Raw genomic sequence first — 68451 nt, 5'->3', positions numbered from 1 at the left:
AAACCCTAACCCTAACCCTAACCCTAAACCCTAACCTAACCCTAACCTAACCCTAACCCTAACCCTAACCCTAACCCTAACCCTAACCCTAACCCTAACCCTAACCCTAACCCTAACCCTAACCCTAACCCTAACCCTAACCCTAACCCTAACCCTAACCCTAACCCTAACCCTAACCCTAACCCTAACCCTAACCCTAACCCTAACCCTAAACCCTAACCCTAACCCTAACCCTAACCCTAACCCTAACCCTAACCCTAACCCTAACCCTAACCCTAACCCTAACCCTAACCCTAACCCTAACCCTAACCCTAACCCTAACCCTAACCCTAACCCTAACCCTACCCTAACCCTAACCTAACCCTAACCCTAACCCTAACCCTAACCCTAACCCTAACCCTAACCCTAACCCTAACCCTAACCCTAACCCTAACCCGTACCCTAACCCGTACCCTAACCCTAACCCTAACCCTAACCCTAACCCTAACCCTAACCCTAACCCGTACCCTAACCCAGTACCCTAACCCAGTACCCTAACCCAGTACCCTAACCCTAACCCTAACCCTAACCCAGTACCCCAACCCTAACCCTAACCCTAACCCTAACCCTAACCCTAACCCTGTACCCTAACCCAGTACCCTAACCCAGTACCCTAACCCAGTACCCTAACCCTAACCCAGTACCCTAACCCTAACCCTAACCCAGTACCCTAACCCAGTACCCTAACCCTAACCCAGTACCCCAACCCTAACCCAGTACCCTAACCCTAACCCTAACCCTAACCCAGTACCCTAACCCAGTACCCTAGTACTCCTGAAAGAATTAATACTCACAGGAAATTGAGTACTCTGGAAAATATTGGTACTCCTGAAAAATAAGTACTCATGGAAAAATGTATACTCCTGAAAAACAAGTACTCTGGAAGAAATTAATACTCTGGCAAAATGGGTACTCTCAAAGAAATGAGTACTCTGGAAAAAGGAGTACTCCTGAAATAGTGGTACTCTGGGAAAAAGAGTACTTCTGGGAAAAAGGTACTCCTGAAATAAAGGTACTTGGGGTTAGGGATTAGGGTTAGGGTTAGGGTTGGGCATTGCGGTTAGGGTTAGGGAACGGGGATGTAATGTTGGGGTTAGGGTTAGGGTAGGGATTTGGGGATGGGGATACCAGCAGCTGGAGGAGCACTGCTTAGGGTTAGGTCAGGGAAATGGGGGTGGGGGTGGCAACAGCTGGGGGAGGGCTAATTAGGGTTAGGGCAGGGAAATGGGGGTGGGGGTGGCAACAGCTGGGGGAGGGCTAATTAGGGTTAGGGCAGGGAAATGGGGATGGGGGTGGCAACAGCTGGGGGAGGGCTAATTAGGGTTAGGGCAGGGAAATGGGGATGGGGGTGGCAACAGCTGGGGGAGGGCTAATTAGGGTTAGGTCAGGGAAATGGGGATGGGGTTGGTGTCTAAAGTCTGGTAAAAGCAGCCCTAATTGTTGAAATTAATCGTTAAAACTAACCCTAATCCAAGATGGCGGCCCCCACGCGGTCACGTGATTTCTTTCCGACATGGCGGCGGTCACGTGATGTGGAGCAAAATGGCCGCGCCCGGAGGTGACTTCCGGCAACAACATGGCCGCGCCCGGCGGTGGCTTCCGGCCACAACATGGCGGCGCCCGGGGACGGCTTCCGGGAAAAACAATATGGCGGCACCCAGGAGGGCACGTGGTGCGGGGACAAAATGGCGGCGCCCGGGGGAATGACGTCACTTCCGGTAAAATGGCGGCCGGCCGGGGCCGGCCTGCTCTTTCGGGTTTCGGGGGTTTTCGAGGGTCCCGGCGGCCGCGGAAGGCTATTCCGGTTCGCGTGCGGCCGGCGGCGTGGCGGGGAGCGGCTTCCGGGGCGCGGGGCGGGTGCCGGGTTTTCGATCGGGCACTGGGAGGGACGGCTATACCCGGAGGTCCTTGTGCGGGTGTGTCGCTCTCGTGACGTCACGCGGTGGTGGCGCAGTGTATATGCGGCGCTGTGGACGGCAGGGGGCGCTGTAACGGGGCGCTGTAATTGCGCTATGCTGAGGCGGACAGCAGGGGGCGCTGTTTCAGTGCTGTGGTGTGCAACCGGGGGTGGTGCGGTTGGTGACGGGGGCTGGTGGATCGGCAGTTGGGATGGCAGCTACGGATGGGGGCTGCGTCTGGGAGGGGTGGCAGCTAGTGGTGGGCGGGGACAACAGGGGGTGGGGGCTAGGTTATGGGGGGCGGTGCATTGCTGTTGGTGGGGGTGGCCTCTGGGGAGTGGCACCTGGGGCGGGGGACTAATTACCGGGTGGGTGCTTGGGCAGCGGGGGGCACTGCCTCGGGGTGGGTGGGGAGTGGCAGCTGGGGAGGGGGACTAATTACCGGGTGGGTGCTTGGCATCGGGGGGCACTGCCTCGGGGTGGGTGCTTGGGTATGGTGCCTAGTGACAGGTGTGACTCATCAGGTGTGATTGGCAGCAGCTGGGGGTACTGATTAGGAGTGGGTGGGGTTCCTATATACACACTATATATAAAAAGAAGAAAAAACTATATGTCTGGTGCAGCAGTAGAAACTTTCAGGCTCCCGGGGAGTAAATGCTTTGTTTTATAATTATTTTTTTTTTTTTTGCTTTACTCCCAGGGAGCCTGAAAGTTTCTACTGCTGCTTTTTTAAAACTAAAGCTAGAAAGGAAAAGAAAGTTAGAAATAGAGAGAAAAAAGAGAGAAAGAAAAGAGAGAGAGAGAGAGAGAGAGAAAAGAAAGAGAAGAGACAGAAAAAAAAGATTAAGAGAGACAAGAAAAAAGTCAGAGAGAAGACAGAAACGAAAGAGAGAAAAATAGAGAGAAAAGAGAAAAGCAGACAAAAGAGAGAAAAGAGAAAGAGAGAAAAGAAAGGAGATGGAGAAAAAGGAGAGAATAAAGAAAATAGAGAAGAGAGAGGCACAAAAGAAGACAGAGAAAGAAAAACAGACAGAAGAAAAGACAAAGAAAAAAGAACACAGAGAAAAAAAAGAAGACAGAGAGACAGAGGAGAAGAAAACACAGAGAGAAACCAAGACAGAGACAGTAAAGAAAAGGAGAATGGAAAAACTGAAGAACAGGAGTTAAAAGGGAAAAAAAGTGGTTAGGATTAGAGTTACAGGAAAAACTCAGGGTAGAGTGAAAAAAGGAAAAGACTAAGAGCAAAAAAAGACAAACCAAGGAAAAGGAGAATGCAGACAGAAAAACAAGGAAGAAGAGCACAGGTGAAAGTTTAAAAGGAAAAGAAATAAGGTGCAAAGTAAAGAGAGAAAGAGAACAGAGTTACAGAAGCAAGACAGCATCAGAAAGAGTGAGACGCAGAAAGAGAGGGTGGGAGACAGATGGAAGTTAAGTGAAAAATAGAAAAGGAAAGTAAGGAGCAAAAGGAAGAAACAGAGGAAAAAAATTACAAAACCACACCAAAAAAAGACAGGAGCCGTGGGGGGAAGGGGGGATTTAGGGAAGGGCAGGGGGTATCTTTATTAGGGGTGATTCAACTTTATTACATGAAATCAGCAAAAGACATAGAAACAGTGTATACAAATGCAAGCGCAGATGCAGATACAATCCATAGACACGACGATAAAATCTAATTCACAAGCAATACAAAGCCATACAAAGCCATACAAAGCCATACAAAGCCATACAAAGCCATACAAAGCCATACAAAGCCATACAAAGCCATACAAAGCCATACAAAGCCATACAAAGCCATACAAAGCCATACAAAGCCATACAAAGCCATACAAAGCCATACAAAGCCATACAAAGCCATACAAAGCCATACAAAGCCATACAAAGCCATACAAAGCCATACAAAGCCATACAAAGCCATACAAAGCCATACAAAGCCATACAAAGCCATACAAAGCCATACAAAGCCATACAAAGCCATACAAAGCCATACAAAGCCATACAAAGCCATACAAAGCCATACAAAGCCATACAAAGCCATACAAAGCCATACAAAGCCATACAAAGCCATACAAAGCCATACAAAGCCATACAAAGCCATACAAAGCCATACAAAGCCATACAAAGCCATACAAAGCCATACAAAGCCATACAAAGCCATACAAAGCCATACAAAGCCATACAAAGCCATACAAAGCCATACAAAGCAATACAAAGCAATACAAAGCAATACAAAGCAATACAAAGCAATACAAAGCAATACAAAGCAATACAAAGCAATACAAAGCAATACAAAGCAATACAAAGCAATACAAAGCAATACAAAGCAATACAAAGCAATACAAAGCAATACAAAGCAATACAAAGCAATACAAAGCAATACAAAGCAATACAAAGCAATACAAAGCAATACAAAGCAATACAAAGCAATACAAAGCAATACAAAGCAATACAAAGCAATACAAAGCAATACAAAGCAATACAAAGCAATACAAAGCAATACAAAGCAATACAAAGCAATACAAAGCAATACAAAGCAATACAAAGCAATATTAAACACAAACTGATAACCTTGTGCTATTTCCATGACATGTTTATAGTTACAGGAAACCCAAAACAACAAAACCACAGAGAAAACAACACTCACCTCCCACACACCCTCCCTTCAAATAGCACACAAACCCACCAGCCCTCTCACCAAAACTACTAAATTAAACACCAGCAATCATTGCTCCTCGGGAACATGGTTCCCGGGAGCCTCCAAAAAAATCCTCCTGCCTGACGAAAACCCCGGTCCCTGGCCGTTCCGTGCCCAAACTTTGGCGATGAACGTCGCCTCGCGGACCGACCGGGACCGAGGAAAAAAAAACCCAGCCGGGGGAAAAAAAAAACCCCCCGGCTGGGGATTTTTTATTCTAAATTTAAAAATGAGTTGAAAAACCTGAAAAGCAAACAGCATACAAGGTTACAACCCTAGAGCCCTTCAACACACACACAAACCCACACTGACTCGCACCTCAACCGCTCTGCTAACCCTCGGCACACATTCACGCCGCTCCTCGGGAACGTGGTTCCCGGGAGCCCCCAAAAAAATCCTCCTGCCTGACAAAAACCCCGGTCCCTGGCCGTTCCGTGCCCAAACTTTGGCGATGAACGTCGCCTCGCGGACCGACCGGGACCGAGGAAAAAAAAACCCAGCCGGGGGGAAAAAAAAAAAAACCCCCCGGCTGGGGATTTTTTATTCTAAATTTAAAAATGAGTTGAAAAACCTGAAAAGCAAACAGCATACAAGGTTACAACCCTAGAGCCCTTCAACACACACACAAACCCACACTGACTCGCACCTCAACCGCTCTGCTAACCCTCGGCACACGTTCACGCCGCTCCTCGGGAACGTGGTTCCCGGGAGCCCCCAAAAAAATCCTCCTGCCTGACGAAAACCCCGGTCCCTGGCCGTTCCGTGCCCAAACTTTGGCGATGAACGTCGCCTCGCGGACCGACCGGGACCGAGGAAAAAAAAACCCAGCCGGGGGGAAAAAAAAAAAAACCCCCCGGCTGGGGATTTTTTATTCTAAATTTAAAAATGAGTTGAAAAACCTGAAAAGCAAACAGCATACAAGGTTACAACCCTAGAGCCCTTCAACACACACACAAACCCACACTGACTCGCACCTCAACCGCTCTGCTAACCCTCGGCACACATTCACGCCGCTCCTCGGGAACGTGGTTCCCGGGAGCCCCCAAAAAAATCCTCCTGCCTGACGAAAACCCCGGTCCCTGGCCGTTCCGTGCCCAAACTTTGGCGATGAACGTCGCCTCGCGGACCGACCGGGACCGAGGAAAAAAAAACCCAGCCGGGGGGAAAAAAAAAAAAACCCCCCGGCTGGGGATTTTTTATTCTAAATTTAAAAATGAGTTGAAAAACCTGAAAAGCAAACAGCATACAAGGTTACAACCCTAGAGCCCTTCAACACACACACAAACCCACACTGACTCGCACCTCAACCGCTCTGCTAACCCTCGGCACACATTCACGCCGCTCCTCGGGAACGTGGTTCCCGGGAGCCCCCAAAAAAATCCTCCTGCCTGACAAAAACCCCGGTCCCTGGCCGTTCCGTGCCCAAACTTTGGCGATGAACGTCGCCTCGCGGACCGACCGGGACCGAGGAAAAAAAAACCCAGCCGGGGGGAAAAAAAAAAAAACCCCCCGGCTGGGGATTTTTTATTCTAAATTTAAAAATGAGTTGAAAAACCTGAAAAGCAAACAGCATACAAGGTTACAACCCTAGAGCCCTTCAACACACACACAAACCCACACTGACTCGCACCTCAACCGCTCTGCTAACCCTCGGCACACGTTCACGCCGCTCCTCGGGAACGTGGTTCCCGGGAGCCCCCAAAAAAATCCTCCTGCCTGACGAAAACCCCGGTCCCTGGCCGTTCCGTGCCCAAACTTTGGCGATGAACGTCGCCTCGCGGACCGACCGGGACCGAGGAAAAAAAAAACCCAGCCGGGGGGAACAAAAAAAAAACCCCCCCGGCTGGGGATTTTTTATTCTAAATTTAAAAATGAGTTGAAAAACCTGAAAAGCAAACGTCACACACACAAGGTTAAATCCACTCACCCTGTGCTCACACACAGAGAGACAAGCAGACACAGACAAACACAGCCACAGGGTCTCACACATGCTCACACACTCTTCCCGCTTACACGCTCGCTGCGGCCCTTACCTGAGACGCTGAAGAACGTGCTTCGACACATATTCTGGCTGCCCCTCCCTGACATCAAATGGTAGATTAGGGAAATCAGTAGCCTCGGGGACCTGAGAGACAACAGAAAGTGGTCAACAAGTGCCCATCTGACAGCCAGGACTTGTCCCCGCTCTGAACCGATAAGTTTTCTACCCAAAATCCCACCAAACGCAGATCGACAGGAAAATTTCTATACCTATTCCACCTAACTGTGACTTCTATACCTGTTCCACCGAACTGTGACTAGCTGCCAGGGCAGGGCAGCTCCGACCATAAGTGGTACAACATAGGTACACACAATATAAGCCAATGCATACAGTGCAAGTACAAACAATATAAGGCAATGCACTTACATACATTAAAAGTACATACAGTATAAGCCAACACAGGTACATACAGTATAAGCCAACACAGGTACATACAGTATAAGCCAACACAGGTACACGCAACCTAATTACATACAGTAAAAGCTGACACAAGTACATACAATATAAGCCGACACATGTACATGCAACGTAAGTACATACAATATAAGCCGACACAGGTATATGCAACGTAGGTACATACAATATAAGCCAACACAGGTACATGCAATGTAAGTACATACAATATCAGCCAACACAGGTACATGCAATGTAAGTACATACAATATCAGCCAACACAGGTACATGCAATGTAAGTACATACAATATAAGCCAACACAGGTACATGCAATGTAAGTACATACAATATCAGCCAACACAGGTACACACAATATAGGTAGATAGATACAACATAAAACAGGACTTAAGATAACTCTGCAAGATGAATTCCTGAGACCTATACCCTTTCAGAAGATGGAACCTATAGAACTACTGCAGTCACGTGAGGAGGGTATAAGACACCGCTCCAGAAGTCCAAGAAAATGTCATGGGAAAAAAAGGCACTACCAAAGCTGGTAGTGAGAAGGAAGACGGATGAGAACATCTTCTGTAATCCTACCTGACTCAAAGAGTAACAATATAAAGAGGGCAGAATAAGGAAGATCCAGAAAGGCACATGAGTAGAATACAGGCAATATGGCACAGAATAGTGCCGACAAAGCGTCCAGATGTAAGAAAGGCCTTATGACGTGAAAGACGATGGACACAGACTACGTAACTCGGACACGGACAACGTAATGCGGACACGGATGACCTAACGCAAAGACGAGCGGGAACTTTGCCCTTAGGGATCTGAGATTGCAAACGCAAGATGAGCCACGGGCTGATGATGCCAAAGGAAAGGAAGCCCTATGATGATGGCACGTGATGATGAAATGTAGCTCGCAAAAAGAAGTTAGTGGCAAAGCAGTTAGGAAGACGCTCGAGACGCTCGGCGAGCCTAGAGAAGGAAGCGGATGGCCGGATGACCGTGGCGATAGCTCCGGACCCGAGGGCGAGCCCCTCGGGGGAAAGAGCCGCGACAATGCCGAGTAGAGGAAGGCTGACGACGCAAAGTCCACGAGAACGTGGAGACAGGTCGGAACTGCCCTGCCCGGCAAAGGCTCTGGTGAGGCTGAGGACAAACCCTCTCTCTCTTTAATTCCAGAGAGCCCAGCCCGCTACAGACCTCTCCGCTAAGCTGACGTGAAACTGCCCCCGTGATAGTAAAGGCTTTTCCCCTTCTCCCAGCCTCTGGCCCCGACACTTAGCTTTTGGAAGACGAGCGGAGAAAATCCGTCCTCGGTCGGACGTGCGCGTTGAGATGTTCTCGATGTGTGTGCTTCGGTGCTGCCGCTTCCGAGCTGCGGCTACGAGCCTCCTCAGGGTACCTAAGACGCAACAGAAAACGTGACTATTGCCCTCAAAAACAGTAATCCCCGGGACTCCTCTGCACCGCTGCCCCGGCTCACCTCAGAACTTGATTTGACTCTGGAGGCTGCCCAGAAGACACCTGCAAAAAGAAAATGTACACGCTTAGCGTGCTGCTGCGTAACGCTCCCCTATGAGTCACCCTGCCCAAACACAGACTCACCTGCCCTCCTCTGTTCCTTGGTCATGCTTAGGCCAGCGACAGCACCTGCAAAGGAACAAAGCAAAAAAGCATGCTGAGATACTGTGAAAACACAACCTCCCTGCTGTGACAAGTATGCCACACCGATACCTTAAGCTTGCACCCACCTGGCATGAGCATGCTCGGCCAGGAGAGATCACAAGTGGACCACCTAAAATAATTTAAAAAAAAAAAAAAAAAAAAACAAGAGGAAATAGTTAGAGTTGCACCAGAAACTGAGACCTCAACAATAAAACTGCTTGTGTACGGTACGCAATGCTCACCTTGCCCACTGGCCTGGACTGCAGCTCTCTGCCTTGACTTCCTAAAAGGAAAGGCAACAGAGCTGTAACAGCCATCATTTATGCTTCCTGTACCGAGGAAAACAGTGACTGACCTGCTTGGGCGAATCCCCTCACCCGGGATGGGGGCCTCTGCCCTGGATTCTATCCTTCTGCATCTGAAAGAGAATAAGGATAAAATTGAAAGGGCTGCAGGATAACTCATGGGCTCCAGGCATCTCGTGTCCATCTAAAAATCCCACCTAGAGTCCAACTACACCCCGCATTACAAATTACAAGCCCCCGACACGCCTCCAATTGCACCAGGCCATGCGGCAGGGCAGAACAGCTCCGGCACAAATGTGTGCATGCACCCGTGACACAGAACGTGACAAACAGGGGGACATTAAACATGACACATCATGCTTGTGGTGAGGGAAGAAGGCAAAAGGGACCCCAAAGACACACTAGGGAACACAGAACAGTGGACAACAGGACACAGACCGGAGCTGTTCTGCACTGCCCACCTGACATCTGCCATCAAAAGTAGAGCCTCTCCCTTTAGCTGTCCTAAGAGGCCCTTGGAGAAGAATGCTTTTCCCACTGCCAATTTTTAAATCTGGCGCAAGAACTCCCAACCTGATACACTCCCATCTCCAGGCCGTGCCCCCCGACTTATCTTTTGGATGATCGGTCATGAGAATCCACGCTGCACCTGAAATGAGTCTTCCTCGGAAGGCTCTGTGATGGCCTGTGAGCCTCTCGGTCACCTGCAATAAAGAAAACCAAAACCGAAGTGTGAGTCCAGAGTTATGTGGGCCAAATGCCAGCAAGGCAGCTACTTGCCCTTTCCTGAGTGTGCCTGGCTCCTTCAGGCTCCAGCTTCATCCTGATTCCAAGGCTGTGGCCTTCCTTAGGAGTGGCACCTGGGTTAGAGAAAGGCAAAGTTAAATGGCATTGCTGTGAGTGCAGTGGAGGACCTTGTGTGCTCTAAGACGTGGCAATACCTCTGCTAGGCTTCTGAACAGCCTTTTGGGGGGGGGGCCCTCAAATAAACACCCTTTCTCACCCTGCTGCCGGCAAACCCCCTCCCAAGAACTCCTAACTGGATACCTGAACACCCTCCCTCTCCCAGTCACCATCCTCAACTCACCTGAAGCCTCAATCTCAAACATCATCCTTGACACTGGGCAGATCCCTCTTGCGACACGATGAATCTGCTGAAAAATTGTTGTGCTTGAGAGCTGAGCAATAACAACCACTTCGCCCCGCTGCCCACCTTGACTGCTGGCATCCAGACTGACTTCCTAAAAGAAAGACCAAGAACAGAGCTGTAACACAGTCACCATACACACTTCTGCTGCAGAGACAAATGGGGCCTCACCTGCTCGGGGCAATCCCCTCACCCGGGATGGGGCCCTCTGGCACAGATTTAATCCATCTCAACCTGAAAAAAAAAGTTAGGACAAGAGTCAAACTGTTGCAGGATAACTGAAGAGCTCCAGATATGATGTGTCCATCTACAAATCCCATCCAGAGTCCACCTACACCCCACATTACAAATTCCAAGTCCCCGGGACTTCTCCTATTGCACCAGGCTGTGCGGCAGGGCAGAGCAGCCCCGGCACAAATGTGTGCAGACACCCGTGACACACGACAGACAGGACAGGACAGACAACGGGGACACAACAGGAACAGAAATCTCTTGGCAAGGAAAATGGCTGCAAGGACTGAGAGAATGCAAAAGATGATGACCAAGCTGAGACCGATGGTGAGCTGATTAGGCTCAGAGAACCCTGGAGGAAGAAGATGCTAACTGAATGATTAATTCCAATAACTGCAAAAAAGGATGCCTAGGAATCCTACAGTCAAAACCCTCTACCTAACCTTGTAATATTACAAGTCCTAATCCACCATAATGGATCCAGGTGGGGCATAGCTGTCTGTACAGCTCAGAAGAAGACCTGACAAGACACCTGACTGGATGCTTCCAAAGATAAAAGAGAGTCTGATGCCTGTCTGAGCTCCCGAGTAAAAAGCTCTGTGGCCCGGGTGCCAAGCCAAGGAATGCAGATATCACAGATGCTAACAAGGATGCCAAGGTTTCTGACAGGCCCCCCTAAGATAAAGATATGGGATGCACAAACAACACATAATGCACAATAGACAAGTGACACGAGACACACCAGGACTGCTCTGCCCTGCACACCTCAGCACTGTGATCAAAAGTGAGACGTGGCTTTCATGGGGCCTAAGGGGCCACTTCATGAACACACTACCCGCCCCCTCCAAAATTGGACTCAAAAACCCCTCCCAGTAATTCCCAAACAAGCACCATGCCTTCATCCCCACTGTGGGTCGTCGCCCTCTACTTATCTCTCACACATCTGGGAATGCTGGTCCCTGTCAGGTGCAAAGAAAGGCCACCTCGTCAGCTGGGAAGGTCCTCCTGGCACTGGGCTGGTGTCTCTCTGACAGCTACATTAAAAAGAACCAAACATCAGTGCCTGATGTTGGCACCGCATCGGCCACAACCCCACCGCTCTGCTACTCACCGCGCTCCTAAGAAGGCCCGGCACCTCCTAACCCTGACCCTCTGCCACACATGGAATGCATCTGCACCTGAAAGAAAGTTAGAACATACGTCAACCACCACCAGGGTAACTCACAAGCTGCAAACACCTTATGTCAATCTAGGAATAGCATCTAGAGCCCAAGTACACCCCACATTACAAATTTCAACTCCCCAAGGCTTGTCCTACTGCAGCAGGCCATGCGGCAGGGCAGAACAGCTCCGGCACAAATGTGTGCACACATCCGTGACACAGAACGTGACAAACAGGGGGACATTAAACATGACACATCATGCTTGTGGTGAGGGGAGAAGGCAAAAGGGACCCCAAAGACACACTAGGGAACACAGAACACTGGACAACAGGACACAGACCGGAGCTGTTCTGCACTGCCCGCCTGACATCTGCCATCAAAAGTAGAGCCTCTCCCTTTAGCTGTCCTAAGAGGCCCTTGGAGAAGAATGCTTTTCCCACTGCCAATTTTTAAATCTGGCGCAAGAACTCCCAACCTGATACACTCCCATCTCCAGGCCGTGCCCCCCGACTTATCTTTTGGATGATCGGTCATGGGAATCCACGTTGCACCTGAAATGAGTCTGCCTCGGAAGGCTCTGTGTTTGCCTGTGAGCCTCTCGGTCACCTGCAATAAAGAAAACCAAAACCAAAGTGTGAGTCCAGAGTTATGTGGGCCAAATGCCAGCAAGGCAGCTACTTGCCCTTTCCTGAGCGTGCCTGGCTCCTTCAGGCTCCAGCTTCATCCTGATTCCAAGGCTGTGGCCTTCCTTAGGAGTGGCACCTGGGTTAGAGAAAGGCAAAGTTAAATGGCATTGCTGTGAGTGCAGTGGAGGACCTTGTGTGCTCTAAGACGTGGCAATGCCTCTGCTAGGCTTCTGAACAGCCTTGGGGGGGGGGGGGGGGGGGGGCCTCAAATAAACACCCTTTCTCACCCTGCTGTCTGCAAACCCCCTCCCAAGAACTCCTAAACTGGATACCTGAACACCCTCCCTCTCCCAGTCACCATCCTCAACTCACCTGAAGCCTCAAACATCATCCTTGACACTGGGCAGATCCCTCTTGCGACACGATGAATCTGCTGAAAAATTGTGCTTGAGAGCTGAGCAATAACAACCACTTCTCCCCGCTGCCCACCTTGACTGCTGGCATCCAGATTGACTTCCTCAAAGAAAGACAAAGAACAGAGCTGTAACACAGTCACCATACACACTTCTGCTGCAGAGGCAAATGGGGCCTCACCTGCTCGGGGCAATCCCCTCACCCGGGATGGGGGCCTCTGGCACAGATTTAATCCATCTCAGTCTGAAAAAAAAAGTTAGGACAAGAGTCAAACTGTTGCAGGATAACTGAAGAGCTCCAGATATGATGTGTCCATCTACAAATCCCATCCAGAGTCCACCTACACCCCACATTACAAATTCCAAGTCCCCGGGACTTCTCCTATTGCACCAGGCTGTGCGGCAGGGCAGAGCAGCCCCGGCACAAATGTGTGCAGACACCCGTGACACGCGACAGACAGGACGTGACAAACAAAGGGCACAACAAACAGACAAAAATCTCTTGACAAGGAAAATAGCTGCAAGGACAGAGACAATGCAAAAGGAGATGACAGACTTGAAACTGAAGGTCAGCTGCTGAGACTCAGAGAACCCTGGAGGAAGAAGAAGCTAACTCAATGATTTCTTGCAAGAACAGGAAAGAGGGATGGCTAGAAATCTTATGGTCAGAATCCTCTACCTAACCAACCTCATATTATTACAAGTCCTAATCCACCACAATGGATCCAGGTGGGGCATAGCTGTCCATACAGCTCAGAACAAGACCTAAAAAGACAACTGACGGGATGCTTCTAAACAGAGAACTTTTGACTGGGGAGCTCAGACAGGTATCAGAATTGCATCTATGGCCTGGGTGCCAGGCCAAGGAATGCAGAGATTCCAGATGCTACCAATGATGCCAGGGTTTCTGACAGGACTCTCAGAGGCCTAAGGAAAAAGACATGAGATACACAAACAACACATAATGCACAATAGACAAGCGACACGAGACACACCGGCACTGCTCTGCCCTGCTGCACACCTCAGCACTGTGACCAAAAGTGAGACTTGGCTTTTACAGGGCCTAAGTGGCCATGTCATGGACACCCCCATCTCCAAGGGGACTCCAAAACCCCTCCCAGTAATTCCTAAACCAGCACTCTGCTTTCATCCCCTCTGTGGGTCATGGCCCTCTACTTATCTCTCAGACATCAGGGGATGCTGGTCTCAGGTGCAAAGAAAGTCCACCTCATCAGCTGGTAAGGTCCTGCTGTCACCGTGCTGGTGTCTCTCAGACAGCTAGATTAAAGAAAAAACTACACATCAGTGCCTGGTCTTGGCACCACATCACCCAAAACCCCACCAGTGTGCTACTCACAGTGCTCCTAAGAAGACCCAGCACCTCCTAACCCTGACCCTCTGCCAGGGATGCAAGGCATCTGCACCTGAAAGAAAGTTAGAACATATGTCAAACACCTGCAGGACAACTCACAAGCTGCAAACACCTTACGCCAACCTAGGAATCGAATCTAGAGCCCAAGTACACCCCACATTACAAATTCCAACTCTGCAGGCTTGTCCTATTGCAGCAGGCCATGCGGCAGGGAAGACCAGCTCCGGCACAAATGTGTGCACACACCCGTGACACAGAATGTGACAAACAGGGGGACATCAAACACGACACATCATGCTGGTGGTGAGGGGTTTGAGGGGGGAAGGCAAAAGGGACCCCAAAGACACACTAGGGAACACAGCGCACCAGAAAACACGACACACACCGGAGCTGTTCTGCACTGCCCGCCTGAAAGCTGCCATCAAAAGTAAAGCCTCTCCCTTTAGCTGTCCTAGGAGGCCCTTGGAGAAGATTGCTTTTCCCTCTGCTCATTTTTAAATCTGGCCCAAGAACTCCCAACCTGCTACTGTCCCATCATCCCATCTCCAAGCTATAGCCCCCAACTTATCTTTTGGTTGATTGGTGATGTGGATCCATATTGCACCTGAAATGAGTCTGCCTTGGACGGCCTCGTGGTGGCCTGTCAGCTTCTGGGTCAACTACAACAAAGAAAACCAAAACCAAAGTGTGAGTCCAGAGTTATGTGGGCCAAATGCCAGCAAGGCAGCTACTTGCCCTTTCCTGAGTGTGTCTGGCTCCTTCAGGCTCCGGCTTCATCCTGGTTCCGAGGCTGTGGCCTTCATTAGGGGTGGCACCTGGGTTAGAGAAAGGCAAAGTTAAATGGCATTGCTGTGAGTGCAGTGGAGGACCTTGTGTGCTGTAAGACATGGGAATGCCTCTACTAGGCTTCTGACCAGCCTTGTGGGGGGGGGGGGGGGGGGGGGGCCTCAAATAAACACCCTTTTTCACTCTGCTTCTTGCAAACCCCCTCCCAAGAACTCCCAGCTGAATACTTGCTCACCCTCCCTTCTCCTACTCACAATCCTCAAATCACCTGAAGACCAAATCTCAAACATCTTCTTGGACACCTGCACAACCACTCCTATGACATGATTCATCTGCTGAAAAAAGTGGAGTTGACACAACCTGGAATCTCTGAACGCTACACTCCTACTAAAAACAAGGCAAAAAAAAAAAAAAAAAAACCAAACAAGAACAAAACCAGGAATTACGAATATGTTTTACCACCCCTAGACACAAAACCCAAAGTCACAAACCTAAATACTCCCTGTATTCCAAGGGGTTTTCTTCACAGTGTTTTCCAAGCCTCTCTTGCTTTAGATGCCCAAAAACAGCTGCTAAAAACAAGCTGAGATAAGCTCAAAGAGACTCTGCACTGAAATGAGAGGAGAGCTCTTACCCTAGCACATCCCAGAGAGGGAATGAAGGCCTTCAGCTAAGGCTGGGGTTAATATACCCCTGATAGTGCCCGCCTCTCATTCCCATGATGCCCGGGAAAAGGGAGGGGGCTAATCCCTCCGGGTATAAAAGCCCTCAGAAGAGCTGCAGTAGTTTGGCTCCTCTGACTCAGATTCAAGAGGAGTAAAGGGGTTGTTAAAGAAGAAAGCTCTTCACAGAAAGGACAGTGCTTTCTATTTTCAGAGCAACTACTTGCAGCAGAAGAAGAAAAAACTGGTAAGACATTAAACTTTCTCTTAAGGTTACATAGATAGATAAATTGGGTAATATGCTGCTACCTTACGTAATTAGTCTTTGGTAATTGCTAAGTAGAACATCATGTAGGACTGAGTAGGGTGGAGAAGAATGATAATGACATAAATAGTCTAAGTCACATTGGGACTCCTAATTAGGCCTAACTACATTAGAGAGAAAAATGAGAAAATAACCTCCTGGGTGGCTTATGTGTTAAGTGCACGCCAGGCTCGCTCTTCTCTAAGATAGCTGGTCCAAAGGCACAGAAAAAGTGGCCAGAAATGAATATTTAAATCCTAAAAATGCTGAAAGAGACACAGCTTCCTTCAAGTGAACTCATAAAAATTAGAAAACAGGGCAGTTAGCTCCACTGAAACTGATAATATGGCAAATAAACCGATTCTACCCTATAATTTATTCTCCAAAAATATGGTGGAAAGAAGAGTTCTCCTCAATTTAAATTCCTCCAGCAATGAAAAAACAGAATTTTTTCTGTCAATCAAAACCCTTAACAACAAGAGACAGCTGGGGAAGGTTTGCAGGAGGCACTTAAGACTCACAAAGCGACCTGACTTTGCGGTGGTGGCGGCTTGTGTCTGGGACACGTCTGGCACGAGGCACAATTTTCAGCAAGCGGCCGGCCGCTCTGGGCCGTAGACCTCTGAACACCGGTGCTGGCCCTTTTCCCTAGCAATGACAGCTAACTAGCCCAGGATCAAGATGGTAATTTGCGAGATGCACTTGGCACTACCAAAGTACCTTGAGTTGTCCCTGGTGACAGCTTGGATCTGGGAGGCATATTTCACAAAATAGACTTTCAGCAGTCAGTACACCACTCTGGGCTACAGGCCCGTGAACACAAACACCGGCCCTTTTCCCTGGCAAACAAAACTCACCAGCTCAGGTTCACAGGAGGTGCTTGAGACTGACTACGCAGCCTGATTATGCAGTGGTGCTGGTGTGGGCTTGAGAGGCATCCTGTGCAATGCAAAATATGAGGGGCCGGCTGGGCACTCATGGCGCCGGAGCCCTTACCATAAATGCCAGCCCTTTTCCTAGGTAAACAAAACTAACTGTTCCAGGTTCCTGGTGTCCCTTTGCAGGAGGCACTCGGTATTGTTAATGCAGCCTGAATGTTCACTGATGCCAGCTTGGGTCTGCAAGGTATCTGGCGCAATACAGAATTTTAGTAGGCAGACAGCCACTCCAGGCCACAGGCCCCCAAACACCAAAGCTAGCTGTTTTCCCTGGAAAGAAAATGCAAGAGACTAGGTTCCTGATGGCAGATTGCGGAGCACCTTAAGACACTCAAACCAGCCTCACCTGCAAGTTATGCCAGCTTAGGACCTGGAGGAATCCTGTGCAATAGGGAATTTCAGCAGGCAGCAGGACACTCTGGGCCTGAGGCACCTGAAAAAAAAATGCTGACCCGTTGCCCTGGTAAAAAACACTCCACACTGCAGGGTCCAGATGGCAGATTCCAGGAGACACTGGGCACTGTCAAAGCACCCTGACTTTGCAGTGGTGGCAGCTAGAGTCCGGGAGGCGTCCCGCACAATACGGAACTTCAGGAGCGGGCCGGCGCCTCTGGGCCGCAGACTCCCAAACAAAAAGGCCGGCCCTTTCCCAGAAGAAGAAAAGTCCCCAGCCCAGATTCCTGGTGGCAGTTTGAAGGAGGCAATTGGCACTATCATAGCAGCCGACGGTGTGATGGTGGGACCGTGCCTCTGGGAGGTCTGCTGCGCGATGGGGAATGACAGGAAGCAGTCGGCCACTCCAGGCCTTAGCAACGCTGAAACAAACGCTGACCGTTTTCCCAGGTAAGCAAAACTCAGCAGCCCGGTTTCCTCATGGCAGATTGCTCAAGGCGCTTTGAGCTCTCAAACAAGCACGACTTGGCAAAGGTAGGAGCTCGGGTCTGGGAAGCATATTTGGTAATGCAGAATTTCAGCAGGCAGAAAGCCACTCCAGGCGAGGCCTCCTGAAAACCAATGCCAGCCCTTTCCCAGAAGAAGAAAACTCAGCAGCCCAGGTTCCTGATGGGAGATGGCCGGAGACACTTGCTGAAGACAAAGAAGCTGGACTTGGAACTGCTGCCACCTTGGGTCTGGGAGGCATATTTGGCAATGCAGAATTTCAGCAGGCAGCCAGCCAGTCCAGGCAAGACCTCCGGAACAGCAATGCCACCCCTTTCCCAGAAGACGAAAACTCAGCAGCCCAGGTTCCTGATGGGGGATTCTGGAGCCATTTGGGACCCTCAAACCAGCCTGACTTTGCGCTGGTGGCAGCTAGGGTCTGGGAGGCATCCTACGCAACGCAGACTTTCAGCAGTCAGCCGGCCACTCCGGGCCACAGGCTCCTGAAAAATTATGCTGACCCTTTGCCCAGGTAAGCAAAACTCAGCCTCCTGGGTTCCTTGTTGCACATTGCTGGTGGCACTTGGGACTCTCAAAAAAGCTCGACTCAGCTGAGATGGCAGCTTGGGTCTGGGAGGTATACTGCGCAATGCAGAATTTCAGCACACAGACAGCTGGCCACTCTGGGCCACAGGCACCTGAACACTAGTGCTGTCCCTTTTCTCAGGTAAGCAAAACTCAGCGGCTCAGGTTCCTTGTTGCAGATTGCTGGTGGTGCTTGGGAATCTCAAACCAGCTCAACTCGGCTGAGGTGGCAGCTTACATCTGGGAGGCATCCGGTGCAAGGTTAAATTTCAGCAAACAGCCGACCAGTCCTGGCACCAGGCTCCTGAACAGTAGGGCTGACCCTTTGCCCAGGTAAGAAAAACTCAGCGGCCCAGGTTCCTTGTTGCAGATTGATGGAGCCGCTTGGGACTCTCAAACGAGCTCGACACGGCTGAGGCAGCAGCTTGGGTCTGGGAGGCATCCTGCACAATGCGGAATTTCAGAAGGCACAGAGACAGCTACTCTGGGCCGCAGGCTCCTGAAAACTAATGCTGACCTTTGCCGAGGTAAGCAAAACTCAGCCCCCCGGGTTCCTTGTTGCACATTGCTGGTGGCGCTTGGGACCCTCAAAAAAGCTCGACTCAGCTGAGATGGCAGCTTGGATCCGGGAGGCATCCTGCGCAATGGAGAACTTCAGCAGGCAGACGGCTGGCCACTCCGGGCCACAGGCACCTGAACATTAGTGCTGTCCCTTTTCTCAGGTAAGCAAAACTCAGCGGCCCAGGTTCCTTGTTGCAGATTGCTGGTGGTGCTTGGGAATCTCAAACCAGCTCAACTCGGCTGAGGTGGCAGCTTACATCTGGGAGGCATCCTGTGCAATGCAGAATATCAGAAGGCACACAGACAGCCACTCCGGGCCACCGGCTCTCTAAAGCTAATGCTGACCCTTTCCCCAGGAAAGCAAAACTCAACAGGCCAAGTTCCTGGTGGCATATTGCTCGAGGCAGTTGGGACTTTCAAACAAGCTCAACTCGGCTGAGGCGGCAGCTGGGGTCTGGGAGTCATCCTGCACAATGCGAAATTTCAGCAGACAGCCGGCCACTAAGGGCCCCTGGGCCCTGAAAACCAATGGCACCCTTTACACAGGGAAGTGTAACTCACCAGCTCAGGTTCCTGATGGCAGATTGCTGGGCCCATTTGGGACCTTCAAACCAGCCTGACTTTGCTGTGGTGGCAGCTGGGGTCGGGGAGGCATCCTGCGCACTGCAGAATATGAAGAGCCAGCCGGCCACTAAGGGCCCCTGGGAACTGGAACCAAATGCCGCCCATTACACAGGGAAGTGTAACTCACCAGCACAGGTTCCTGATGGCAGATTGCTGGAGTTACTTGGGACTCTCAAACCAGCCTGACTTTATGATAGGGGCAGCTTGGGTCTGGGAGGCATCCTGCACAATGTGGAATTTCAGAAGACAGCCGGCCACTCCGGTCCCCAGGCTCCTCAACAGTCATGCTGACCCTTTCCCCACGTAAGCAAAAGTCAGCAGTCCAAGTTCCTGGTGTCAGATTGCTCAAGGCGCTTGGGACTCTCAAATGAGCTTGACTCAGGGGAGGTGGCAGCTTGGGTCTGGGAGGCATCCTGCACAATGTGGAATTTAAGAAGTCAGCCGGCCGCTAAGGGCCCCTGGCCCTGAAAACCAAAGCCGCCCTTTACACAGGGAAGTGTAACTCACCAGCTCAGGTTCTTGATGGCAGATTGCTGGAGGCACTTGGGACCCTCAAACCAGCCTGACTTTGTGGTGGTGGCAGCTTTGTTCGGGGAGGCATCCTGCGCAATCTGAAATTTCAGAAGACAGCCGGCCACTCCGGTCCCCAGGCTTCTCAACAGTCATGGTGACCCTTTCCCCACGTAAGCAAAAGTCAGCAGCCCAAGTTCCTGGTGGCATATTCCTCGAGGCGCTTGGGACTCTCAATCAAGCTCAACTCGGCTGTGGCAGCAGCTTGGGTCAGGGAGGCATCCTGCACAATGGAGAACTTCAGCAGGCAAACGGCCAGCCACTCCAGACCACAGGCCCCTGATCATTAGGGCTGACCCTTTCCCCACGTAAGCAAAAGTCAGCAGTCCAAGTTCCTGGTGGCAGATTGCTCAAGGCGCTTGGGACTCTCAAATGAGCTTGACTCAAGGGAGGTGGCAGCTTGGGTCTGGGAGGCATCCTGCACAATGTGGAATTTAAGAAGTCAGCCAGCCACTAAGAGCCCCTGGCCCTGAAAACCAAAGCCGCCCTTTACACAGGGAAGTGTAACTCACCAGCTCAGGTTCTTGATGGCAGATTGCTGGGCCCATTTGGGACCTTCAAACCAGCCTGACTTTGCGGTGGTGGCAGCTGGGGTCGGGGAGGCGTCCTGCGCACTGCAGAATATGAAGAGCCAGCCGGCCACTAAGGGCCCCTGGGAACTGGAACCAAATGCCGCCCATTACACAGGGAAGTGTAACTCACCAGCACAGGTTCCTGATGGCAGATTGCTGGAGTTACTTGGGACTCTCAAACCAGCCTGACTTTATGATAGGGGCAGCTTGGGTCTGGGAGGCATCCTGCACAATGTGGAATTTCAGAAGTCAGCCGGCCACTAAGGGCCCCTGGGCCCTGAAAACCAAAGCCGCCCTTTACACAGGGAAGTGTAACTCACCAGCTCAGGTTCTTGATGGCAGATTGCTGGAGGCACTTGGGACCCTCAAACCAGCCTGACTTTGCGGTGGTGGCAGCTTTGGTCGGGGAGGCATCCTGCGCAATCTGAAATTTCAGAAGACAGCCGGCCACTCCGGTCCCCAGGCTCCTCAACAGTCATGCTGACCCTTTCCCCAAGTAAGCAAAAGTCAGCAGCCCAAGTTCCTGGTGGCATATTCCTCGAGGCGCTTGGGACTCTCAAATGAGCTTGGTCGGGGAGGCATCCTGCGCAATCTGAAATTTCAGAAGGATTGCTGGAGATTACTTGGGACTCTCAAACCAGCCTGACTTTATGATAGGGGCAGCTTGGGTTTGGGAGGCATCCTGACTGGCAGATTGCTGGAGTTACTTGGACTCTCAAACCAGCCTGACTTTACGGTGGGGGCAGCTTGGGTCTGGGAGGCATCCTGCACAATGTGGAATTTCAGAAGTCAGCCAGCCACTCCGGTCCCCAGGCTCCTGAACACGAATGCTGACCCTTCCCCCAGATAAGCAAAACTCCGATGCCCAGGTTCCTTGTTGCAGATTGCTGGTGGCGCTTGGACTCTCAAACGAGCTCGACTCAGCTTAGGTGGCAGCTTACGTCTAGGAGGCATCCTGCGCAATACAGAATTTCAGAAGGCACACAGACAGCCACTCCGGGCCACAGCCTCCTGAACACTAGTGCTGTCCCTTTGCTCAGGTAAGCAAAACTCAGCCACCCAGGTTCCTTGTTGCAGATTGCTGGTGGTACTTGGGACTCTCAAATGAGCTCGATTTGGCTGAGGTGGCAGCTTACATCTCAGAGGCATCCTGTGCAAGGCAGAATATCAGAAGTCACACAGATAGCCACTCTGGGCCACCAGCTCGCTAAAACTAATGCTGACCCTTTGCCCAGGTAAGCAAAACTCAGCCCCCCAGGTTCCTTGTTCCAGATTGATGGAGCCGCTTGGGACTCTCAAACAATCTCGTCTCAGGTGAGGTGGCAGCTTGGGTCTGGGAGGCATCCTGCGCAATGCGGAATTTCAGAAGGCACACAGACAGCCGCTCCGGTCCCCAGGCTCCTGAACACTAATGCTGACCCTTTCCCCAGGAAAGCAAAACTTAACAGGCCAAGTTCCTGGTGGCATATTGCTCGAGGCGCTTGGGACTCTCAAACAAGCTCAACTCGCCTGAGGCATCAGCTGGGGTCCGGGAGGCATCCTGCACAATCCGAAATTTCAGCAGACAGCCGGCCACTACGGGCCCCTGGGCACTGGACACAAGTGCCCCCCCATTACACAGAAAAGTGTAACTCAGCTTTCCAGGTTCCTGATGGCAGATGGCAGGACACGTGCCGAGGCAAAAGCACCTTGAGTTGCCACTGGTGCCAGCTTGGGTCTGGGAGGCACATTTGGCAATGCAGAATTTCAGCAGGCAGCCAGCCAGTCCAGGCGAGGCCTCCTGAACACAAATGCCAGCCCTTTCCCAGAAGAAGAAAACTCAGCAGCCCAGGTTCCTAATGGCAGATTGCTGGAGCCATTTGGGACCTTCAAACCGGCCAGACTTTGCAGTGGGGGCAGCTTGCGTCCAGGAGGCATCCTGCACAATGCAGAATTTCAGCAGACAGCCGTCCACTAAGGGCCCCTGCGCCCTGGACACAAATGCTGCCTATTACCCCAGGTAAGTGTAATTCACCAGCTCAGCTTCCTGATGGCAGATTGATGGGGCCATTTGGGACCTTCACACCAGCCTGACTTTGCGGTGCTGGCAGCTGGGGTCTGGGAGGCATCCCGTGCAATGCAGAATTTCAGATGGCAGACAGCCGGCCCCTCTGGACCAGAGGCTCCTAAACACTGGTGCTGTCCCTTTTCCCAGGTAAGCAAAACTCAGCCGACCAAGTTCCTGGTGGCATATTGTTCGAGGCGCTTGGGACTCTCCAACAAGTTCAACTAGGCACAGGTGGCAGCTTGGGGCTGGGAGGCATCCAGACCAATGCAGAATTTCAGGACACAGCAGGCCACTACGGGCCACTAAGGGCCCTGGACACCAATGCCACCCTTTCCACAGGTAAATATAACTCAGCAGCACAGTTTCCTGATGGCAGATTGCTGGAGCCACTTGGGACTCTCAAATAAGCCTGACTTTATGCTGGTGGCAGCTGGGGTCTGGGAGGAATCCTGCGCAATGTTAAATTTCAGCAGACAGCTGGCCACTCCGGGCCACGTGGTCCTGAAAATTAATGCTGACCCTTTCCCCAGGTAAGCAAAACTCAGCCCCCCAGGTTGCTTGTTGCAGATTCGTGGAGGCACTTGGGACTCTCAAACGAGCTCGACTCGGCTGAGGTGGCAGCTTGAGTCTGGGAGGCATCCTGACCAATGTGGAACTTCAGCAGGCAGACGGCCGGCCGCTCCGGGCCACAGGCTCCTGAACACTAGTGCTGTCCCTTTTCTCAGGTAAGCAAAACTCAGCCGCCCAAGTTCCTGGTGGCATATTGTTCAAGGCGCTTGGGACTCTCCGACAAGTTCAACTAGGCACAGGTGGCAGCTTGGGGCTGGGAGGCATCCAGACCAATGCAGAATTGCAGGACACAGCAGGCCACTACGGGCCACTAAGGGCCCTGGACACCAATGCCACCCTTTCCACAGGTAAATATAACTCAGCAGCACAGTTTCCTGATGGCAGATTGCTGGAGCCACTTGGGACTCTCAAATAAGCCTGACTTTATGCTGGTGGCAGCTGGGGTCTGGGAGGCATCCTGCACAATGCAGAATTTCAGAAGGCAAACAGACAGCCACTCCGGGCCACGTGCTCCTGAAAATTAATGCTGACCCTTTCCCCAGGTAAGCAAAACTCAGCCCCCCAGGTTCCTTGTTGCAGATAGCTGGAGGTGCCTGGGACTCACAAACGAGCCAGACACGGCAGAGGCGGCAGCTTGGGTCCGGGAGGCATCCTGTGCAATGCAGAATTTCAGATGACTGACAGCCGGCCCCTCTGGACCAGAGGCTCCTAAACACTAGTGCTGTCCCTTTTCCCAGGTAAGCAAAACTCAGCAGCCCAAATTCCTACTTTCAGATTGCTGGAGGTGCTTCGGAGTCTCAAACGAGATCAACTAGGCACAGGTGGCAGCTTGGGGCTGGGAGGGATCATGAGCAATGCAGAATTTCAGCTGACAGCAGGTCACTAAGGGCCCTGGACACCAATGCTGCCCTTTACACAGGTAAGTGTAACTCACCAGCTCCAGTTCCTGATGGCAGATTAATGTGCCCATTTGGGACCCTCAAAGCAGCCTGACTCTGCGGTGGTGAGAGCTTGGGTCTGGGAGGCATCCTGCGCAATGCAGAATTTCAGCAGGCAGCCTGCCACTAAGGGCCCCTGGACTCTGGACCGAAATGCTGCCCTTGACACATGTAAGCGTAACTCACCAGCTCAGATTGCTCATGGCAGGTGGCTGGAGCCACTTGGGACTCTCAAACCTGCCTGACTTTACAGAGGTGGCAGCTTGGGTCTTGGAGGCATCCTGCGCAATGGGGAATTTCTGCAGGCAGCCGTCCCCTAAGGGCCCTTGGGCCTGAAGACCAAGGCTAGTCCTTTAAAAAGGTAAGTGTAACTCAGTGGCCCAGGTTCCTGATGGCAGGTAGCAGGGGACACGTGCCGAGGACAAAGCAGCGGGAGTTTGAACTGGTGCCGGCTTGGGCCTGGCCTTGCACCGGCTCGCACCGGCGCGGCTCTGCCACTGCCACCCTTGGCTGGCCCGGCCGCGCCAAAACCCCGTGTGCTCCAGCAGCTGCCCGGGCCGTGCCAGCAGCGCTCCTGAGCGGGAACATTCCGGGCCGGGAACGTTCCGAGCCGGGCCGCGGGCACGAGGAGCGCCCTCCAATGCAGCGGCACAGCCCCATTGCAGCCCTGCAAATGCTGCCGGAGCTGCGGCTTCCCGCAAGCCAGCCCCGAAACCTACGCCGCAGGCGGGGCTCACCTCACTTCAACAAGGGCAAAGAAATGTGTTCTCCCCTCCAATTTCACCCCCTAGGAGAGCAGAAAAGAAGGGGCGCTCCCCAAATGAAAGCCTTCGACTGATGGGAAAGGGCGATTTCGACCTCCATTCAAACCCTTGAAAAGGAGGGACACCAGAGCTGCCCCCTCCATTTAAACCCGAGGGTGATGAAAATGGGGTGGCTGCCTTCAAATCAAACCCATAATACCACAAGAATACTTTTCCTATTCCCCTTAGAATAGAACGCAGGGATTCCCTGTCACCCCCGGGATACCCCTAACAGCCGGGAAAAGGCAGCTTTTCCTGCAATCAACACCCTTAAAACCACAAGTCAAGAGGGATCCCCTCCCTTCAAACGCAGACAATAAAAGAAGAACAGCTGCTTCCTTCTCCTTAATTCCTTTTGTCTTCATAAGCTCCATTTTTGTTCCTGGGGAACCGGGGAGGGACTGGCAAGATGAAATTGCAAAGGGGAAGGAGAAAAGTCCCCGCTCCAAACCCACACGGGCTCACCTGTTCGGCTGCTGCTCCCCGGCACAAAGATTCGTCCCTCGGCGCCTCCTTTAAGCGATGCTCCATGTATCCAAGCGCGGATCCAGGTGTCCCCCTGACCCTGTGAGAAGCTCTCGCAGTCCTTCCATGAGACAGCGCCGGGAGCACCCCATAAACCCCTCCACTCAGCAGCTCCACGCAAAAGGGAGCTGAGGCAAAGCCTCCCCCTAAAACAGCCTCGCCCTGGCAGGAGCCGGCCCCTCATCATCCTCACACTCACACCTGGGCTGCTCTGAGCCCCCATCATCATTACAACTCACACCTGGGCTGCTCCGAGCCCCCATCATATATTTTTCACAATTATATTCGCATTTATATTTAGAATTTATATTACTGTATAATAAAAATTATATTATATATTGCATCTCTTCATGTTACTTACATAGATTTCTATTCATAGTTTGGTATTATATCTTTATATCTCTATATATTTATTATATATTTCTGTATGTCGATTTACATTTCTATAGTACTTATATTATTTAAAATAAAACCCCTGCCTCTAACGAAATAAAAAGCAAAGGCACCCCTTTATTTAAAACACATTTAAAATTTTAAAAATAATTTTGTTTGTCATAATTCTATTCACATCTATATTTGTAATTTTCATTTGTTATATTTATAGATATTATATATATTGGAGAGAATACCTTTTTCTATAATAATAAATATATTCTTTTGACACAACAGATTTCTTTTACTTCTATTTATATTTATTAAATATTTATTGATATCGACATATATATGATATATTTGCATTTCTAGTTTTATATTTTTTATGAAATCTCCAGCCCATACCCCAACAAAAGCCAAACAATCCCCTATTTATTTAAACTATATTTAAACATAAATCCTGTCACGGCTGCATTGCACAGCAGTGCCCCAAGCTAATCTGACACTTGTTCATCTCCTGGACCTGAAACTGAACCCGCTCACCTTGATCGCACCTGGCAGAACCATTTTCGTACCTTTTTCTGGCATGTCTTGTTTTTGTTTTTTTTTTTTGTCTTGAGTTTTTGTGGCCTTTATTGCCTCTCTTTCTTGCCTTGTTTCTTGGGGCTTTTACTCCCTTTTTCCTTGAATTTTTTCTGGCATTTTTTGGGGTTTTTTCTTTGTTTCTTCTTGCCCATTTTGGTGTTTTTTCTGGTTTTTCCTTGCCCCCCTTGGGGTTTTTTTTCTGTTTTTTTTTTCCTGGGTTTTTCTTTGCCATTTTGGTTTTTTTTTTGTTTTTCTGGATTTTTCTTCCCCATCTTGGTTTTTTGTTCTGATTTTATTTCTTGCCCATCTTGCGTTTTTTCTCTGGTCTGTTTTCAGGGATTTTTCTTGCCCATCTTCGGTTCTTTTCTGGTTTTTTTTTTTTTTTCTGGGTTTTCTTAGGGTTTTTTTCTGTTTTTTTTTTCTGGGATTTTTCTCGCCCATCTTGGGGTTCTATTCTGGGCTTTTTCTTGCCCATCTTGGGGTTTTTTTCTGCGTTTTTTTCTTGCTCATCTTGTTGTTGTTTGGGTTTTTTTGTTTGCTTGTTTTTGGTTTCGGTTTTTTTTTCCCCGTGGTTTTTTTTTTTCTGTGGTATTTCTGGGATTTTTCTTGCCCATCTTGGGGTTTTTTGGCGGGGGGGGGGCGGTTTTCTCGCCCATCTGGAGGTTTTTTTCTGTGGGTTTGTTTGTTGTTGGGTTTTTTTCTTTTCTTTTTCTTTTTTTCCCCCCTAGGTTTCTCCTTGCCCCTCCTGGTTTTTGGGTTTTTTTTTTGTCTGTCTTCCTTCCTTCCTTCTTTCTTCCTTTCAGTTCCTTTCCTTATTTTCTTTTTTTCTTTCTCTTCCTTTCTTTCTTTCTTTCCCTGTATTTCTAATCTTGGTTTTCCTTTCTAGCTTTAGAATAAAAAAGCAGCTGTAGTAACTTTCAGGCTACCTGGGAGTAAAAAAAACTCCAAAACGAAAATGATTTAAAGAAAACGATTTATTCCCTGAGAGCCTGAAATTTTCTACTGCTGCACATGACATAGAGCTTTTACTCCTTCTTATAGATAGTTGATATTTTATACTTTATACAGCGCCCCCTGCCGTCTGCACCGGCGCACTGCAGGCAGAGCTCTGCGGTGTCGTTTGGTTCTGTTTAATGAAACTCGGCTGAATTCGGCTTGGTTCGGCTCTTGCTCTAAAACTCATTTCAGTTCGGCTCTTCGGCTGAACTCCCCACGGTTGGGCTAAACTCGGTCATATTCGGCGCATTGTCTAAATGTGGCTCAAGTTGGCTACACTCGGCTATCAGTTCCAGTCGGCTATCATCGGCTCTTGGTGTAAACTCGGCTATTTCCGGCCACACTCGACTCTTCGGTGAAACTCGGCTGTTTCCAGCCACACTCGGCTGTTCAGTGAAGCTCGGCTGTTTTCAGCCACACTCGGCGCTTAGGAACAATTCGCACAGTCGCGCTTTACGGCAGCTTTTACGACAGTCGCGCTTTACGGCACCTTTTACGACAGTCGCGCTTTACGGCACCTTTTACGACAGTCGCGCTTTACGGCAGTCTTTACGACAGTCGCGCTTTACGGCACCTTTTACGACAGTCGCGCTTTACGGCACCTTTTACGACAGTCGCGCTTTACGGCACCTTTTACGACAGTCGCGCTTTACGGCAGCTTTTACGACAGTCGCGCTTTACGGCACCTTTTACGACAGTCGCGCTTTACGGCACCTTTTACGACAGTCGCGCTTTACGGCAGTCTTTACGACAGTCGCGCTTTACGGCACCTTTTACGACAGTCGCGCTTTACGGCACCTTTTACGACAGTCGCGCTTTACGGCACCTTTTACGACAGTCGCGCTTTACGGCAGCTTTTACGACAGTCGCGCTTTACGGCACCTTTTACGACAGTCGCGCTTTACGGCACCTTTTACGACAGTCGCGCTTTACGGCACCTTTTACGACAGTCGCGCTTTACGGCACCTTTTACGACAGTCGCGCTTTACGGCACCTTTTACGACAGTCGCGCTTTACGGCACCTTTTACGACAGTCGCGCTTTACGGCACCTTTTACGACAGTCGCGCTTTACGGCACCTTTTACGACAGTCGCGCTTTACGGCAGCTTTTACGACAGTCGCGCTTTACGGCAGCTTTTACGACAGTCGCGCTTTACGGCAGCTTTTACGACAGTCGCGCTTTACGGCAGTCTTTACGACAGTCGCGCTTTACGGCACCTTTTACGACAGTCGCGCTTTACGGCAGCTTTTACGACAGTCGCGCTTTACGGCACCTTTTACGACAGTCGCGCTTTACGGCACCTTTTACGACAGTCGCGCTTTACGGCAGTCTTTACGACAGTCGCGCTTTACGGCAGTCTTTACGACAGTCGCGCTTTACGGCAGTCTTTACGACAGTCGCGCTTTACGGCACCTTTTACGACAGTCGCGCTTTACGGCAGCTTTTACGACAGTCGCGCTTTACGGCACCTTTTACGACAGTCGCGCTTTACGGCAGCTTTTACGACAGTCGCGCTTTACGGCACCTTTTACGACAGTCGCGCTTTACGGCACCTTTTACGACAGTCGCGCTTTACGGCACCTTTTACGACAGTTTTTTTCTTGCCCATCTTGGCGTTTTTTCTGTTTTTTTCTTGCCAGAGTTGCGGGGTTATTTCCAGATTTCTTCTTGCCGATCTTGGGAGTTTTTTTCTTGGTTTTTTCTGGGTTTTTCCTTGCCCGTCTTGGGATTTTTTTCTGTTTTTTTTTTTCCCCTGTTTTTTTTTTTTTTTTTCTGGTTTTTTCCGGGGGTTTTTCTGGTCCATCTAGCATTTTTTTTTCTGGGATTCTTCTTGCCCATCTTGGTATTTTTTCTGGTTTTTCCTTGCCCCCCTTGGGGGTTTTCTTTCAGGTTTTTTTTTTTTCCTGGGTTTTTCTTTTCTGGATTTTTTCTTCCCCATCTTGGTTTTTTGTTGTGATTTTTTTTATTGCCCATCTTGGGATTTTTTTTTTTCCTCTGCCTTTCTTACGTACTTTTCTGTTTCTTTTTGTTTTGTTTTTTTTTTTTCTGGGCTTTTTCATGCCCATCTTGGGGTTTTCTTCTGCATTTTTTTCTTGCCCTTGTTGTTGTTTTACGGGTATTTTTGGTTTTGTCTTTATTTTGTTTTATTCCTGGTATTCCTGGTTTTTTTTCTGTGGTATTTCTGGGACTTTTCTTGCCCATCTTGGATTTTTCGGGGAAGGGGGGGTGTTTCTCGCCCATCCCGAGGTTTTTTTCTGTGGGTTTTTTTTCTTTTCTTTTTCTTTTTTTTTTTTCCCTAGGTTTCTCCTTACCCTCCTGGTTTTTGGGTTTTTTTGTCTGTCTTCCTTCCTTCCTTCTTTTCTTCCTGTCCTTCCTTCTTTCTTCCTTTCATTTCCTTTTTTTCTTTTTTTCTCTTTCTTTCTTTCTTTCCCTGCATTTCTAATCTTGGTTTTCCTTTCTAGCTTTAGAATGAAAGAGCAGCAGTAGTAACTTTCAGGCTACCTGGGAGTAAAAAAAAACTCCAAAACGAAAATGATTTAAAGAAAACTATTCCTTCCCTGGGAGCCTGAAATTTTCTACTGCTGCACATGACATTCAGCTTTTATTCCTTCTTATAGATAGCTGATATTTTATACTTGATACAGCGGCTCCTGCCGTCTGCACAGGCGCACTGCATGCACAGCGCTGCGGCATCATTCGGTTCTTTTTAATTAAACTCGGCTGAATTCGGCTTGGTTCGGCTCTTGGTCTCAACTCGTTTCAGTTCGGCTCTTTGGCTAAACTCATTCGTATTCGGCACGTTGTCTAAATGCAGCTCAAGTCAGCTACACTCGGCTATCGGTTCCAGTTGGCTATCATCGGCTCTTGGTGTAAACTCGGCTGTTTCCGGCCGCACTCGGCTCTTCGGGGAAACTCGGCTGTTTCCGGCCGCACTCGGCTCTTCGGGGAAACTCGGCTGTTTCCGGCCGCACTCGGCTCTTCGGAACAATTCGGCCCAGCTTGGCTCCCTCAGGGCGGGAAAGTGGACGCGAGAGGACCCCGGCACAGCGAGGCGTTTACCCAGATGCCTGTCACAAACCCGCCAAAATATGCTTGCCCGCGGCGCCCCTGAGCCCACAGCATGTCTCAAGTACACATGAAACGCCACAGAAAAATCCGTCGGGGCCGCCATGACGTCGGTATTCCATGCAGGCAGTCCAGTTACACCCACCCAGTCCTCCACTTCCCCGCCCTTTTTGCCGCCATCTTGAGAAGGTCAACCAAAAGTCCGCGACATCAGCCACGCGCCACTCCTCTCGGTGCAGGGCTGCAGTACCGCGCTCTGCCCACAAGGCGGCAGCACTGCCGCCCGCCCCAGCCGGGGGCGCAGCGCGCCTCGGGGCTGTGGGCAGCAAAGGCGGCAAAAAAGAACAGGGGCGACCCCCGCCGAAAACTGCTCTGAAATAAATGCCCCAAAACAACCGGGAAGAGGGAAACAAAACTGTCTGCCTCTAATCTAATAGGATAAAAGACAAAACAAAACACTACACAAAAAAAAAAAAAGACATCAATTTATGTTAAAAATATTTAAATATTTTTATAAGTATTTTTTCATATTATTATTCACATTTCTATTTACAATGTATATTGATGTACACTGTCCATTTATACATTTCTTTTTATAAATACATTTCTATTCCATATTGCATATATCCCTATAACTTAAATTTATTTGTGTATTTTTCAGGTTCATATTCACATGTACATTTAAAATGTATACTTACGTATACTGTTATTCGTATTCTTCATTACATCTCTTCCTATTATTTGTGTTTCTTTGTATTTTGTGTTTATATATATTTATATCTTGTTTGTATATCGCAATATTTAGAAATATATGACAATAATATCTACATTCATATTATTTAAAATAAAAACCCTGCCTCTAACACAATAGGAATAAAAAAAACCCCAACCCTGTATTTTAAACAAAATTTAAATAGGTTTTATCCTAATGTTCAATTTTTATATTCATATTTGTATTTATAATGTATATTAATGTATATTAATGTATATTGCTTACTTACACATTTATCTTTACCAATGTCAATTTAAAACTAAATTTATATTCTATATTAGATCTGATGCAAGTAGTCTTTAATATTTTTTATATCTTTTTATTGATATTTTTTTATATTTGATTAAATATTTCTGCGCCAAGATTTTTACTTCTGGAATTTTTACTACGGCAGCAGGCCATGCGGCAGGGCAGAACAGCTCCAGCACAAATGCGTGCACACACCCGTGACACAGAACGTGACAAACAGATAGACAAGAAACACGACACATCATGCTTGTGGTGAGGGCCTCGAGGGGAGAAGGCAAAAGGGACCCCAAAGACACACTAGGGAACACGGCACACCGGACAACAGGACACAGACCAGAGCTGTTCTGCACTGCCTGCCTGAAAGCTGCCATCAAAAGTAGAGCCTCTCCCTTTAGCCGTCCTAAGAGGCCCTTGGAGAAGATTGCTTTTCCTGCTGCGAATTTTTAAATCTGTCCCAGGGATTCCCAACCTGCTACTCTCCCATCTCCAGGCCGTGGCCCCCGACTTATCTTTTGGATGATCGGTGATGTGGATCCACGTTGCACCTGAAATGAGTCTGCCTCGGAGGGCCCCATGACCACCTGTTAGTCTCTGGTCAGCTACAATAAAGAAAACCAAAACCAAAGTGTGAGTCTAGAGTTATGTGGGCCAAATCCCAGCCAGTCAGCTACTTGCCCTCTCCTCAGTGTGCCTGGCTCCCTCAGGCTCCAGCTTCATCCTGGTTCCAAGGCTGTGGCCTTCATTAGGGGTGGTACCTGGGCAAAAGAAAGGCAAAGATAAATGTCATTCCTGGTGAGTGCAGTGGATGACCTTGTGTGCTCTAAGACATGGCAATGCCTCTGCTAGGCTTCTGAACAGCCTTGTGGGGGGGGGGCCCTAAAACAAATAAACACCCTTTCTCACCCTGCTGCCTTCAAAACCCCGCCAAAGAACTCCTAAACTGGATACCTGATCACCCTCCCTCTCCCAGTCACAATCCCCAACTCACCTGAAGCCTCAATCTCAAACATCATCCTTGACACTGGGAAGATCCCTCTTGTGTCATGATGAATCTGCTGAAAAATTGTTGTGCTTGAGAGCTGAGCAATAACAACCACTTCTCTCCGCTGCTCACCTTGGCTGATGGTATCCAGATTGACTTCCTAAAAAGAAAGACAAAGAAAAGTGCTGTAACACAGTCACCATACACACTTCTGCTGCAGAGACAAATGGGGCCTCACCTGCTCGGGGCAATCCCCTCACCTGGGATGGGGCCCTCTGGCACAGATTTAATCCATCTGAATCTGGAAAAAAAGTTAGGATAAGAGTCAAACAGTTGCAGGATAACTGAAGAGCTCCAGATATGATGAGTCCATCTACAAATCCCATCTAGAGTCCACCTACACCCCACATTACACATTCCAGGTCCCCGGGCCCTCTCCTATTGCACCAGGCTGTGCGGCAGGGCAGAGCAGCTCCGGCACAAATGTGTGCTGACACCCGTGACACAGGACAGGCAGGACAAGACAGGACGGACAATGCGGACACAACATTGACAGAAATCTCTTGGCCAGGAAAATGGCTGCAAGGACTGAGAGAATGCAAAAGGAGATGACCGAGCTGAGACCGATGGTGAGCTGATGAGGCTCAGAGAACCCTGGAGGGAGAAGATGCTAAATGAGTGATTTATTCCAAGAACACCAAAGATGGATGCCTAGGAATCCTATGGTCAGAATCCTCTAACTAACATCATACTATTACAAGTCCTAATCCACCAAAATGGATCCAGGTGGGGCATAGCTGTCTGTACAGCTCAGAACAAGACCTGAAAAGACATCTGACTGGATGCTTCCAAAGAGAGAACTTCTGACTGGAGAGCTCAGACAGGTGTCAGAATCGCATCTATGGCCTGGGTGCCAGGCCAAGGAATGCAGAGATCACAGATGCCAACAATGATGCCAGGGTGTCTGACAGGCCCCTCAAAGAATAACGTAAAAGAAACGGGATACACAAACAACACACAATGCACAACAGACAAGTGACATGAGACACACCGGGACTGCTCTGCCCTGCGCACCTCAGCACTGTGGTCAAGAGTGAGACTTTGCTTTCATGGGGCCTAAGGGGCCACTTCATGGACACACCCCACCTCCAAATTGGACTCAAAAACCCCCTCCCAGTAATTCCCCAACCAGCACCCCACGTTCATCCCCTCTGTGGGTCACAGCCCTCCTACTTATCTCTCAGACATCTGGGGATGCCGGTCTGTGTCAGGTACAAAGAAAGGCCACCTCGTCACCTGGGAAGGTCCTGCTGGCACCAGGCTGGTGTCTCTCAGACAGCTGTAGTAACGAAAACCAAACATCAGTGCCTGATCGTGGCACCACATTGCCCAAAACCCCACCACTCTGCTACTCACCGCTCTCCAAAGGAGGCCCGGCACCTCCTAACCCTGACCCTCTGCCATGGATGCAATGCATCTGCACCTGAAAGCAAGTTAGAACATATGTCAAACACCACCAGGGTAACTCACAAGCTGCAAACACCTTATGTCAATCTAGAAACAGCATCTAGAGCCCAAGTACACCCCACACTACAAATTCCCACTCCCCAAGGCTTGTCCTATTGCAGCAGGCCATGCGGCAGGGCAGAACATCTCCGGCACAAATGTGTGCACACACCCGTGACACAGAACGTGACAAACAGATAGACAAGAAACACGACACATCATGCTTGTGGTGAGGGGATTGAGGTGGGAAGACAAAAGGGACCCCAAAGACACACTAGGGAACACGGCACACCGGACAACAGGACACAGACCAGAGCTAATCTGCACTGCCTGCCTGAAAGCTGCCATCAAAAGTAGAGCCTCTCCCTTTAGCTGTCCTAAGAGGGCCTTGGAGAAGATTGCTTTTCCCTCCGCTATGTTTTACATCTACCCCAACAACTCCCAACCCGCTACTCCCCCATCTCCAGGCCATGGCCCCCCACTTATCTTTTGGATGATGGGTGATGGAAATCCACGTTGCACCTGAAATGAGTCTGCCTCGGAGGGCCCCGTGATGGCCTGTGAGCCTCTCGGTCAGCTACAATAAAGAAAACCAAAACCAAAGTGTGAGTCCAGAGTTATGTGGGCCAAATCCCTGCAAGTCAGCTACTTGCCCTTTCCTGAGTGTGCCTGGCTCCCTCAGGCTCCAGCTTCATCCTGATTCCAAGGCTGTGGCCTCTATTAGGAGTGGCACCTAGGTTAGAGAAAGGCAAAGATAAATGGCATTGCTGTGAGTGCACTCGATGACCTTGTGTGCTCTAAGACATGGGAATGCCTCTGCTAGGGTTCTGAACAGCCTTGTGTGGGGGGGCCCTCAAATAAACAAATAAACACCCTTTCTCACCCTGCTGCCTTCAAAACCCCTCCCAAGAACTCCTAAACTGGATACCTGATCACCCTCCCTCTCCCAGTCACAATCCCCAACTCACCTGAAGCCTCAATCTCAAACATCATCCTTGACACTGGGAAGATCCCTCTTGTGACACGATGAATCTGCTGAAAAATTGTTGTGCTTGAGAGCTGAGCAATAACAACCACTTCTCTCCGCTGCTCATCTTGGCTGCTGGCATCCAGATTGACTTCCTAAAAAGAAAGACAAAGAACAGTGCTGTAACAGAGTCACCATACACACTTCTGCTGCAGAGACAAATGTGGCCTCACCTGCTCGGGGCAATCCCCTCACCCGGGACGGGGCCCTCTGGCACAGATTTAACCCATCTCAATCTGAAGAAAAAAGTTAGGACAAGAGTCAAACTGTTGCATGATAACTGAAGAGCTCCAGATATCCTGTGTCCATCTACAAATCCCACCTAGAGTCCAACTACACCCCGCATTACACATTCCAAGTCCCCAGGACTTCTACTATTGCAGCTGGCTCTGCGGCAGGGCAGAGCAGCCCCGGCACAAATGTGTGCTGACACCCGTGACAAAGGACAGACAGGACAGGACAGACAGGACAGGACAGACAGGACAGGACAGACAACGGGGACACAACAGGAACAGAAATCTCTTGGCAAGGAAAATGGCTGCAAGGACTGAGAGAACGCAAAGGGAGATGACTGACTTCAAACTGACGGTCAGCTGATGAGGCTCAGAGAACCCTGGAGGAAGAAGATGCTAACTGAAGGATTTATTCCAAGAACAGCAAAGATCGATGCCTAGGAATCCTATGGTCAGAATCCTCTGCCTGCCCTCACATTTTTACAAGTCCTAATCCACCATAATGGATCCAGGTGGGGCATAGCTGTCCCTACAGCTCAGAACAAGACCTGACAAGACATCTGACTGGATGCTTCCAAAGAGAGAACTTTTGACTGGGAGCTCAGACAGGTATCAGAATCGCATCTATGGCCTGGGTGCCAGGCCAAGGAATGCAGAGATCACAGATGCTAACAACGATGCCAAGGTTTCTGACAGGCCCCCCTAAGGTAAAAGACATGGGATACACAAACAACACATAATGCACAACAGACAAAGGACACGAGACACACCGGGACTGCTCTGCCCTGCACACCTCAGCACTGTGATCAAAAGTGAGACGTGGCTTTTATGGGGCCTAAGGGGCCACTTCATGAACACCCCCAACCTCCTAATTGGACTCAAAAACCCCTCCCAGTAATTCCCAAACCAGCACCATGCCTTCATCCCCTCTGTGGGTCACAGCCCTCTACTTATCTCTCAGACATCTGGGGATGCCGGTCTGTGTCAGGTGCATAGAAAGGCCACCTCGTCACCTGGGAAGGTCCTGCTGGCACCGGGCTGGTGTCTCTCAGACAGCTGTATTAAAGAGAACCAAACATCGGTGCCTGACCTTGGCACCGCATCGGCCAAAACCCCACCGCTCTGCTACTCACCGCGCTCCTAAGAAGGCCCGGCACCTCCTAACCCTGACCCTCTGCCACACATGGAATGCATCTGCACCTGAAAGAAAGTTACAACATATGTCAAACACCACCAGGATAACTCAAAGGCTGCAAACACCTTATGTCAATCTAGGAAAAGCATCTAGAGCCCAAGTACAGCCCACATCACAAATTCAAACTCCCCATGGTTTGTCCTACTGCAGCACGCCATGCAGCAGGGCAGAACAGCTCCGGCACAAATACCTGCAGACACCCGTGACACAGAACGTGACAAACAGGGGGACCTGAAACACGACACATCATGCTTGTGGTGAGGGCCTCGAGGGAAGAGGGCAAAAGGGACCCCAAGGACACACCAGGGAACACGGCACACACCGGAGCTGTTCTGCACCGCCCACCTGAAAGCTGCCATCAAAAGTAGAGCCTCTCCCTTTAGCTGTCCTAAGAGGCCCTTGGAGAAGAATGCTTTTCCCTTTGCTCATTTCTAAATCTGCCCCAAGAACTACCAACCCACTATTCTCTCATCTCCAGGCCGTGGCCCCCAACTTATCTTTTGGATGATTGGTGATGGGAATCCACGTTGCACCTGAAATGAGTCTGCCTCGGAGGGCCTCGTGAGCGCCTATGAGCCTCTTGGTCAGCTACAATAAAGAAAACCAAAACCAAAGTATGAGTCCAGAGTTATGCGGGCCAAATCCCAGCAAGGCAGCTACTTGCCCTTTCCTGAGCGTGCCTGGCTCCCTCAGGCTCCAGCTTCATCCTGATTCCAAGGCTGTGGCCTTCATTAGGGGTGGCACCTGGGTAAGAGAAAGGCAAAGTTAAATGGCATTCCTGTGAGTGCACTCGATGACCTTGTGTGCTGCAAGACATGGCAATGCCTCTGCTAGGCGTCTGAACAGCCTTGTGTGGGGGGGCCCTCAAATAAACAAATAAACACCCTTTCTCACCCTGCTGCCTGCAAACCCCCTCCCAAGAACTCCTAACTGGATACCTGATCACCCTCCCTCTCCCAGTCACAATCCTCAATCACCTGAAGCCTCAATCTCAAACATCATCCTTGACACTGGGCAGATCTCTCCTGCGACACGATGAATCTACTGAAAAATTGCTGTGCTTGAGAGCTGAGCAATAACAACCACTTCTCTCCGCTGCTCACCTTGGCTGCTGGTATCCAGATTTATTTCCTAAAAACAAAGACAAAGAACAGTGCTGTAACAGAGTCACCATACACACTTCTGCTGCAGAGACAAACGGGGCCTCACCTGCTCGGGGCAATCCCCTCACCCGGGACGGGGCCCTCTGGCACAGATTTAATCCATCTCAATCTGAAGAAAAAAAGTTAGGACAAGAGTCAAACTGTTGCATGATAACTGAAGAGCTCCAGATATCCTGTGCCCATCTACAAATCCCACCCAGAGTCCAACTACACCCCACATTACACATTCCAAGTCCCCGGGCCCTCTCCTATCGCACCAGGCTGTGCGGCAGGGCAGAGCAGCCCCGGCACATACGTGTGCTGACACCCGTGACACAGGACAGACAGGACAGGACAGACAACGGGGACACAACAGGAACAGAAATCTCTTGGCAAGGAAAATGGCTGCAAGGACTGAGAGAACGCAAAGGGAGATGACTGACTTCAAACTGACGGTCAGCTGATGAGGCTCAGAGAACCCTGGAGGAAGAAGATGCTAACTGAAGGATTTATTCCAAGAACAGCAAAGATCGATGCCTAGGAATCCTATGGTCAGAATCCTCTGCCTGCCCTCACATTTTTACAAGTCCTAATCCACCATAATGGATCCAGGTGGGGCATAGCTGTCCCTACAGCTCAGAACAAGACCTGACAAGACACCTGACTGGATGCTTCCAAAGAGAGAAGAGAGTCTGATGCCTGTCTGAGCTCCCCAGTCAAAAGTTCTATGGCCTGGGTGCCAGGCCAAGGAATGCAGAGATCACAGATGCTAACAACGATGCCAAGGTTTCTGACAGGCCCCCCTAAGGTAAAAGACATGGGATACACAAACAACACATAATGCACAACAGACAAGTGACACGAGACACACCAGGACTGCTCTGCCCTGCACACCTCAGCACTGGGATCAAAAGTGAGACGTGGCTTTTATGGGGCCTAAGGGGCCACTTCATAAACACCCCCCACCTCCAAACTGGACTCAAAAACCCCTCCCAGTAATTCCCAAACCAGCACCATGCCTTCATCCCCTCTGTGGGTCACAGCCCTCTACTTATCTCTCAGACATCTGGGGATGCCGGTCTGTGTCAGGTGCATAGAAAGGCCACCTCGTCACCTGGGAAGGTCCTGCTGGCACCGGGCTGGTGTCTCTCAGACAGCTGTATTAAAGAGAACCAAACATCGGTGCCTGACCTTGGCACCGCATCGGCCAAAACCCCACCGCTCTGCTACTCACCGCGCTCCTAAGAAGGCCCGGCACCTCCTAACCCTGACCCTCTGCCACACATGGAATGCATCTGCACCTGAAAGAAAGTTACAACATATGTCAAACACCACCAGGATAACTCAAAGGCTGCAAACACCTTATGTCAATCTAGGAAAAGCATCTAGAGCCCAAGTACAGCCCACATCACAAATTCAAACTCCCCATGGTTTGTCCTACTGCAGCACGCCATGCAGCAGGGCAGAACAGCTCCGGCACAAATACCTGCAGACACCCGTGACACAGAACGTGACAAACAGGGGGACCTGAAACACGACACATCATGCTTGTGGTGAGGGCCTCGAGGGAAGAGGGCAAAAGGGACCCCAAGGACACACCAGGGAACACGGCACACACCGGAGCTGTTCTGCACCGCCCACCTGAAAGCTGCCATCAAAAGTAGAGCCTCTCCCTTTAGCTGTCCTAAGAGGCCCTTGGAGAAGAATGCTTTTCCCTTTGCTCATTTCTAAATCTGCCCCAAGAACTACCAACCCACTATTCTCTCATCTCCAGGCCGTGGCCCCCAACTTATCTTTTGGATGATTGGTGATGGGAATCCACGTTGCACCTGAAATGAGTCTGCCTCGGAGGGCCTCGTGAGCGCCTATGAGCCTCTTGGTCAGCTACAATAAAGAAAACCAAAACCAAAGTGTGAGTCCAGAGTTATGTGGGCCAAATCCCAGCAAGGCAGCTACTTGCCCTTTCCTGAGCGTGCCTGGCTCCCTCAGGCTCCAGCTTCATCCTGATTCCAAGGCTGTGGCCTTCATTAGGGGTGGCACCTGGGTAAGAGAAAGGCAAAGTTAAATGGCATTCCTGTGAGTGCACTGGATGACCTTGTGTGCTGCAAGACATGGCAATGCCTCTGCTAGGCTTCTGAACAGCCTTGTGGGGGGGGGGCCTCAAATAAACACCCTTTCTCACCTGCTGCCTGCAAACCTCCTTCCTTCCACAATAACTCCTAACTGGATACCTGATCACCCTCCCTCTCCCAGTCACAATCCTCAACTCATCAGAAGCCTGAGTCTCAAACATCATCTTGGACACTGGGCAGATCCCTCTGAAGACACAATGAATCTGCTGAGAATTTGTTGTGCTTGACACAGCTTGGAATTTCAGGGAGTCTCACTCCTCAATTAAACAAAAAAAAAAACAAAAAAAAAATACAAAACAAAAAAAAAAAAAAAACTAAACCAGAAAACAAAAATAAGAAAACCCAAAACACCTAAATCCCCACACAAAAAAAAAAAATACAGAAACCACCAAAAAATCAAAGAAAGCAACGAAAACCAACCACAAACCCCAAAAAGATAACCTAAGAAACCAAAAATTCCACCAAAAAAAATCCAACCAAAAAAAAAAAAAAAAAAAAAAAAAAAAAACCAGAGCAAAACCAAAAATTACAAAGGCACTTTACCACCCCTAAACACAAAACCCAAAATCACAAACCTAAATATTCCCTGTTTTCTATGCTGTTTTCTTCACAGAATCTTCCAAGCCTCTGTGCTTTAGACGCCCAGAAACACCTGCTGAAAACAAGCTGAGACAAGCTGAAAAAGCCTCTTCCCTGAAATGAGAGGAGAGCTCTTACCCCAGCACATCCCCGAGAGGGAATGAAGCCCCTCAGCCACGGCTGGGGTTAATATACCCCTGATTGTGCCCCGCCTCTCGTTCCCATGCCACCCAGGAAAAGGGAGGGGGCGAAACCCACCAAGCCCTCAGAGCAGCTGCAGCTGTTTAGCTCTGACTCAGATTCAAGGGGAGTAAAGGGCTTGTTATAGAAGAAAACTCTTCAGAAAAATAGCAGTACTTTCTTTTTTGCTACAACTACTTGGAGCAGAAGAACAGAAAACTGGCAAGATATAAAACTTTGTGGTAAGGTTACATAGCTGGATAAATTGGGTAATTGAGTAATTTGCTGTTACCTTATATAATTTTTCTGTGTTTAACAAAAGCCATCTAATAAATTCACACCCAAAACTCCAGCAGCCCAACTGGCCCTACCAAATCTCTATGTTTATGCATACAGTAAACAAAACCAAAATCCCAGTAATACCGATCAGAAGTCTATGAAAGAAACCTATTGAAATTAATCCTACCTCAAATACAAAACAACCCATCCAAAGTTAGCTTCACTCAAAAAACAATTTACACAGAGTTAATAACACCAAGAAATAAAACAACACACCATATATCACCAATGAATATAACAGTGAAGAAAAAAACCCCACTTTTTATTTTTTGTTTTTTAAACTAACTTCTTTTATTAGCTAGAACAAAAGATTTTGCCAGGACTGTAACAACAACTTCTTCTCCTTCTGAAATGTCCCTTCTTCTTCCCAAATTCCTTAAAACTTCTGAATTTACATCCAAGCAAAAAGCAAAATTCGTGCACTTGTGCATTCGATGCTCCTGTCAGATTCTCTGTTTCTCTCTACATCTTCTTACACTTTCAGTCTTCACGCTGTCCTGCCGTGATGAGTTTGACGGAATTATTGGTAAACGTTAAGAGAGGATTTCCCTGCCTCCCTCCCCAAAGCTGGTTTCCTTAGCGCATTTCACTCAATCCCAAGCTGGCAATGATGCACGCTCACCTCAAGGCTCACAGCTGCTCGGCTAAACTCGGCTGTAAACGGCTAAACTCGGCTATTGTCGGCTGCATTCGGCTGTACTCGCCTCTTCGGCGCGGCTCGGCTCGCTTCGGCCGAACTCGGAGCCGCTCAGTGCGCTCGGCGCGGCTCGGCTCGCTTCAGCCGAACTCGGAGCCGCTCTCTGCGCTCGGGCCACCTCGGCTCGCTTCGGCCGAACTCGGAGCCGCTCTGTACGTTCGGCGCGGCTCGGCTCGGCTCGCTTCGGCCGAACTCGGAGCCGCTCTGTACGTTCGGCGCGGCGCGGCTCGGCTCGCTTCGGCCGAACTCGGAGCCGCTCTCTGCGCTCGGCGCAGCCCGGCTCGGCTCGCTTCGGCCGAACTCGGAGCCGCTCTGTACGTTCGGCGCGGCTCGCCTCGCTTCGGCCGAACTCGGAGCCGCTCTGTACGTTCGGCGCGGCTCGGCTCGCTTCGGCCGAAATCGGAGCCGCTCTGTACGTTCGGCGCGGCGCGGCTCGCCTCGCTTCGGCCGAACTCGGAGCCGCTCTGTACGTTCGGCGCGGCTCGGCTCGCCTCGCTTCGGCCGAACTCGGAGCCGCTCAGTGCGCTCGACGCGACTCCGCTCGGCTCCCTGAGGGCGGGCAAGCGGCGCCGCCTCACGTTAAACTCGCCCGGCTCGGGGCTCTCCTGCTGCCGCGTCCCGCGGGCGGCCCGGCCATCGCACGGACACGATCGGGAGCGCGGGGTGGCACAGGAGCTCATTGGGCTGTGACCGCACTCGCGCTAATTAGCGCGCACGAGAGCAGCGGGCTCGGTTCGGCTGAGCTCGGCTCGGTTCAGGCAGCCTCGCAAGCCTGGCCTCGGTTCGCTCGAGGCCGTCAGGTTCCGCCGGTCTCGCCTTGGTTCGGCTGAGCTCGTTCCATTCGGCCGAAGGCGGCGTCGTTCGCTCGTGTTTTTATAAATATCTTTCTATATTGACTGTATATTTCTATATTTAGATTTATATTTCTATGATACTTCTTTTATTCAAAATAAAACCCCCATCTCTAGCCAAATAAATACAAAAAACCACCTTTTTTCAAACGATATTGAAACATTTTTATACTTAGTATAATTATATGCACATTTATATTTATAGTTTCTTTTGATGCAGTGTATTATTAATTAAATATAATATACATAAAATTCTAGAAATGTATTTAAATTATTATTTATGTATCATATCTACTGCTACAACTAATTTTTTCTTGTTTTTAAACTTTTTATATATATATATCTGTATTTATTTATGATATATTCCTATGCTTACATTTCTACCTTCATATTATTTGTATTTATAATTTTTATAATCAAAACCCTGCCTATTGACAAATAAAAAAAGCCTGTTTTATGTAACGATTTTTAAAAATATTTTCATGTTTATAATTTTCATATTTATATTTATAATTTATTCTATATTACATGAGAACACACCTGCTCCTGCACCCCAGTGGGGCTCCCTCTCCTGGGGGACCTTGGGGTGCCCCAACGGCATCAGAGCCCTGAGTCTTCACCCCCTTCTCCTCTATTTAGAAACTACACTACAACTTTTTTCTGGAAACAAAGACATTACCTAAATCCTCTCCCCGTGTCCCAGACAGATAGATATTCAGTTATTAGTTGGCTGGGCAGCAGTTTCTTAAATAGAATTATAAACAAGATGTGAACATTTTAGCTACAAGCAAATAGGCAAATCTGAACAAGGTACTGATGGCCAGCCACTAAAGTTATTTTGAAGCAATTTTTTAAACAATAAAATACTGATACCACAAAAATAAAGCAAAAAGCTAACTACTGGCTAAGAAAAAATTAACTTTTGACAGCAACAACATTCCAACCACACAGGCTTTTCCCCGATGTCATACCTTATAACTACCTCTCTTGGGAATTCTCATCACGTATCCCAAAAGGAATAAATACCTCAGAGCGTCCTAAAGCAAAAAGTAGCACACATGAGCTCCTCACACTCCCGGGAGGCCAGCACAGCGTGCACTGAGTCTGCAATGAATTCTGCTCAGTGAGGGTCTGCAAACAAAGGTTCAACTGATGAACTGAACTGATTTTAAAGGGAGGTTTTCTAAGCACTGAAGCACAACAAAGAACAAGCAACAACAATTCTTAAAAAAATCTGCAAGTTTTATTTAGCATATATGCAACTGATTTCCACGCTGTGGCTTCTCACTTTGATTTGTCTGTAGGTTCAGGAAGATGACAATGCACACTCTGCCTTCCGTGAGCCCCCCACAGCAGCTGAGCGCTGCTCCGTGTGCTCAGATCATCAGGAACTGGATTACATGTGCCCGGATGGACTGGAACTGCTCTGCTGCAGATTCAGGAGACGATGGCAGAGAGGGGCTGGCCGAGGCGTCGTCCCAATTCCATTGCTGTGTGACGAGAAGCGGTTTGTTCCCAACAGCTGCAACAATCCCCAGCTCCCTTCCGTGGTGAGTACCGATGGCACACAAATGGCAGCCCGAGGAAATCGTGTTCTGGGCTCTAAGTGGTTGGGACAGGGTCTGATTTTTTGTTTTGCACTTGTATGATGATTAGTATGACAGGGCCCTGATCGATGACATGGCAGCACAGAATTAAAAACTCCTCAATAGGATTACATCGACTTCTAGGAAAAGACAAAAGCCTAGGACCCTTCTGAAATCTACTTTTACTCCAAAGCACGGGGATTGTCAGCATGTTGCACCTTCCAGCTTTTCAAAGCAGCTTACCTCTGAAGACCAGGAAACATTGATTTCTACAGAAACAATGGGCAACCCCCAGGCTAATCTCAGCACTACTGTTTAATAGGGGACCTGCCAGCGTGCCAGTCCAGCTGCAAGTGTGCTTTACTTCAGTCTAACATCCCCACAAAATTCTTCTCACATCTTCCAACCCTAAAATCTTATTTTCCCCTAAAGCTTCTCTTCATTAGCAATTTCCAAGTAACATGGTATTTTTACAACATTCAAAAATGTCATGCTGGACTGTGCTAGAGAGTAATTTGCAAATATAAGCTTAGCAAAGTTTGAATTGACTTGAACAGAGAAAAAAACTACAAGTGAACACCTACACCTGCCTACAAAGAGCCAACAAGCCCCTGGCAGCTGCCAGCATCAAAGCACAGCCGATGTTTCTAATACAGGGTAAGGATAACAATATCACCTTCTGTTCTCTCCAGCTTTTCCCTGCAGTCATATTTTGCTTCTTATGATTTTTTTAGTCTCTGTATCTTCTTGGACAGCACCGAGCCCGACGACAAGGATACGAGAGTCTTTCCCTGCCGGACGGAGAGAACCAGGAAAACAGTTAAAATAAGAACAGGGCAGTTTGAAATTCATACTTGCAACGAGAAGCAGCGCCTAACCAACAGAACAAAAGTAAACAAAGCATGACACCTCCCTGGGGACAGAAGACTTATAAACTCTCCAGGATTTACAATTCTAGCGACCAACCCCTTCAGGACAGCAGCCAAGTGTCCCATGGGGTGGTGCTGCACCAAAGAACCATCTGAGAGGTTCCAAAGAGTGAAATGCACAATATTTTGCAAAGACAAAAAATCTTGCAAAATAACAAAAATACAATAGATGTAAACTACAGGGCAAGAGTACAAGTGTTACCTTTGGGAGCTGGAACCATCCAGGTGAGCACCTGATAACTGGATCCTCACCAGAGTTTGAACCCTTCAGGACACAGAAGGGTTTTCCCCAGGAATTTCACAGACTGAGTTTTGACAGAAGCACGCTCGCCGGATCCTCAGAAACGTCGCCCATTTTCCAGGTGTCTGGAGAGAACTGCAAATGGCTCTCACGTAGTTGAAGCTGGTTCTGTAAGGTCTCAGGGTGAATTTCACCAGATGCAACCAAATTGGGCAACTCCCAGTGGGACAGAAGGAACCCAAAGCTTGGGTAAGCAGAGCTGCAGCAAATACTGAGGAAACAAACATAACAGCGTAAAAAATAATAAACCATCCTTTTTTTTCTCTTGCTTTTGTTTTTTTCTTATTCAGATCAGCACAGCAATTAAAGAGAAGGTGAAAAACTCACCATTACTGAACATTTCATCATCTGTAAGCTGAGCATCCTTAGCATAGAGGACTCCAAAGTTAAAATTCACCGATCCCTGGGAAATAAAACCAAATATCATATGGTAAACAATCAAACAGCAGACATAAAAATTTGTTTCCTCTAAGGACTTTCAGGTATGTATGTATCTTTGCATTACACATTAGAACATACAGTTTATACCATCACCTAATACATAATAATTTACCTTTAAATTTTGATAGTCTAGCATGAATTTTTAACTTAAACTGGTGATCTATTATTATTAAGTTGGTGCCTAAAGTTATTTCTGCTGTCACGTTCAAAAAAACATTAATTTTTTTACTGTAATGAGCAATTGATTTCAAAGTCATCACAAGCCCACCAAAACACAAAGCTGGGTTCACTGGACGGGTCTGTGAGCTAGAAGTAGTTAGGCTTGTACTTCCCTCTTGTTCTTCCAGAACCAGTAAATCCTGTCAACAAAACCAGGATCTTTAGCCCGCTGCTGTGAAAGATTCTACAAGGATGATGGTTTGATTTGTGTTTAGAAGTTTTGATTTGAATTTTAAAAATTGACCGAATATATAAAAATAAAATTGGCTCATTCCCATTGCTACACATCTATTTCTTTTGTTTCAATATAGTTAGAGTCATAATTGCATATTTAAAATCCAATTCCTAAATGAAATGACAAAACAAACCAATATCTTCCAAAAACATCAAGATACCTCCAACAGCCAAACAAGTGTCAGCAAAAAAATAAAGAACACTCTTTTCAATAACAATTCTCATCACGACAGAAAAATGGAACCAAAATAAAAAAAATCCTATAGAAACACACACAGCAAATTACAAAAAGTACTAAAAAAGGTCAAACCAATCTACTAAACTCAAGCCAGTGCCACTCACCCTGAACGACGTCACTAAAAAAAAAAAACCAACAAAATTCTACCTCTACACTAACTCAAAGAATAAACAATCCTCTGTAAAAATAACTTTAAAACCTCAACTAATTAACAAAATGGAAAAACATCTCAACCACTAAAAACTAAGAAATTAACTACCCAAATAAATAAATACTTTAAAAACCCACCATATAAATACCCATGTTCCCAAAAAAAACGCTGATAAACAATACTCAAATACATTAAAAGACAACAACAACAAAAAAAAAAGAAAATAAAGAAACCAACAACAAGAATAATACCAAAAACCAGATAAACTTAAATCTGCAACAAAAAAATTATTCCCAACTGAATAAACCCATAGTGCCTCAAGCTATCAAAATAAAAATACCACCTAGAAACAAACACAAATACTAAAGACAAACGTAACCATAAACAAATTACCCGTAACATAAAACATACACTACAATCAAATAAACCAAACAAATAAAAGCCCTGGAAGACGATAAACACACATGCAATTATAAAGATTAAAAACCCGCTGCTATGAACGACACGACGCTACCCCAAGCCCCCCAAAACAAACACTACACACTCACGCTAATAAAAGCCACCGCAACAGAATTAAAATCCGAACTGCTGCTTCGCGCTACGACCCGTAAAAACCATTGCGCGCCCTTCTAAACATAATACCCGGAAAAAAAAATCCGACTACAAAACTCAATCCAAAACAAACCTTTATCATCCCTACCGGCACCGAGAACCGTGCCGCTCAGGAAGAACACCGTATCCCTTAGCGGACACCCGCTGCAAACCGAACCCAGCGATGCCATCAACGCCTCCAAAGCGCCTCCGAGCCACGGCACCGCCGAACGTGGAGCGGCCGAACCCCGCGCTCGCTGCCGGCCCCGGACGGAGCGCGGCTCCCGGCAGGAAAGCGGCTCCTGCGGCGGCTGCTCCGGCACGCGGGGCCGGCGCCGTCCCGGGGAGCCCCGCCCGCTGCCCCTGCCCGGCGGGGCCGGCACCGGGCCCGGGGCTACCGGCGGCGCCCGAGCCCCGCGCCCGGAGCGGACGGAGCGGCCGGCACCGCCCGGGCCGGCGCAGCAGCGCCCGCGCCGCCTCTGCCGCCCTTGGCCGGCCCGGCCCGGCTCCGCTCGGCTCCGCACGGCTCGCACCGGCGCGGCTCCGCCCCTGCCGCCCTTGGCCGGCCCGGCCGCGCCGAATCCCCCGTGCGCCCCGGCAGCTGCCCGGGCCGTGCCAGCAGCGCTCCCGAGCGGGAACGTTCCGCGCCGGGCCGCGGGCACGGGCAGCGCCCTCCAATGCAGCGGCACAGCCCCATTGCAGCCCTGCAAACGCTGCCGGAGCTGCGGCTTCCCGCAAGCCAGCCCCGAAACTGACGCCGCAGGCGGGCTCACCTCGCTTCAACAAGGGCAAAGAAATGCGTTCTCCCCTAAAATTTCACCCCCTACGACAGCAGAAAAGAAGGGGTGCTCCTCAAATGAAAGCCTTCGACTGATGGGAAAGGGCGATTTCGACCTCCATGCAAACCCTCGAAAAGGAGGGACACCAGGGCTGCCCCCTCCATTTAAACCTGAGGGTGATGAAAATGGGGTGGCTGCCTTCAAATCAAACCCATAATACCACAAGAATACTTTTCCCATTCCCCTTAGAATAGAACGCAGGGATTCCCTGTCACCTCCAGGATACCCCTAACAGCCTGGAAAAGGCAGCTTTTCCTGCAATCAACACCCTTAAAACCACAAGTCAAGAGGGATCCCCTCCCTTCAAACGCAGACAATAATGAAGAGGAGCTGCTTCCTTCTCCTTAATCCCTTTTGTCCTCACAAGCTCCATTTTTGTTCCTGGGGAACCGGGGAGGGACTGGCAAGATGAAATTGCAAAGGGGAAGGAGAAAATTCCCCGTTCCGAACCCACACGGGCTCACCTGTTCGGCCGCTGCTCCCCGGCACAAAGATTCGTCCCTCGGTGCCTCCTTTAAGCGATGCTCCACGTACCCAAGCGCGGATCCAGGTGTTACCCCCGACCCTGCGGGAAGCTCTCGCAGTCCTTCCATGAGACAGCGCCGGGAGCGCCCCATAAACCCCTCCACTCAGCAGCTCCATGCAAAAGGGAGCTGAGGCAAAGCCTCCCCCTAAAACAGCCTCGCCCCAGCAGGAGCCGGCCCCTCATCATCCTCACACTCACACCTGGGCTGCTGCGAGCCCCCATCATCCTCACACTCACACCTGGGCTGCTCCGAGCCCCCATCATGCTCACACTCACACCTGGGCTGCTCCGAGCCCCCATCATATATATTCTTTCATATTTATAATCGCTTTTATATTTAGAATTTATATCACTGTATAATAAAAATTATATTATATATTGCATCTCTTCATGTTACTTACATAGATTTCTATTTCTATTCATAGTTTGGTATTATATCTTTATATCTCTATATATTTATTATATATTTCTGTATGTCGATTTACATTTCTATAGTACTTATATTATTTAAAATAAAACCCCTGCCTCTAACGAAATAAAAAGCAAAGACACCCCTTTATTTAAAACACATTTAAAATTTTAAAAATAATTTTGTTTGTCATAATTCTATTCACATCTATATTTGTAATTTTCATTTGTTATATTTATAGATATTATATATATTGGAGAGAATACCTTTCTATATAATAATACATATATTCTTTTGACACAATATATTTCTTTTACTTATATTTATATATATTAAATATTTATTGATATCGACATATATCTGATATATTTGCATTTCTATTTTTATATTTTTTATTAAATCTCCAGCCTATACCCCAATAAAAGCCAAACAATCCCCAATTTATTTAAACTATATTTAAACATAAATCCTGTCACGGCTGCATTGCACAGCAGTGCCCCAAGTTAATCTGACACTTGTTCATCTCCTGGACCTGAAACTGAACCCACTCACCTTGATCACATCTGGCAGAACCATTTTCGTACCTTTTTCTGGCATGTCTTGTTTTTGTTTTTTTTTTTTTTTTTTTTCTTGAGTTTTTGTGGCCTTTATTGCCTGTCTTTCTTGCCTTGTTTCTTGGGGCTTTTACTCCCTTTTTCCTTGATTTTTTTTCTGGCATTTCTTGGGGTTTTTTCTTCGTTTCTTCTTGCCCATCTTGGTGTTTTTTCTGGTTTTATCTTGCCCCCCTTGGGTTTTTTTTTTCTGTTTTTTTTTTTTTTTTTTTTTTTTTTTTCTGGGTTTTTCTTTGCCATTTTGTTTTTTGGGTTTTTTTTTTTTTTCCTGGATTTTTTCTTCCCCATCTTGGTTTTTTGTTCTGATTTTATTTCTTGCCCATCTTGGGGTTTTTCCCTGGTCTGTTTTCAGGGATTTTTCTTGCCCATCTTGGGTTCTTTTCTGTTTTTTTTCTTTTTTTTAATAACCCCTCTCCTTTCTGGGAGTGCTCTGGAGCGTCTGGGGCTTTGGAGAGGGACTGACACAGTAAAAGGGGAAAGTTGCAAGCCCTCTCCTGGAACCCCACACGCTGCCTGGCTTGCTCAGATGCTGCCCCTTGGCAAAAGGGCTCTTCCCTTGGCGTTTTCTCAAAGTGATGCTCTGTGCCCGGGTGGGTCCGGCTGCTCCCTAGTCCGTGCTGGATGCTCCGACCATAGTTCCTGGAGGGACACTTGGGATACCCCTGTTAGCCCCTCTGGCCTAGCAGCTCCCTGTGCAGGTGTGCCCGGGTAACCCTCTGAAAGCAGCTGGTGACACGGGGCGCTGCTAGACCTTGGACTGGGGGTGGAGGTGAAGAAAGGTCCTGTGAGGAGCTCCTTCCCCTACACAGCCCTTCGTCTGCCCCTTAAACCATGGGGTGCCAGACTTTCCTTTCGAAGGAAATTAACAGCCTTTCCTCTCTGTGTGCCCACGGCCGAAACTGCGATTCGGCCTCCAAAACTGCAGAGAACAATTTCTCAGAGCCCGCAGCTGCCAACACCAAAAACTCTGGCTGCCCTCGGAGAGCCACGAGGCTAAGGTAGGGGTGGTGTGGGGGCTGGCTCACCTGTCCCCCTGGGGCACCCCCCAGTTTGCCCCTCAAGGCACCCCCTGCCCCTCAGCCTCCTTGTGGCACCCTCAAGTTCCCCACTGCAGCCCCTCAGCGTCTCTGTGCCCCCCGGAGCCCCCGCTTTGCTCCTGAATGCCCCTTCTGCCTCTCAGCTCCCCCCTGACACCCTGCAGCCCCCTCCCCAAAGCCCCTGGTGACACCTTGTAGCCCCCTCCCCGACACCCTGCAGCCCTCCCAGCCCCCAGTGTCACCCTGCAGCCCCCCCAGCCCCCGGTGACACCCTGCAGCCCCCTCCCCTCAGCCTTCAGCCCCTGGTGTCACCCTGCAGCCCCCTCCCCACAGCCCCTGGTGACACCCTGCAGCCCCCCCCGACACCCTGCAGCCCCCCCAGCCCCCGGTGACACCCTGCAGTCCCCTCCCCTCAGCCCCCAGTGTCACCCTGCAGCCCCCCCAGCCCCCGGTGTCACCCTGCAGCCCCCTCCCCTCAGCCTTCAGCCCCTGGTGTCACCCTGCAGCCCCCCAGCCCCTGGTGTCACCCTGCAGCCCCCTCCCCTCAGCCCCCAGTGCCACCCTGCAGCCCCCTCCCCTCCTGCAGGGAGTCACGGGGGGGGGGGGGGGGGGCGGTGGGGGCACTGACGGATGGGGCCGGGGTGGGATGGGCTGGAAGCTCGAGTAGGGGTGAGGGGTGAAGGAGGGGACACGGCAGAAGAGGCCTGAGGGGAGGAGGCAAGGCTTAGGATGGGGCACTCCATTTCTTCCAGACCAAAGCTGCAGCAAAACAAAACTCTGCCCTGGCAGTGCCAAACGCCTCCTGCAAACTGACCCCAGGAACCTGAGTTTTGCTTCCCAGGGATAAAAGCCCTAAAACATCCTTATCCAGCGTCGGTGTCCAGAGGTCCGTGGCCCCGAATCACCTTCTGCCTCCTTAATTTGCAGATGGGGCAGGATTTCTCCCCGGCAAAAGCTGCAAGGACCTGTGGCTTTGGCTGGCCTAGCACGGCCAGATCCATTCTCTAAACCTGTCCCAAGACACTCCAGTCCAAGGCTCTCCTTCTGTGCTCAGGAACCCCTTCTGGTTTTCCTCAGACCTCCCTAAGGGTCAGAATATGCTCAGCAACGCCCCAAACTCCCACAAATTTGTCCCATCCCTGAGGGGGCCGTGCCACCCCCACCCCAGCTCCCCTGTGGGGAGGGGAAAAAACGCCAGAGGAGACAGGAGCAGAGGAGGCAGAGACAGACCCTTTATGGGAATCATGCTGGGAGAGCCCAGCAGGCGGAGCCCCCTTGGCTGGGGCGGGGGGTTACGAGGGTCTGGGGGCTCGGGGCGATGTCGGGGGCGGCTCAGCTGCGCTCCTCCAGGCTCAGGCGGTCGAACAGGTACTCGCCCAGGCCGCTCGGGGCCCCCCCGCCGTTGTTGAGGCGCCGCAGGTTGGTGGCGTAGTCGCCCAGAGCCTTGATGGCCTTCACCTGCTCGTCCAGGTAGTGCGACTCCAGGAAGTCACAGAGCTGCGGGACAGGGCAGGGGTCAGGCAGGGCTGAGGGTCTGGGCGAGGGGAGGGACCCCGGGGCAGCAGGAGATCCCAAAACCTCCCCTGGGAATGGGAGGGTGGGCAGAGCCCCTGCCCCAGGAGGGGCGCATTGCACCTGGGGGGGCCCCTTTTTGGGGGGTGGGGACCCCCAGGAAATACTCACCGTATGGCCACGGCTGTAACCGTGCCCCCCCCACCCCCCCAGGTCACTCTGGGGGGCACCACAGGCACCCCCGACCCCCTGGGGGGGCCACAGAGACACCCCAACCCCCCCCAGGTCATTCTAGGGAGGGTCACAGACACCCCCCAGCCCCACATCAGGGGGTGGAACCGCAGGATCCCCCCCAACCCCCGATCCCCGGGGTGATCCAGTGGGAAGAGGGAGGAACTGGGAGCACTGGGAGATGGGGGGGGTCGGGGGAGAGTCAGATCCTTGAGGTGGGGGGGGGGGGGGGGGGTTCAAACCCTTGAGGAGGAGGGGGGGGGCGATGAAGGCCGAAGCAGGGGGCGGGGGTCTCACTCACGTGGGGGTCTCCCTTCTCGGCAGCCAGGGCGTGCAGCTCCAGCAGCGCCTGGTTCACCGACTTCTCCAGCTGCAGCGCCGCCTCCACCGCCTCCAGCGCCGAGCCCCAGGTGTCCCGCTCCGGCTTCTGCGGGGCACCGCCGTCACCTGGAGGCGCCCAGGTGCGGCAGGTGCCCCCCTCGATCCCCCAGACACACAGACACACGCACCTTGATGTCCTGCAGCAGGACGCGGCCGCCGCGGTTGGTCTGGAAGCGCAGCAGCCCCTCGGCGTGCTCCCGCTCCTCCCGCGACTGCTCCAGGAAGTACCGCGACAGTCGCGACAGGGCCACGTCGTCCCTATCGAAGTAGAAGCCCTAGGGGAGGGAGGAGAGGTCAGCGGGAGCCCCCCAGGACCCCTCCCCACCCCCCAAATTCCTGGGATCCCGCCCTGCCGGCAGCGGGGCGGGGCGGGATTTTGGGGCGCACCACGGGGGTCCCCCAAGGCCCGGTGGTCCCGAGCCCGCCCTACCATGGACAGGTAGACGTAGGAGGCGTAGAGCTCCATGTTGGCCATGCGGTTGATGGCGGCCTCGCAGTCGCGGTGGTAATTCTGGCGGACCTGGGACTCCATGGCGGCGCGGACGGACAGATGGACGGACGGACGGACGGAGCGGCTCGGGAGCGGCGGGACGGATGGACGGACGGAGGGAGGGAGGGAGGGAGCCGCGAGCAGCCGGTTCCGTTCAAGCACTGTTGAAGCGAGAACGCGGCTGTGGCCGCTCAACGTCCGCCGGGGGGGTTTTATGGCCCTTCCCCGCCGCGGGGGCGGGGAGAAGGGGGCGCGCCCCCCGCCCCCGTTTCGCCCGGGAGGACCCGCGTGGCCTTGGCCCTTGTCCCCGTTTGTCACACGGCCCCGCAGTCAGCATGACTGGGCAGGATTTGGGGGAGGGCGGGGGGGTTCCACCCCACCTTTGTGCGCCCCCCATGAGTGGGGAGACCAGGAGAGGGGGGACTGGGCGAGGTCGGGGGGCACAGGGGGGCTGGGGAGGAGCTGGGGGTCACGGGGGGGGCGGCTGGGGGCGGTTTTGGGGTGTCCTGGGGTGCCGGTTGCCCGTTAATCGGAGTGGGGGGCTGGGGCAGAGCCGCAGGTCACCGGCGGGTCAGGGGGCACGGGGGGGGCTGGGGAGGAGTTGGGGGGCACAGGGGGTCTGGGGAGGAGTTGGGGGGCGGTTTTGGGGTGTCCTGGGGTGCCGGTTGCCCGTTAATCAGAGTGGGGGGCTGGGGCAGAGCCGCAGGTCACCGGCGGGTCGGGGGGCACAGGGGGGGCTCGGGGCGGTTTCGGAGTGTCCCGGCGGGTCCGGGGTGCCGGGTGACTCCCGTTAACCGGAGTTTAGCGGGCTGCAGGGTGCGGAAGGAGCTGACTCAGCGCCGGGACCACGAAAGAGGAACCTGGCAGCGCTGACTGCGCGTTTCCGCCGCCCCGGGACTGGGGCGGACTGGGCGGGACTGGGAGCCCCCCCACCCCCATCCCCATCCCCTCCCCCGAGGTCCAGGGGGGCTTGGCTCCGCCCCAAGGCCAAGGGGGGAGCAGCGGCCCCACACGCCCGGGGGCGACCACCCCCCAAAGCCCCCCGAAGCCACCCCCACACCCGGGGGGAGCCACCCACAAAATGCCCCGAATTCACCCCAAAATCCTTTCGGCCCCCCGAGATCCAGAGGCGGCCCTGCAGCAGGGGCGCGGCCCCGTGGGGAAGGGTCCAGATGTGGGACCCCCACCCCAAATCCCCCACCCCCAGGGCCGCTCAGTGAACCCTGGGACGCCCCCGCACCACACACGGACCCCAAATGGCCCTGGGGGGGAAGGGGGGGGTGAAGGACCCCTCCCCCATCCGGCAGGACCCCCAACCCCCGAGATGCTGTTGGACAAAAGGGGGAGAGGCCCCTGAGCCCCCCCACCCAAAACGGCCCCGCACCCGCCCCCCCCAAGCCACGTGGGAAAAGCGAAAGTGAAAGCGGCGCTGCCCCCCCTTCCCCCGAATGTCCTGTCCTCCCCCTCCCCATCCGCACCCCGAGACCCCCGAGGGTTTTTTTTTGGGGGGGGACACCCGCCCAGGAAGCTCCGCGTTCGCTTCTTTTTTTTTTTTATTTCCATGGAAATTCCCGAGATACAAAAACCAAGGTACAAAAAAAGAGAAGAAAAATCCATGACGGAGAAAGGCGATATTGGGGGGGGAGCGGGGGGCAAAAAGGCGGGGCCCCCCATTTTGGGGAGGGGCGGTTCCCCGTGACGTCACCGCCGAGAGCACCGTGGGGGGGGGGGGGGGGCAAGGGGGGACCTCCAAAAACCGGGGGGGGGCAGGGGGTGTAAACGGGGGTGCGGCCCCCCCCACCCTGAGAGCCCCCGCCCCGGGAGGGGGGTATTGCACCTGGGGGGGCCCTTTTGGGGGGCGGGGACCCCCAATAAATACTCACCCTACAGCCATGTCTGTAACCCAACCCCCCACCCCCACCCCCCCAGGTCATTCTGGGGGGGTCACAGAGACACCCCCACACCCTGGGGGGGCGGGTCGCAGAGACACCCCAACCCCTCCAGGTTATTCTGGGGGGGGTCGCAGAGACACCCCAACCCCTCCAGGTTATTCTGGAGGGTCACAGAGATACCCCGACCCCCTCAGGGCATTCTGGGGGGGTCACAGAGACACCCCACCCCCCCTAAGGGGGTCACAGACACCCCAACCCCCCCCAGCCACCCCCACATTGGGGGTGGAACCGCAGGATTCCCCCCCCCACCTCCCCACTCGAAGCGCCACAAACCGAGGGCAGGGCAGGGCTGGGGGGGTCCCCACCCCCCAACCCCCCAAATTCCAGCTCTGGCCTCTGGGGGGGTCTGGGGGATGGAGGGGAGGGTCCCCCAGCTCGCCCACCGCCCCACGATCCAGGTGAGCGAGTGGTGTCGGTTAAAAAGCCCCCGGGCCCGGGGTCAGCACCATCCCTGCCGGCAGGGCCAGTCCGGGGGTCCCAGGAGGGGGGCACAGACCGTGCCCCCCCCCAGAGTCTAGGACATCTTCCAGATGGTCAGCGAGGCCGTGAGCACGCCGGCGGCGAAGATGGTGATGGTCTGCCAGGTGGGGGTCCCGAAGTGGGACAGGAGCCCTTCCTGGGGGGGGGACACGGGGGGCGAGGTCAGCACCCCGAGCTGGGGGTCCCAAACCTCCCCCAGAACCCCCAGAACAACCAGCCCACGGCAGCTGGGAAAGGGGGGACGGAGGGACGATTTGGGGTAGATTTGGTGTGATTTGGGGGTAAATTTGGGGTAAAAGGGAACACTGGGGAAGGCAGATTCCCCAACAGGGGTTCGTCCCCCTAAGGAATGGGGGGTTTGGGGTGTTAGGGAGGGGTCAGGGGCACAGACCCTCAAGGAATGGGGCATTCGGGGTACAAGGGAGAGGGTGTTAGGGGTCAGCCCCCCGAGGAATGGGGGTCTGGGGTCTCACCCATCCGCCCTGGGCCTGGATCCAGGCCAGCACGTGCTCCTGCAGGTACTCCATGGTCCAGCGCAGGATGGTCTGCACCAGCTCCGGGACCTTGGTGCACAGAGCCTGCCGGGGAGGGGAGGGGGCTCAGGGGGGCTCAGGGGGCCCCGGGGAGGCCTTGGGGGGGCTCCACACCCACCTTGAGCACCAGCTTGCAGGCAAAGTAGAAGAGGGCGACCACGCGGCCCCAGTTGAAGGTGCCGTCGGCGAACATCTCCCGCGCCACGCGGAAGAAAAGCTTCTTGGGGGCGTCACAGCCCACCTGCTCGATCATCCTGGGCACGGCACGGGACAGCACGGTACAGCGGGCAGGCAGGGGGCAACAGGGGCCAGGAGTAAATTGTGGTGAGCTCATTCTGGGAGGGTCACAGAGACACCCCAAAACCCCCTGGGGGGGGTCACAGAGACACCCCAAAACCCCCAGGTCATTCTGGGGGGGTCACAGAGACACCCCAATCCCCCTGGGGGGATTATAGAGACACTCCGACCTCCCTGGGGGCATCACAGAGACACCCCAATCCCCCTGGGGGGTCACAGAGACACCCCGACCTCCCTGGGGGGGTCACACAGACACCCCAACAACCCCCCCCCAGGCACTCCCACATTGGGGGTGGCACAGCAGGTTCCCCCCCCGCCCCCCCCGTAGTAGATAGGGTCAGGCGCTCGGAAAATCTCGCAATGTCACGAAAAGCAGTAGAATCCCTCTCCCCCTAGCGCCTAGTAATAAAAGATCACCCAAGAATGCAGTCACCCCTAACATTAGTAACTTTCGACTCCTTACTAAACAATTACAGTAAAGTAAGACCCCCTGACGCAGAGAAAAAACTTTCCCAGTATAAAACCCGACGAGACGAGACAATAAACGTCTTGAACCGTCCACCAAACTGGTGTCCGCGTGCATTCTTAGCCCGAGTGACCCTAGAGAATTTAAGTTGCCGTGCCGTTTCCTCAGAACCAAGTCGCCTCGCCTTGCATCAGAGAGCAACACCCCCCACTCGAAGCACCACAAACCAAGGGCAGGGTTGGGGGGGTCCCCAACCCCCAGCTCCCCCCCAGCTCCCCCCCAGCCGCGCCCCGGGAGCGGCAGAGCGCCCACCTCTGCAGCTCCATGTTGCTGTCCAGCTCGTCGCCGATGCGGCGCAGGCACTCGCTGAGGCGCTTGGTGTCGGGGCTGCTGGGCTGGGGCTGGCCCAGCTCGGCCTCGCTCAGCGCCACGGCCTGGGGGTCCCCGCAGCGCTGCACGCGGTCCCGCACGAACCTGGGAGCCCCGGTGCCCTGGGTGACCCCCGGATCCGGGGACCCCCCTGGTGCTCTGGGTGACCCCCGGATATGGGGAGCCCCGGTGCTCTGTGACCCCGGGATCCAGGGAGCCCCCGGTGCTCTGGGAGCCCCCTGGTGCTCTGGGTGACCCCCTGGTGCTCTGGGTGACCCCCGGATCCGGGGACCCCCCTTGGCTCCTGAGACCCCCCTGGTGCTCTGGGTGACCCCCGGATATGGGGAGCCCCCGGTGCTCTGTGACCCCCTGGTGCTCTGGGTGACCCCGGGATCCAGGGAGCCCCCGGTGCTCTGGGTGACCCCCTGGTGCTCTGGGTAACCCCCGGATATGGGGAGCCCCCGGTGCTCTGGGTGACCCCCCGGTGCTCTGGGTGACCCCCTGGTGCTCTGGGTGACCCCGGGATCCAGGGAGCCCCCGGTGCTCTGGGTGACCCCCTGGTGCTCTGGGTGACCCCGGATCCGGGGAGCCCCCGGTGCTCCGGGTGACCCCCCCAGCTCCTGGGACCCCCCTTGGCTCCTGAGACACCCCTGGTGCTCTGGGTGACCCCGGATCCGGGGAGCCCCCCCAGCTCCTGGGAGCCCCTGGTGCTCTGGGTGACCCCCCCCTGGTGCTCAGGGTGACCCCAGCCCTCTGTCCCACCTTTCCCCCAGGGTCACACCTGGAGCACAGCTCACCCCCATGTCCAGGGCACTCTCAAGACCCCCTGATGTCCCCCAAGCCCCCCTGGGATCCTCTCGTGTCCCCCTAATTCCCCCCTCGCTCCCTGTGTCCCCACAGCTCTGCATGCTCTCAAGCTCCCCCCCCAGCTTTGAGTTGCCCCGCACTCTGTGTCCCCCCAGAATCCCCACAAGTGCCCCACAAAGTTCCCTCCCAGTCCCCCCTGTGACCCCCCATTCCCCTCCCAGTCCCAAGGTCCCCCCAGTGTCCCCAAAGTCCCGTCCCAAGTCCCCCTCCCTCCCTGTGTCCCCAAAGTCCCCCTGCAATCCCCGTGTCGCCCCAGTCCCCTCCCAGTCCTAAGTCACCCCGTGTCCTCCCGGTGTCCCCAAAGTCCCCTCCCAGTCCCAATTCCTCCCCATACCCCTGTGCCCTCAAGTCCCCCCTTTGTCCCCCAAATCTCCTCCCAGTCCGAAGTCCTTCCTGTGTCTCCCCAGTCCCCTCCCGGTCCCAAGTCCTTCCTGTGTCCCAGGAGTTCCCCCCTTGTCCCCCCCCAGTCCCCTCCCGGTCCCAAGTCCCCAAGTCCCCACCCGTGTCCCCAAGCCGCCCCTTGTCCCCCCCGGCCCCGCCCGTTCTCCCGCCGCTCCCCTACTCACGCCCGCAGCAGGATCGCCCCGGTCTGCATGATCTGGTCCGAGGAGGCCCCTGCGGACAGCAGGGCGCTCACCGGGCAGCACCGGCCGCCCACCGACCCGGGCCGCCGCCGCCGCCGCCCCGGGCCGCACAGGCCGCGCCCCGCCGCCGGTCCCGCCGCTCCCCCCACTCACCGCCGCCCCCTGGTGGCGGGGCGGGCTCGCCGCCGCCGGCCCCGGCTCCGGGATCGGCCCCGGGATCGCTGCCGCCGCTGCCGCCTCCGCCGCCGCCGCCCCGCTGGGCCGAGGCCGCCGCCGCCGCCATCGCGCCCGGAACACGTGGGCCCCGCCGCCGTCACGTGACACCGGCGGGGGCGGGGCGCCGCCTCACGTGAGCGGAGTGGCGATCGGTACATGGGCGGGGCTGATGTGAGGCCACTTCCCCGCCCGCAGAGGCCCCGCCCTTTGGGCCGTCGCTCATTGCTCGGTCCCGACCCCCGTATAGGCCCCTCCCTTTTGCCCGTCACTCATTCTCCGGTCCCGCCCCCTCCTGGTTTCGGCCCCGCCCCCGCAGCCCCCCGGGACCCCCGGGATCACCGCCCGGTCCCGGGGGTCACACCGGGGGTCACGGCCCCGCCCTCGGGGGTCACACCTGGGATCACACCGGAGGTCACACCGGGGTCACGGCCACCGCCGTCCGTGGGGGTCCCGGGGCGACGCCCCCGCGGCGCTTCCGCCGCCCCCGGCGCTTCCCGCGGGTCCCGAGGCGGCGGCGCCGGGCGGGGCGGGAGGGGAACCGGGGCCCGGGGACGGTTCGGGCTCGGGGTGGGCTCGGGGTCCGTGCGGGTGCGACCCCCGAAGCGCAGCCATGAGCCCCAAGAGCTGCCTGGGCTGCACCAAGTGCTTCCTCTTCCTCCTCAACCTCTTCTTCTTCGTGAGTGGGGCTGGGGGGGGGACTTGGGGGGCTGGGAGGAGATGGGGGGACCTGAGGGGACCCGGGGGGGCCTCCCAGTGCTGGGGGGGCACTGGGGGTCCCCCGTGTCCTGACCTGCGCTCCCCCCCCAGTTCCTGGGCATCCTCCTCCTCGCCTTCAGCTTCTGGGTCCTGTTCGACCGGCAGAGCTTCGCCGCCGTGCTGGGTAAGGCGCCCCCAAATCGGGGGGCACCCCGAGAGCTGCGGCATCCCCAGAGGGTCCCTGACCCCCCCTCTGTGTCCCCAGGGTCGCCGGTGCTCAGCCTGAGGCTCTGCTCCTACGGCTTCTCGGGGGTCGGCATGGCCACCATGCTCCTGGGCTTCCTGGGCTGCCTGGGGGCCCTCAAGGAGGTCAAGGCCATGCTGGGGCTGGTGAGTCGGGGGGCTCGGGGGGGCCCGGGGGGGTTCGGGGAACCGGGAGGGTGCGGGGCGGCTGTGCTGCAACTTCCTGGGGTGACCGCAGGGACACGTGGTGCCACCACATCCTGCACCGACCGGGGACAGCAGCGGGGAGGGGGGACCCTGTGGGGTGGGGAGGGGCTGGGGGGCAGGTCTGGCTGACCCCGGAGGGGCTGGGGCCAGGTCCGGCTGACCCCCACCTCCAGGGTCCGGGGGGCAGGTCTGACTGACCCCCGGTGCTGCGGAGGGTCGGGGGGCAGGTCCGGCTGACCCCCACCCCCCGGTTTGTCCCCAAAGTATTTCGGGCTGCTGCTGCTGCTCCTCGCTGCCCAGATCACCGTGGTCATCATCGTCTACACGCAGCGCGCCGCTGTGAGTGCAGGGGCCCCGTCCCAGCTGGGGGGGACCCCGAGGGTCGGGGGGGACGCCGGGGCTCGGGGGGCTCGGCTGTGCTGACCCCTGTCCTCAGCTGGCTGCCAAGGTGGCCGCCTACACCGAGGAGCTGATCCGGAGCTACCCAGCCCAGGGACCACCTGGGGACCCCCACGAGAGCTGGGACGCTGTCCAGCAGCAGGTGAGACCCCCTCCCACAAAAGGAGCCCAGGACCACCCCACGGCCACCCCGCTGACCCTCTGCCCCCCTCCCCAGCTCGGCTGCTGTGGCTGGAAGGGACCCCAGGACTGGGAGCAGCACGATGGGGACGGGGACAGAGCCATCGCCTGCTCCTGCCTCAGGGCACCCAACAGCACCCACGGGAGCCCGGGGGTGCTGCCCCACGGCCGCTGCCCCACGGCCGCCCCCCAGGACACCTTCCCCACGGTGAGGCACGGGGCAATCGGGGGGTCCTGGAGCTCCGTGGGGGGCTCCAAGTGACCCCCCAGCTGTCACCCCAGGGCTGCAAGGAGAGAGTCCAGAGCTGGCTGGCCGGAAACCTGGTCACCATCGTGGGGGCTTGCATCGGCATCGGCCTGGGGGAGGTAGGGGGGATGCCCTGGGGCTGGGGGTGCTCGGAGGGCTGGGGGGGGTATGCCCTCGGGCGGGGAGCTGAGCTGGGGGGGCCTGGGGTGCTCGGAAGGCTGTGGGGGGATGCCCTGGGGCGCGGGCTGAGCTGGGGTGGCTGGAAGGCTGTGGGCCCATAGGTGGGGTGGGCTGAAGGGGCCAGGGAGGGTTCAGGGGAGGGTCCTAGGGGATTCAGGGTGGCCAGAAGGGTCGGAGGGGGTTCAGGGTGGCTGGGAGGGGAGTCAGGGGTCCGAGGGTTGGGGGGGGCTGATCCTGCTCTCTGCTCCCAGCTCTCCCTGCTGATGCTGTCGATGTTCCTGCTCCGGAACCTGGACTCTCGCTACGAGAAGCTGCTGCGGGGGCTCTGAGGGGGCCGGGGTGGTGCGGGGGGGAAGCGCGGAGGGCTTTGTGCTTCAATAAAAGCTGTTGGGAAGCAGCGGAACCGGGACGGGACCGGGAGGGTGCCGGGACGGGACGGGGAGCGCGCGGAGCAGCAGGGCCACGCCCCTTCCCCCCTGACCACGCCTCTTTTGTCTGCCCCGCCCCTTTCTCTCTGAGCGGGAAGGGCTCGCGCCAGGCCCCGCCCCTCTCCTCGCCGTGAGGCGATTCCCGGCCCCCCCCCCCCCCAACGGCTCCCCCTCAACCCCTCAGCGGCGCTCCCGGGACCCCCCGGGACCCCCGACACCGCCCCGAACACCATGGCTGCAGAGGTTCCCTGCGCCCCGGGCGCCGTCATCCCCCTGCCAGGTGCGGGCACCATGGGGGAGCGGGGTGGGTGGCGAGGCGCCGGGCCCCTCCATAACGCGTGTCCCCCCCCCTCAGCCCCTGCCGAGAGCGGTTGCTCGGACGAGTTCGCTCTGGACTGCACCTTCGCTGCCTGCGACCCCGAGCGTACAGGTAGCCGCAGCCCCTGGGGCCGAGGTGGCTGCAGCCAGGCTGAGGTGGTGGTCCCTGAGCCCTCGGTCCACCCGCACAGGGCTGGTGCAGCCGCAGCGGGTAGTGGAGTACGTGGCGGCCATGACCGGGCACAGCGGGCACGACGGGCGGCTGCGGGCGCTGCAGCAGGCCCTGGACCCCGCGGCTGCGGGCACGGCGCTGGACTGGAGCCGGTTCCGCAGCGCCATGGGCGCCTGGATCGCAGCGTGCCGGCAGGACGGGTCAGTGCCCAGAGATAGATGGGCCTGGTACCCTGTGCCAGCCGGACCGGTCAGTGGTGCTGACTCACGGCTCCGTCTGTGTAGGGCCGAGGAGCAGGACGTGGCCACTGGTGACACTGGAGAGGTCAGTGGTGCTGACCTGTGGCTCCGTCCATGCAGGGCCGAGGAGCAGGACATGGCCACTGGTGACACCAGAGCAGTGCCAGCAGGTGGGCATTGGCACAGGAAAAGGGAGTTGGGGTGGCCCCGATGGGGACACAAACACAGCCCGATGGGGACACAAACCCAGCCCACTGTGTCCCGTCCCACAGAGGACGAAGGACGCACATCCCCAGCAGCCGCCCAGCTCCAGGGTGACAACACGGACACCACCAGCCCGTAAGTGCCCGCTGTGGGGGCCACCCCGCCATCCCTGGCCGTGCTCCCAGGAGCACCCCAGGACCTGTGGGACTCCCCAGCAGCGCCGAGGCCGCAGGGCTGCGGAGCCGTGCCCGGCAGCTGGCGGCCCAGAACACCAAACTGCAGCGGGACGCCGAGCTGGCCGAGGAGCTCAACACGCGCCTGGCCGAGGAGATTGCGCAGCTCCAGGCACAGCTGCGAAGGTGCTCCCGAGGGGCTCCCGAGGGGCCGGGGGCTGGGACTGCGTCCTGGCAAGGCTGAAGCGCCGTTTGCCCCTGGCAGCAGCCGGCAGGCGCTGGAGCAGGCCAGGGCGGCCGTGGAGGAGCTGGACGACATGAAGGCCGTGGTGAAGCGGCTGGAGGAGGAGAACACCGAGCTGCGGCGGCAGGCACGGCACGCGGTGAGAGGCTGAGCGGAGGTGCCCCGTGGTGCCACGCTGTCACACGGTGTCCCCTCACGGCCGGTGTCCCCTCACGGCCGTGCCCTCCCTCCCTCCCTCCCCAGGAGAAGGAGCAGCGCAGCCTGTGCTCACGGGCCGAGGGCCTGCAGGAGGAGGTCAGCCTGGCACTGGGGGCTGCCCAGCGGGGCAGTGCCACAGGGAACCCCAGCCCTGTTTCACCCCTGGCAGAACCAGCGGCTCCTCGCCGAGGGCCAGGGACTGCGGGAGCAGCTCCAGGCGCAGGCGGCTCGGGTGGCCAGCCTGGAGGTGAGCACGGTGGCCATGGAGCTGGGGCTGTGTTGGACAGTGACAGTGCTGAGTCCCTGTCCCCATCCCTCTGCCCAGGCCCAGCTCTGCCGTGGCACTGCCCTGCTCTCTGCCCGGGACACTGCCCTTGCCCAGGTGAGCGCGCGCTCAGTGACACTGCCACTGCCTCAGCTGTCACCAGGGCCACCCCTGGCCCTGTCCCCCAGCCCCTCACTTCCAGGCCCTGTCCCACAGGCAGGCAGAGGGCGCAGGAGCTGACAGCAGCACTGGAGGAGTACGAGCGGATGGTGCAGGTACAGCACACCTGCCCTCGGTGTGGGCCCAGACAGCGGCCACAGAGCCCCTGGGTGGGGCACAGCACAGCCCCAGGGTCAAGGACCCAGGGCGACACCCCCTTCTCCCCCGCAGGAATTGCGCCTGGAGACGACGCGGCTGCGGCAGCAGCTGGGCCAGATGCGGGACGCCTGGGGCCATGTAGGGGGGGACACGTGGGCAGGGGATCTCCTCGGGAGCCTTCACCTCGGCGTCCTCACCCTCTTCTTCCTCCCACAGGCGCCCGTGGTCCCCACGCAGCCAGCTGGAGCTCCAGGCCACGGCGAGCCCGGTAAGGGTGGGCTCGGGGGGACCCTGCAGGGCCACCCCAGCACTGAGTGACCCCGAGGCTCTGCCCAGGACACAGGGGACAAGCAGGAGGAGGAGAACGAGGAGGAGGATGCAGGGACAGCAGGAGGAGGCCTGGAGGGCAGCCCCGAGGAGGTGGCCAAGGCGGTGGCGCCCCAGGTGCAGCTGTCACCGTGGACGCTGCTGCTGTCACCGTGGGCTCTGGTGCTGCTGGCGCTGCTGGCCCTGCTCCACCTCTTGCCCCGCCAGTGGCCCCAGCCCCAGCTGCGCCACCGGAGCCCCCCGCCCCTGTGAGGACCCCCAGTAAAGGCCGTTTGGGCAGCGCCGTGTCCGTCCCAGTCTGTACCGGCTCCCCCAAAGCCTGTCCCAGTCCTCCCAGTGCACTCACGCAGGGCCAGAGCGGGGGTGTCAGCATCAGCTTATGGGCACTGCACGGGGCCAGGCCGGGCCCCTCCCTGGGGCCCTCCGCGGCTCTGCAGATCCCGGTGTGGCCCCCAGGGGCCTCCAGCAGGGAGCTGGAGGGTCCCCGACTCTCACCAGTGGCACAGGGTGAGGGGCCTGACGGTCCTCAGGGCATTCCCAGTATTCCCAGTGATCCCAGTATGCAGGAGCCCTCCCAGTACCGTGTCTGTCCCCAGGTACCGCTCGGCCACTCAGGTCGCATCCTGCTCCAGTCTCGGGGGTCCCTGTGAGGGCTGGGGGCGCTGAGGGGAACGAGCTCCAGTGCTCCCCAGTGCTCCCAGGACAGCCAGCACCCGCCGTGTCCCCAGTGTCCCCAACACACACAGCGCCCCCCGTGCCCTCGCCGCCCTCTGCAGTGCCCCCAGTGCCCCCCAGTGTCCCCACCTGGGCACAGGGTCTCCTCCACAGTGCCCAGAGCACCGCCAGCAGGCCCAGGGCCCCCCCAAGTGCCCCCCAGCAGCAGCAGCCCGTGTCCGGCGGGGCTGGGGGGGCCCTGCCTGGCCCCCAGGGTCCCCTCGTGCCGCTCCTGCCGCTCAGCAGGTCTGCTCAGCGCCGGGCCTGGGGGGAGACGGGGGTCAGCAGCTGCCCTGGGGGCGGTTACGGGGGTCTCCCGGGGGTCCCGGGGGGTACCTGGGCGGCAGCGCAAGCGGGTGCAGCCGGGGAAGTGGGGGGGTCTCCCTTGCAGCCCCCCCAGGTGCTGCACCAGGGTCTCCAGCAGCTGTGACACGTTCATCCTCTCCAGCCGGACACAGCCCTGGGGGTCCTGGGGAGATGGCACAGGAGCCCGCCCGGGGGACCCCAGACCCCTTCTGAACCCCCCTGGAAATGCCAGAAATGCCCCAGAGCTCCTGCACCCGCCCCGAGGCCCCCAGAGTAGCCCTGGACACCTCAGGGAACTCCTAGAGCCCCCAAGACCCCCAGAGTAACCCTGGACACCTCAGGGAACCCCCAGACCCCTGTGGGGACCCCAGAGCCCCTCAGACCCCAGACTCACCTTGGCCTCCCCTAGACCACCCAGAGCCCCCCTATTCCCCCCCTCCAGGACCTCCCAGCCCCCCGGGAGCCCCCCCGGGGACCCCCACCCACCTGGATGTGACACTCAGCCACAAAGTGCAGCTGGGCGAGAAGGGTCCTGAGCAGGGGGGCCAAGTCCCTGCCCGCCACCCCCAGCATCCGCCGCAGAGCCAGCGCCCCAAAGTGAAGCCCCCAGAGATCAGAGCAGGCGCTGTCCTGGGGGGCCAGGGCAGGTCGGGATTTGGGGGGTCAGGGGTCTCAGGGGGGGGCCAGGGCAGGTCGGGATTTGGGGGGTCAGGGGTCTCAGGGGGGGGCAGGAACAGGGAGGGATTTGGGGGGTCAGGGGTCTCGGGGGGGGGGGCAGGAACAGGGAGGGATTTGGGGGGTCAGGGGTCTCAGGGAGGGCAGAAACAGGGAGGGATTTGGGGGGTCAGGGGTCTCAGGGGGGGGCAGGAACAGGGAGGGATTTGGGGGGTCAGGGGTCCCGGGGGGGGCCAGGAATAGGGAGGGATTTGGGGGGTCAGGGGTCTCGGGGGGGGCAGGAACATGGAGGGATTTGGGGGGTCAGGGGTCCCGGGGGGGGGGCAGGAACATGGAGGGATTTGGGGGTCAGGGGTGTCGGGGGGGGCAGGAACAGGGAGGGATTTGGGGGGTCAGGGGTCTCAGGGGGGGGACAGGAACAGGGAGGATTTGGGGGTCAGGGGTCCCGGGGGGGGCCAGGAACAGGGAGGGATTTGGGGGGTCAGGGGTGTCGGGGGGGGGCAGACAGGGAGGGATTTGGGGGGTCAGGGGTCTCGGGGGGGGCAGGAACAGGGAGGGATTTGGGGGGTCAGGGGTCTCAGGGGGGGGCCAGGAACAGGGAGGGATTTGGGGGTCAGGGGTCCCGGGGGGGGCCAGGAACAGGGAGGGATTTGGGGGGTCAGGGGTCTCAGGGGGGGGGCAGGAACAGGAGGGATTTGGGGGGTCAGGAGTCTCAGGGGGGGGGGCAGGAACAGGGAGGGATTTGGGGGGTCAGGGGTCTCGGGGGGGGCAGGAACATGGAGGGATTTGGGGGGTCAGGGGTCTCAGGGGGGGGCCAGGAACAGGGAGGGATTTGGGGGGTCAGGGGTCTCAGGGGGGGCAGGAACAGGAGGGATTTGGGAGGTCAGGGGTCTCGGGGGGGGGCAGGAACAGGGAGGGATTTGGGGGGTCAGGGGTCTCGGGGGGGGCAGGAACAGGGAGGGATTTGGGGGGTCAGGGGTCTCGGGGAGGGGCAGGAACAGGGAGGGATTTGGGGGGTCAGGGGTCTCGGGGAGGGGGCAGGAACAGGAGGGATTTGGGGGGTCAGGGGTCTCAGGAGGGCAGGAACAGGGAGGGATTTGGGGGTGGGGGCACACGTGGGGTTGGGGGTCTCGCTCACCGGCTCCAGGTTGCTGGGCATCGCCACGGGGTAGTCGAGGAGCAGCCAGGGGCTCTGTGGGAGGGGTCAGGGGGTCCCCAAAAACAGCCCGGAGGGCTGAGGGGGCGCTCAGGGGGTCCCCAGCGACCCTTTGGGGGTGAAGGGGCGCAGTCAGGGGGTTTTCGGGACCCTTCCCTGGGAATGAGGGAGTCTGGGGAGGTCTCGGGGCGTCCCGTGGGGGTCTCACCAGGTTGTTCAGGTGGGCGCTGAAGGTGCTGCTGATGGGGTTAAAGCCGAACGAGCAGCAGCTGCCGAGGGCGGGCAGGGCCAGGAGCAGCAGGATTGGCGGCACCTGCGGGGGGCGGCACCGGGGACCGGGGGGGCTCTCAGGGGGTCCCGGAGGGGCTCTCGCGGGGGTCCCGGAGGGGCACATTACCGGGGGGGGGGGGGGGGGGGGGGTGCGAGGGTTCCCCACTTACCAGAGCAGAGCAAGGGGGGGGGGACACGTCCATGGCGGTGCCGAGCTGCGGACGGCGCACGGGGACGCGCGAGCGCTCCCGGAGCCCCCCCGGGACCCCCCAGGACCCCCTCGGGATCCCCCGGGACCCCCTCGGGCCGCCGCGGAGCCGCCGCCGAAAGCGAAAGCGGGAGCGGGCCGGGAGGGGGCCCAGGAAACCCGAGAGGGCAGCGGGACGCGCCGAGCCGCCCCCTCGCACCCACCCCGCGGGGCCCCGAGAGCCCCCTCCTCACCCCGAGACCCCCGCCCCAACCCCGCGGGGGCTCCGGCGCTCGGGACCCCCGCCCGGCCCCGCTGAGCTTTGGGTGCGGCTGCCCCGAGCGAGGGAGGGGGGCCGGGGCGTCCGGGCACGTGCAGGGGCGGGGCACCCCCAAAAACGTCCCCCCCAAAATATCCCCCCCCCAAATTGTCCCCCCCAAAATTTCCTCCCCCACTGCAGCCCGAGACCCCCGCGGTCCCCCCAAACACAGACACGACAGCGGCTGCGGCTCGGAGCGCTTTATTGGGGAGGGGGTCGCGAGGGGCGGGGCTGGACGGGCACAGCGCGAGGTCCGAACTCCCCGCAGATTTGGAGGGGTCTCAGGGGGCGCCCCCCGGCAGCCAAAGGCAGCGGGGGCGGGTGCAGCGCAGCTCCAGCTCCCGCTCCGTGCCGGGGGGGGGCTCCTGCCCCGGGGCCCCCAGGAGCCCCGCCGGGACCCCCCAAACGCGGGGGACGCTCGCGGCAGAGGCCCAGTCACAGTCCTGAGGGGGGACGGGACATGAGAGGGGACAGCCGGGGGTGTTCCCCCCACCCCAAAGCCCCCCACAGCAGCCGTCCACGGCTCGGGACCCCCAAAACGTCACAGCCCAGTGCCCACCCCCATTCCCCCGCGTGCCCTCCGCTGTCCCCTTCCCCGTGTCCCCACACTGTCCCCCCCCCCAAATGTCCCGCACCGCCCCCGCACTCACCGCGTCCCCCCCGCACAGCCACAGCCCGTCCGGGCGCTGCCGCGCCAGGCGAGGTCCGCAGCCCCGGGAAGCGCCGGGAAGCACCGACAGGGCCCCGCCCGGCAGCCCCGCGGCCACCAGAGCCTGGGGACACAGGGGAGGGGGCGGCGTCAACGGGGGAGGGTCCGGGCGATGGAAGGGGAGGGGGGACGGGGGGTCCCGGAGGGGTTCGGGGGGGAACGCGATGGGCACAGGGGGCAGAGGGGAGGTCCGGGGGGGACACAGGGGAGCTCCCGGAGGTCGCAGGGGGCACATGGGGGTCACCCGGGGGTCAGGGGGGCATCATGGGGGGGTCTCGGTTCCGCACCTTCCGCAGCCGCTGTGCGGCACCAGCGCCGCAGGGA

General features: G+C 54.7%; 5 protein-coding genes and 1 long non-coding RNA gene across 7 annotated transcripts; 2 read left to right on the top strand and 4 right to left on the bottom strand.

Annotated features, from left to right (window-relative positions):
- Positions 1-43484: 43484 nt before the first annotated feature.
- LOC134434061 (uncharacterized) lies at positions 43485-46296 on the bottom strand. The gene is made up of 5 exons (XR_010031800.1): positions 45789-46296; positions 45407-45482; positions 44981-45290; positions 44526-44640; positions 43485-43753 (listed from the first exon to the last, which is right to left on the bottom strand). It is a non-coding gene; the product is annotated as an uncharacterized LOC134434061 (long non-coding RNA).
- A 5289-nt stretch (positions 46297-51585) lies between these two features.
- Positions 51586-53192, bottom strand: LOC134434064 (ferritin heavy chain A-like). The gene is made up of 4 exons (XM_063182760.1): positions 52930-53192; positions 52628-52774; positions 52420-52545; positions 51586-51872 (listed from the first exon to the last, which is right to left on the bottom strand). The coding sequence occupies exons 1-4, from the start codon at positions 53029-53031 to the stop codon at positions 51708-51710; spliced, it is 540 nt and encodes a 179-aa protein (XP_063038830.1). The 5' UTR covers positions 53032-53192; the 3' UTR covers positions 51586-51707.
- Positions 53193-55185: 1993 nt separating this feature from the next.
- BAX (BCL2 associated X, apoptosis regulator) lies at positions 55186-58820 on the bottom strand. The gene is made up of 6 exons (XM_063182763.1): positions 58691-58820; positions 58520-58568; positions 57030-57191; positions 56073-56208; positions 55895-55999; positions 55186-55557 (listed from the first exon to the last, which is right to left on the bottom strand). The coding sequence occupies exons 1-6, from the start codon at positions 58818-58820 to the stop codon at positions 55456-55458; spliced, it is 684 nt and encodes a 227-aa protein (XP_063038833.1). The 3' UTR covers positions 55186-55455.
- A 486-nt stretch (positions 58821-59306) lies between these two features.
- Positions 59307-61245, top strand: CD37 (CD37 molecule). Its single transcript, XM_063182758.1, has 8 exons — positions 59307-59429; positions 59561-59633; positions 59715-59839; positions 60164-60238; positions 60336-60440; positions 60516-60686; positions 60761-60844; positions 61157-61245. Exons 1-8 carry the CDS (start codon positions 59364-59366, stop codon positions 61232-61234), a joined length of 777 nt encoding a protein of 258 aa, XP_063038828.1. The 5' UTR covers positions 59307-59363; the 3' UTR covers positions 61235-61245.
- Positions 61246-62106: 861 nt separating this feature from the next.
- Positions 62107-63404, top strand: KASH5 (KASH domain containing 5). 2 transcript variants are annotated; one of them, XM_063182762.1, is made up of 5 exons: positions 62107-62232; positions 62335-62822; positions 62927-62977; positions 63051-63128; positions 63207-63404. In XM_063182762.1, the coding sequence occupies exons 2-5, from the start codon at positions 62757-62759 to the stop codon at positions 63384-63386; spliced, it is 375 nt and encodes a 124-aa protein (XP_063038832.1). In that variant the 5' UTR covers positions 62107-62232; positions 62335-62756; the 3' UTR covers positions 63387-63404. The 2 variants fall into 2 exon arrangements, with proteins under 2 accessions (XP_063038832.1, XP_063038831.1); XM_063182761.1 differs by having other exon boundaries at positions 63051-63404.
- A 748-nt stretch (positions 63405-64152) lies between these two features.
- FLT3LG (fms related receptor tyrosine kinase 3 ligand) lies at positions 64153-68447 on the bottom strand (the record flags this gene model as incomplete). Its single annotated transcript, XM_063182757.1, has 7 exons — positions 64153-64769; positions 64842-64974; positions 65298-65441; positions 66625-66678; positions 66851-66955; positions 68069-68191; positions 68415-68447. Coding segments are annotated over 7 exons (1044 nt in total), but the record flags the coding sequence as incomplete, so codon positions are not given.
- Between the last annotated feature and the right edge of the window lie 4 nt (positions 68448-68451).

Source organism: Melospiza melodia, unplaced genomic scaffold, assembly GCF_035770615.1.
Source record: "Melospiza melodia melodia isolate bMelMel2 unplaced genomic scaffold, bMelMel2.pri scaffold_316, whole genome shotgun sequence".
Classification (NCBI taxonomy): domain Eukaryota; kingdom Metazoa; phylum Chordata; class Aves; order Passeriformes; family Passerellidae; genus Melospiza; species Melospiza melodia.
Note: the sequence above shows the minus strand (reverse complement) of the source record. Positions and strands in the feature narration are given on the sequence as shown.

Excerpts from the sequence above, each read along its gene's own strand:
- CD37 (XM_063182758.1), top strand. The coding sequence starts at position 59,364 with ATGAGCCCCAAGAGCTGCCTGGGCTGCACCAAGTGCTTCCTCTTCCTC. Across the intron at positions 59,430-59,560 it reads TCCTCAACCTCTTCTTCTTC|TTCCTGGGCATCCTCCTCCT; the intron begins GTGAGTGGGGCT and ends CTCCCCCCCCAG. Across the intron at positions 60,239-60,335 it reads TCTACACGCAGCGCGCCGCT|CTGGCTGCCAAGGTGGCCGC; the intron begins GTGAGTGCAGGG and ends CCCTGTCCTCAG.
- KASH5 (XM_063182761.1), top strand. The coding sequence starts at position 62,757 with ATGAAGGCCGTGGTGAAGCGGCTGGAGGAGGAGAACACCGAGCTGCGG. Across the intron at positions 62,823-62,926 it reads GGCGGCAGGCACGGCACGCG|GAGAAGGAGCAGCGCAGCCT; the intron begins GTGAGAGGCTGA and ends CTCCCTCCCCAG. Across the intron at positions 62,978-63,050 it reads CCGAGGGCCTGCAGGAGGAG|AACCAGCGGCTCCTCGCCGA; the intron begins GTCAGCCTGGCA and ends CACCCCTGGCAG.
- LOC134434064 (XM_063182760.1), bottom strand. The coding sequence starts at position 53,031 with ATGGAGTCCCAGGTCCGCCAGAATTACCACCGCGACTGCGAGGCCGCC. Across the intron at positions 52,546-52,627 it reads TCCTGCTGCAGGACATCAAG|AAGCCGGAGCGGGACACCTG; the intron begins GTGCGTGTGTCT and ends GGTGCCCCGCAG. Across the intron at positions 51,873-52,419 it reads CCGAGAAGGGAGACCCCCAC|CTCTGTGACTTCCTGGAGTC; the intron begins GTGAGTGAGACC and ends CCTGTCCCGCAG.
- BAX (XM_063182763.1), bottom strand. The coding sequence starts at position 58,820 with ATGGCGGCGGCGGCGGCCTCGGCCCAGCGGGGCGGCGGCGGCGGAGGC. Across the intron at positions 56,000-56,072 it reads CCTGCAAGCTGGTGCTCAAG|GCTCTGTGCACCAAGGTCCC; the intron begins GTGGGTGTGGAG and ends CCTCCCCGGCAG. Across the intron at positions 55,558-55,894 it reads TCCAGGCCCAGGGCGGATGG|GAAGGGCTCCTGTCCCACTT; the intron begins GTGAGACCCCAG and ends TCCCCCCCCCAG.